The following is a 72,089-nucleotide window of genomic DNA, read 5'->3' on the forward strand; positions in this document are numbered from 1 at the left end:
AAATTAACATAGGATTTTCTTAGTAGGAGATCTTATAGGACCCATTAAATGTAAGAAAGTTGAATGTGTTTACTATCTCAAGGAAGAAGTCACATGAAACTGAGTTTTCCTTAAGAAAATCAAGTAAAGAAAAACCCTTGTTAGTTTTTTCCCACTTTAAGTTGGAATATTAATTTATTTTCATGTCACAGAACTAATTATTTTGGGGGGAAATATTAAAATTTGTCCTTAAAGAAAATGAACTTGTTGCCTGAGACACATAGCTGTAGATGAGACTTCCTGAAGCAATCTACAACAAAAATTGTTGTCGTGTGCTTCACCGACATTATCCACTAGTAGAAATCGTTAGTATGAACACCGTTGCTAGCTAACAAAAACAGATGGAAACGTTGCTGCCCTTAGTTTGCTGCCCCCAGCAGTTCCCCCTCTTCTGGCCTTCACAGAGCACTGGAAATGAGAGGGCAGGTCTGAGTCTGACAACAGAAAGACAAACTTTCCCTCCTCCTGTCCCCCATTTTGTACATCTTGTACATTTCCGGTAGTCCAGTCTTTGATTGCTACATGGAATTGTCAGTAACACCTGGCTGTCGGTGTAGTGTTAAACTTTGCATTTCTAGGGTTTGGGGTGATTGTTGATGATGTCATTTCTACGAGAGATGTCAGGACCTGAAAAGTGTCCTTGGATACCCTTTTCTAGGTGCTACATCCTGGAGCCATTCTGTGGAAGAGTCACCCAGAATGGCCCAGCCTCCACCTTACCTAGCACCAGTGTTGTTGTGTGAAGGTGTCCAAAGCTCTAGGAAAACAAGAGTTTATTTGGTCTGTGTGCTATCGATTTACCTGATCTGGGCACACACAAGGCTAGGTGTGTGTGTGCGAGCACAGATGTAAAACTGGGAATTACTGTAATGATATGAAGAGGACTAAGAGTAAGTTGATTCCTCTACCCTAGGAGACCAAGGCAATGGTTTAACAAATCTGGCTATGGCTGTGTATAGAGAGAACTTCCAAGTTAGGGTCCCCTGAGGTACCCCCAAAGCACCAGATTTCTAAACAGACTTTTTTTTTTTTCAGAGGAGACTCTGAAGCCTAGAGGGTTAAACCTCTCCCCCCTGGGGCACTCTGGTGCCTTTAGGTCTGCAAGACACTGTATTCTGGGTGGAGTCTAAAGGAGGGTGGGTGGTTCTGGGCAGTGACTGGCTTCTTCCTTCCCTGTGAGAGTGTGCTTCAGAAAGAATTGCAACTCTTGCACCACAGGTGTGCACAGAGCATTACATCTGTGCCTCTGGCCAGGGCAAATAGAAACTGTAGCCAGTTCCTTACTACTCACTAAGCTGCAATAATAGTCACTGAAATGTTGATTACTGCTCCCTGGTAGGACTGTTGAGGCTGAGGCCAGGGTGTAGTAAATTTTGGAAGAGCTGTAGTGTATCATACCTACAACTCATACAGTGGGTAAAACTCTGATATCTGTCTGCAAATCAAACAGGGGAACCTTTGCAAATGCTTAACAAAAGCCAACTCACCCACAGCCATTATCTAGCACAGGATAGGGAAGGGGTGTAAAGAGAAAATCATTGACATCATCGATGGTCCCATACAAGGACCATCATGCATCGCTAACAGTTGACATTAACCTTCCTGTATGAACTGTTTTCTATCAACTATAATGTCGTGCCAACCTAAAATTAGTTGTTGAAAATTCTCAACATGGCTGAGTACTTAGATTCTGTTGCTTGGCTGTCTGTGGAAGCTGGGGCTTTGTGTGTTTGTGGTTTTGTTCACTGGTAAGACAAGAGAGGAAGGAGAGGAGACTGGAGGGGAGAGGAGAGGAACAACTGTGCCCAGTGGAAGTGTGTGAGGTTCTGTTGGTGTTTGTGACAGCTGAGTCTCCCTGGTTAGAGCTGGTCTTTAAATGGAAGCGTTGGGGCAGGGCGGATGAGTGTGTGGTGTGTCTTGGTGTATCTGGTGTTTAGGGGATGATGCTTTTAGTAAGCAGGGCTAAGGAGCAGAATAGGAGATAGTGTGTGTACCATGTCTTTGCGTTGGGCCAGTGACACAAGGGCAACATAATTATCCAGCTTAAACATGCTCAAATGGCAAAAAGTTGCAAAATAGATCGACCTCCCTGAGAAGAGAGGGAGCCGGTTACAGAGGTCTGCAGCCATCATCCTTTTTTCAATACATTTTAAACAAGAGGATCTAGTGAGTGATTCCGATTCAATACACATAATCAGTTTGCAAGTCTTATTTCCATTTGAAAACAGGGCCATTTGCAATCATAAGAGCCGGACACGCTGAAAGATTCAGAGCTCTTTCTGAGCGGATGATGGGTGACAGAATCTGCAGGCAAGCACTAAATATTTTCTTCTAGCCTCAGACCTTATGCATCAGCCTTTAGTCCCGATGTATTTTAATCGAATATTCCCGTTGAATATATAGCTTAATTGCTTAGAATATCGAGATTCCATGATGGGGGCGGGGCTGGGAGCCGGCCGGAAAGGTGAGAAAAACCATGTTAGTGCTTTTCCTAGGTGTTGGTTAACAATCATTTAGTGAAGAGTACACGGGTAAAAGATTTGATGAAAAATTCAGACTTGTTTTTAAAGGAAGGGCTGCCTGAAGAGGTTGGGGCTAAGATTCGCGGGTTGGAGCCACGAAGTCTTTCCCGAGCGCGGCGGGGGCGGTGAGCTGCCACCAAAACCCAGGGGCAGGCTCGGCGGCCTCCCAACCTCACCGCCAGAGACCCGAGCCCTCCCATCCCGACCCCGCCGTTTCGTATTGGTTGTCAGCGGTTTCAGCTAGAAGGGTGGGCACTTAAAATCTCAAGCTGTTTTATGGTCTTTCGTTGTAGAAAGTTTTGGTTTCCAGGCTCATTTGAAGCAGCAGTCCGCAAACCGCGCCCCCCCCCCGCCCCTTTCCGGTGGCGGCCTCAGCTCTCCCCACCCCCCAGGTCTCCCCTCCAACCCCGGTTGCAAAGCAGCACCCCGCCCACTGCGGCCTCCCCCACCCCCAAGGCCCAGCCCAAAGCCCCAGTTTCTCCTCCCACCCAGCCTCGCCCCCACCCCCAAGCCTGTGTGACCCTCCACCCGGTTCCTAGCTGGAGACCCGAGCGCCGCCAGCCCGCCCGGCCCCCAACCCCTTCTGGAAAGCTCCCCAAGAAGTCTGGTGTGCGGCTGAGAAGAAATTTTCCGTGTATTTTGACTCCAGATTATACAGTGAATGTATTAGCTTCACTGGGTTACGACGATGATCCAAACCCTAACCTGAAGGGATTTTTAAAACGCTCTTACGTACAACCTTTTTCTGAAAAAGTGAAATCGAACAAAGCCAGCGAACTGCTGCTTTTTCCCTGATGAGTGTTCCTAAGGAAAAGAGATTCCGTCGTCTCTGCCCAGATACCAACATCTAACGAACTTTCTATTAGGCTGAAACTCGGTCTAATAATAGCATGTTTAATGTCGATTCCATTTTTATGTTGCAAGGAGATAATTTATTAACCTCCTCAACATAGTGCCTCTTGGGCAGGCTTTGTGTTTTTAGATGTCCTTGCAAAGCATTTTCGCCTCTGGGAAGATCTCAGGAGAACCCATAGAAGGAAGTGGGGGGTGTGTGTGGTGGAGATTCTGTACAGCTCCTGCTGTCTTGCTCAATTTTCTGCAAAACTCATCCTAAAAGCCTGGGTGTTCTCTTTATTCTGTGCTGTGCTTAGTTGCTCAGTCGTGTCCGACTCTTTGCGACCCCATGGACTGTAGCCCACCAGGCTCCTCTGTCCATGGGGATTCTCCAGGCAAGAATACTGGAGTGGGTTGCCGTGCCTTCCTCCAGGGGAGATGTTCTCTTTAATAGATGTCAAATTATAGGGACCACACAGATCTAAAGACATTCCACATACACACACCAGCTGTAAACTCTGTAGGTTCCTCCCCACCCCACCATCTCTCTAGGACTCATTCTGTGGATAAGCAAGAGTGGGCTTCAGGCACAGGTTCACCCTGAGCCAAGGGGTGGGGGGCAGGACAGGTCTCCTACAACAGGGAGCCTCCACACTCCCTATTCTGCAAAACAGAAGGATGGAACTCATACAACTGACAGGAGGGGAGGGTGGGGCTGGATTAGTAGGACTCAATCTGCTAGGTGTAGGGGAATAGCTCCCTGGAGGAGGGTATGGTAACCCACTCTGGTATTCTTGCATGGACAATCCCCATGGACAGAGGAGCCTGGCAGGTTACAGTCCATGGGGTCACAAAGAGTTGACATGACTTGAGTGACTAAGCACAGCACAGGGGAGTAGCTCATCCACCTGAGGGCCTTGGCTGGGTGGTCAGAAGGAAAGCACAGGAATGGCCCTCCAAAGAATCAGAGAGCCAGAGCAGACTCCTGGCCAGAAGTTTCAGCCACCCGACAGCCCCATAGAGATACGCTGACTACAGACCATTTCTAGGAGCACTGTTCTATGAGTGATAATTCCTTCCCAGCCTCCTGGACCTCCTCCCTGGGGACCAAGCATACATTTAGAACTGCTGGCCCATCTTCAGCAGCAATCCTAGTCGGGGGAAGAAACTTAAGCTTGCCTTACTCAGGAAGTTCTGTCCCTAACTCACAAGGCTGATGTGAGAGACTCTCCTTAGGACCCAAAGATCACTTGCGGAAACATCATATTCTTGTATTTATAGCCCAAAGTGACTTCAGTATCTACTTTTCCCTTGTTTCCTCATCCTCCTCGTTTTCCATTTTTTCATTTCAGTGCCTACATTTTCCTTGCTTACTTGCCCAATTCCAGCCTTACAGGTGCAGTTTTACTTCATAGGCAATCCGGTATCATTTTCCTCATGTCAGTACTAAAAGGAAAAGCAGATAAAGTGGATGCGCTAAGTCATGAAGAATGAAAGCCAGCAAGACCCATATGGGAGGCCAGTTGGGGGGTAAGGAGATCAGAGAACCTCCAAGGTCAGCCTATCAGAGGACTAGCGAGAAAAATGAGGAAAGCAAAGAGAAGCAGCAAGCGCCGAGAAATTCAATTAATGCCAGTAGATGGGAAGGAAGGAATACAGCCCCCATCTAAGGCATACGTACGCCTAGCCTGGGCAGGCATTGAATGGGCTGAGGAGGTATTCTGTGTATGGTGTTCCGTCTTTGAGCTGAGGGGCGAATCTAGCAACCCTTTCCTTCCCTGCAGGCATATCTTACGAATGGAGACTTTCTTCGGAGCCAATTAAAGGGCTACGGAGCGGAGGGGCTAGGGACTGGAGTTCGCCTCCCAACTTCAGCCTGGCCAGCTCCCGGCTGTGAACCCCGGGGAGGAGCAAATTCTGAGAGATCTGATTGGGGGCGGGGGGAGGTTGTGGGGAAGGGTGGTGGCAGAGGGCGGAACCACCCGGTGAGGAAATAGTGGCTTCTGGAAACTTCCGTGGAAACATACAAAAATCTTTTCCTTCGCACAAGTGCCCCAGCCCGCCTCCCTGCAAGTGGAGAAGGGACTTCCGAAAAATTGATGCTTGCCGACCCTGACTGTTGGACAGCGCCCCCTCTCTTTTGGCGCAGCCTCGAAGGATGCGCCACGTGGAGGGAGCCCCAGCCACCTGGGAGGACGGCAGGGCGATTCTGCTGGGACTCGGATCCCAGGCCGCCCCGCAACCCTTGCCTTCGGATCCCGGGCCGCTTTCCCTGGTGGAAGGCGGATCCACAGGGGACGGCCGGTTCCCCGTGACCCCGGAGGACGCGCTGCGGGCAGAACCACTTCTGTGCAGGAGAGCGCTCCCCAGGCTCTACCCCGGCGCGCCCGGCTGTACGGGGCGCTCGCAGCCCGCGAAAGGGGCCAGGGCTGGCCGGGTCCCCGGGGTCTCTGCCCCGCCGGGAAAAGAAGGGAATCCCCTCAACCCTCAGTGACCGACCCGGCATCCCCTCCTCCCCTCGCCCAGCCGGCTTGCGGGCTTCTCCCGGGGTCCTGGATTCCCCGGGGCTCTCCCTTTTTTAAGGGTCTCGCGCATAGTGTGATACATTTGAGCTGAAATGTATTAATTCAATACATCAGCATGATGACACTGTTCGTGAGGACCTCATGTGTTCGGTGACCGCAGAAGGGCACATTTGATATGCTTCCTGGCCTGCGAGGCACCAGGCCGCTCCGTCCTTTCCCTCCCCCGGCCCTCGAGAGGGACCGAGGAGAGGGACCCAGGCCAAGCGCGGCCGCCCAGTCTTCCCGTGGTCAGCTGCCACCGCTCGGCCCCAGGGGCCGGAGGCGTGGCGCATCCCGGCCCCCGGCCCCACTGCGGCTCCGCCGTCGGGTTTTTTTCTGCGAATGAAGAGGCATCGCAGGCGAGCAAAGGCCGGCCAGCCGGCTCCAGACTCCCAGGTCCTCGTTCCTGGACCTGCGCTCTCTCCCTCTCTCCTCCGTTAATATTCTTCGATAATTTCTGAGGCAAAAACGTCCAACTTTGGGTGGGGGCAGGGATTTGTTTCATCTCCTAAAATTCAGAAATGGAGTCTTCAAAAGTCTTAAACGTTATGTGTTTATTATTATTATTATTTTCTAGCATTCAAATGAATGCGAAGCCACGGATCGAATCCCGTCACTCATTTGGGGTTAGCTTCTACCGATATTTCACACGGAAAACAAAACTGGGTCCCTCTTATTTGTACTTGTCCTTAACCTTTGCAGCAACTGCTGTAGATGCGGCTCTGTCCATTCTCTAATAGATTTTACCAGGGGCTGGTGACAGAGAACTGATTTCTTTTCTATTAGGGTTTAGCACATCTTTGTTGAAGGCCTGTAGAATGACCAGGGATTAGATTTGCATCTCTTAGACGCCCTGTGTGGTCTTTGTGCGAAGCTTGTAACTGTTAAAAATGACTTGTTAGGAAGCGTGTGGGCTCTCATCGCTCTCCTTTTGACAGAATGATTGTGAAATTCAGATTGGCCCTGTAGGATTTAGCCCGCAGATTCCACCTGAACCCTAAGCAATTAGACCCTAATCTCACTGCAATCATATTTGAGTTAGGATTTGTTGCACTTTGTTTACTTCAATTAAAAGCAGTGGAATAATTTTTTGTTGTTGTTGTTCTTCAGCTTTTAAAGTGAAATCTCCAGGCGAAGAACCTCAGGACTTCTTAGGATCGGTTTTGGTGGTGATGGGAGATTTCTTTTCGGCAAGGTTTCCTCGTAGCCCTCCCACTCGCCCCTCCCCGCATGTAAATAACTCTTCTTTCTTCCCCTGTGGCCATGCTAATGCCCCGAGCTGCTTCTCAGGGCTGAATTCAGGTCGCCTGGGAAGAACCGCGTGGAGATGACTCCCCGATTCCAGGGGCGTCCAAACTCTTGGGGCGTCCCCAAGTTCCCGACTGGGATCCTCCATTCCGCTGGAGCGCGGGGCTTTCCCACCCGCGCCGGTTGGCTTGCTGGTCCCCGCGCGAGCTCCGGGCAGCAGGCGCGGGTCGGGTCCGGCGTTCGGCGTCCGGCTTCCCGAGGTGGAGCCGATGCTTCTACGGCGCCCGGCGCGACTGCCAGGCGGCGCGGTTACTGCAACCGCCGCGTGGTGCAGAGCGCTCCTTCACCCCCTCTTCCCCGGAATCCACTGGGCCCCTCAGCGCCTGGACGTGGGAGAGGGATGGTGGTCTCTAACGCGCCCCGGCTTCCTCCGCCCTCGTACCGGCCCGGCCAGCGTGGGGCCTCTCTGCCTGGCTCCGGCCAGCGTCCAGGCCCGGAGCGCCCCGGGCGGCCTCCAGCCTCTCTCGGGCGGCCTCGGTCCAGAACGCGGGGCTCAGGGCATCCCCTGCCGGGCCGGCAGGATCTCAGCGATTCTCAGGGCATTTCACCCCGCTGCGGTCCCCCAGGGTCGCCTGCGGTTACTATCTGTCAGATCAGGTCACCTTAGTAGTTCTTGATCTGTGGTGAGTTTACCGCCTTCATTTATTTATCCGTTGCGACTTTGTCACTCAGATTATCTCATCTGGGAGACATATACCAGTGACTTCGGTTTATCGGGAATTTTCTGTTTTGATTCACGACCACATATTTGCTCCCAGTGAGTCTGATTCAGTTCCCTAATTGACTGCTGCACCTTTCTCATGCACCCTGGAGCCGGCCAACGTAGGATATAAATAGGAGGAATTTTCTGGTACCTAGACCTCAATGCCATATATCTGCAAAGGGAGCAGGGAGATAGCACTTTTGAAACTTTCCAATAAACTTTTTAATGGCAAGTGCTGTCATTATCACTTGCCGCAGACCAAAAAAAAATTTTTTTTAATGCTCTTTGTATTTGATTCTAGTAATGAAGGAAAGCCAGTCTACAGCCTGGCTCTGCTTTTGTAAATAAAACATTTTAAATGAGGAAAAAGTACTTTGCTGAGAGTACTACATAAATGTGAGCAGTGATAGCTAGTTTAAACAAGTAGTTTTCTCTTCTGGTATTTTCTGAGGTGGAGTCTATTTTAAACAGTCTCATCTCTTTGGATAATTCTTATAGGTAATTATTCTTAACTTTATTAAGAATTCTTAAGGGTTCAAAGGAATAAAAGAGATTCTGTCTTGCCTTTGGATGGGGGGAGGTGGGAATGTGGTCTTGGGGTGGGGAGGGAGGGGGAGCCAGACTGTGATAATCTCTTTGAGATCTACCAGAAGTCTTGATCTATTGATTGAGGATCCCTGCTTTAAATGAGACCTGTGTGCAGTTTAGTGCAGTTTTTCATTTGTGAATAGGGACTGTATCAAAATCCTAGTGTGACCATGACAATTGGGTAATCACATACTAGGCATCTTTGCTAATGGAGAGATTCTGTAAATATGTTTCTAGTGAATACACAGCTAACAGTCACAGTGGAAGGGTCAGGTGCCACAAATCATAGATTATTCTGCCAAGGGTTGCCAGCCATCTGAGGTTTGGAAGGACATTAACTGCCTTTGCATTCTCAGAGTACTCTCCTCAGTTTGTGATTTCACTTACTTGACCCTACTTCTGTTATTAAAAAGCTGGCAGGCTCAATCAAGGGCAAGCAGGTTGGCTACCTACCCTTCTGGCAGCTCTCCAATATTCCCATTTAGCTGCCAGGAGACAAGGAGAGGAGTGAATCAGTCATGTAATTCCTTAGTAGCTAGAAGGAACCAGGAAAACTTTAGTGGCAGCAGGCAGGTCCATTTCTAAATTCTTCATATATATAATAAATTCCTCTGGGAAAATTCACTTGTAGGAAGGTCAGGGAGGGGAATATTAAGAAGTGACTTAGGTACAGAAACTCTCAAGCAGTTTCCTTGGAAAGTAAGTTGTAAGTGCATTCTTTGATAGCTTCAGTTTTGAAAATTGCCACAGACAGAAATAGGATTTTCGTTACTAACAGGGAGCAACAATTGGGAAAAGTGTCCCTTATCAGAGAGTAGAGGGGAAAATAAATCAAGATCTTTTAATGAAATTTGGAGGATTATCACTTGCTGTCCATAGAACAAACCTCTGGCTTTTCACATTTGTTTTACCAGAGAAATTGTCGCTAATTTGATAAGATCTAAGTACTCAACTTTCAGAGCAAAGTGAAATTGAAAGATATAAAAATATTTTCTTGCTTTCTTAAATTGAAACAAGCAGGTATTTGGCATATAGGAAAATTGCAAAAGCAAAATACGTCTCTCTCCTTTCCTTGATGATGTAAAATCTAGGAGTATAGCGTGAAAGAGTCATAAGGGTGAAACAAAACTTTCTAGGTTCCCTTTGTCTGCAGGATAGGCCCTTTCTTCATACTTTTACACTGGAAATGACTCTGGGATCTATACGTATCATGATTGATGGTAAAGCCATCACTTTTACTGGTGAGTACCATGACTGAGCTAGTGGGTCTCCTGGAGAAGGGAATGGCGATCCATTTGAGTAGTCTTGCCTAGAGAATTCCATGGACAGAGAAGCCTGGCGGGCTACAGTCAATGGGGTCACACAGAGTTGGACACGACTGAGTGACTTAACACCGTGACAAGTACTCTGACTTCATCAATGAAGTCTTCTCCAGGAGATTTGCTTATGTGAGAGGACTTGTAGGAATGAAAAGTACAATTCACCGAACTATGAATGTTCAAGATGGCTGGAAAAGTGTATTTTGGAAGAATATTCTGTTTCTAATATGTCAGGCAATCTTTAGCTGTGAGATATTAAGAAAAACTAATTTTTTTTCAAAATTAGACTGTCATTATATTAGTGTATTCTTAAAGAATGGAGATAGACATTACTCATCTACATTACCAAAGGGGAAAAATATTTAAAAACCAGATGACAGCTCGGTGCCTTATAATTTAAACAATACTGAATGGTGAATAATCTTCCAAGTTCATTTAAGCAGGGATAGGGAGAGAATCTCTATAAAAGTGAATAAAAAAGATCTTATTGTACAGATATGCCTAATCCCCCATTTTATTAGCTTATAATGCAAATCATTACTTGCTTTTGCTACTAAGAGCCATTTTAATGTAATGGATTCATTTCAGAAACCCTCAAGGAAACGAAAGCCTATGTCCGTTTATGGGTTTATGAGGAACTTTCAACTGGCCCCACCCAGGTTGGAGACATAGATATAGTTTTTCTTGCTTTTTAAGTTAAAAGTTGGAATTTATGCCAAAGAGTATTTTCCATATTGACTAACACTTCTTGCCAGAGAAGTTTTTCTTCCAAGAGAAAAGATAGCAAGTGGACAAAAGGAAATTTTAAGCTTATGTGATGTGATAACAGTCACAATTCACATTCTTGAATTTAGAGCTGTAGAGCGAAAGCAAAAGTCAAGTCATTCAGTTGTGTCCGACTCTTTGTGACCCCATGGATGGTAACCTAACAGGTTTTTCCATCCATTGGATTCTCCAGGCAGGAATACTGTAGAGGGTTGCCCTTTCCTTCTCCAGAGTATCTTCCCGACCCAGAGATCGAAACTTGGTCTCTTGCATTGCAGGCAGACTCTACCAGCTGAGCCACCAGGAAAGTCAAAACAATCGTATTCTTTTTTTTCGTTTTGTATATCTGCTGTTAGTCAACACCTGTGTACATAATAGTTATTCTGGCACATAATAGTTACTGAATAATAATAGTTATTAAATAAGTTTGCTAAATGAATAAATGTATGAAACTATATCCCTGGTTGTAATTTTTTCTGATATATGTAAATATAAAAATAAAGGAGTGTTTTTTTCCTTTTTATAAATGTGAACAGAAAATTGTTAAAATTCTATGTGGGTTTGACTCAGAATTACAGAAAAGTGTCCCCATTCTATGCCAGTTAGCAAGAGAGAAATCTCTGACTCACACATTTCTCTGCCTATTCACAGGAAAACTGTTTTAGGTAATGCTGTAATGTTTAAAACAAACAACCTCCCCCAAAGCTTAGATATAACACAAGATGAACCCTAAAAATTAATGACTTGGAAAATCCACAGAGTTAATCTCTTTTTTACATTCCAGCCTTAAACTTTCTATGGCACACCCGCCATTCAAGACTTCTACATTTCTAAAGAGTAGTCATCTTCTGAAGTGGTGAGGAGACCAGAAGGTCACAAATCCTATCATTCGTTAAAGGGTAGGGATGGGAACTGGCCAGTGTGGTCTCACCTACCAGAAAATAATTCAAGAACTCACTTTGGTTGTTAATATTAATGCCACAGAGGGCTGCTTTAAGGAAGGTGGTCAAAGACGAGGAGGAATCCATTATGCAGGCACAATGGCTACTGTTAACTGTGTTCCCAACTTCTAGCCCTTAGTGAGCACCCCTCACGTTTGAGTAGTGACTGTAGCTCTGGGGCAAAATGGAGCCCGGGAGTGAAGTCAGTGGGGGCCATAATCAAAACACTGGAAGTAGGTTCAGGGTTGGGATGCCCTGTGCCTTTTACTGGCCCAAACAGCTTCTACTGGAGTCGCTCTTCATTGATTTGGAGTCTGCTCAAGATGTTATACATGTTAAGGGAAGACCATACTGGCAAATTCTTCTCTATTTTGAATATGAAGCCTTTTATCAATGAGTGTGAGGGTATTATTTCAAGTGCAAAATATGTGCTTATGTACCAAGGACGTCCCCCACTTCAGCTGAGCAGGCTTGGAGAGGACATTAGTATCTGGACAGCATTTTCTCTCAAGATGAGGAAGACTGGAAGGAGTTAAACAGTAATAGAACCCTGAATAAGCAGACAGACTCTCAGATTTAAATTCCATTTGTTTCAGACTAAAAATCCTCTTTTAAAGCACTCACTTGGCATGAAGATACTGATATCACTTCCAGTTTTTATCCAAATGAGCATTTTCAGTTTTAGGGGGTGACAGATAAGCCTTCAACTTGTGTTTCTAATAAGAAAAGGTGCCATAAAAGGAACCATCATTTACCAACTCTTCTATGCCATGTCTTGAATATTGGTGACCCACTGTTTACCCAAGAATTCTCCTCTTGGTTCACAGTTAGATAGGAGTTAATATTTTGTCACCACCTTCATGCCAAAAGTAGCTTTCTATGGTGAGAGGCCCACTCCAGTACTCTTCCCTGGAAAATACTATGGACGGAGGAGCCTGGTAGGCTTCAGTCCATGGGGTCACTAAGAGTCAGACACGACTGAGCAACTTCACTTTCACACATTGGAGAAGGAAATGGCAACCCACTCTAGCATGCTTGCCTGGAGAATCCCAGGGACGGGGGAGCCTGGTGGGCCGCCGTCTATGGGGTCGCACAGAGTCGGACACGATTGAAGTGACTTAGCAGTAGCAGCATGGTGAGAGGGTGATTACAAAATTGTGCTTAAAACAAACAGTGGATAGAAACCAAAAACAGAGGTTGACAGAAATATCCGGTTGTCACTGTACATCCAGCTTAGACCTTATATAGAAGAACTAGGTGATTTGTGACAAGAAAAAAATATGATGGTTTTATTGATTTTTTTTTTCATTCAGTCAATGAATATTCACTGAAGGCAAAGTACTAGGCATGGAGAAAAAGCTATGTCTCTGACCTCAAAAACAATGTGTTTGGGGTAACAGTCATATATTTAGACAGAGTTCAATGAGATGAGTGGAGTAATGTGAGGTCTGTGCAAAAATGCAGTGGAATCCCATGGGAAGAAGCATCTATGTTCAGCAGGAGGAGAAAAAGTAAGGCTTGCGCTCACTCTTGAAGAAAGAGCACCCAGGTGGAGGATACAGCATGTGCAAAGGCTTGGGGGCAATGAAGAGCATGTTGTGTTTAAGGAGTCATACCTAGTTTGTATTCCTAAAGCAGAAAGTGTAAGGAGAGTGTCAGGAGTAAAACTGAAGGGATGGTTCTGGCTAAACATTCTGAAGACCCTTGAATGCTAGACTAAGTAATGTAGATTTATCTTGTAGCACATGGAAAGCCACAGAAAAAATTCAGACATAATGAGTTGTGCATTTTAGAAAGACCATCTTGTCAGTAGACTGGACAATGGATTGGAAGTGGGGACAAATTAGTGACAATGAGACCATATGATAATTGTTTTTACCTGCCTGCTTGGTGTAAGAGTGCTAACGAGAACTACCTTTCATTAAATAGATAGAAATCTTCAAACCCTGGAAAGAATAAAGGCATAAAGATAGCTTCCAAAGAGGCACCTTTTAAAGAAAAATAACTGTTGACACTGGGTAAAGATGGCTGGTTAATTTTGTATGCACTGCATATTCCTTTTAGGGTCAAGGATGCCTTGCTCATTGTTTTACTTGATTGTATGATTGACATCCACCTGAGCTGCCATTCCTGTTGCTGTGCTGAAAGGCTCTATGGTGTTATAGACATTGTGTTGCCAATTGTGTCTCCAGTTGTGTTTCCTAGTCTCTGTGAGACCTTGGGGGAGTCAGTTTACTCTCTTTGAGCCTCAGCTTTCTCAGTCATAAAGTGAGGGCACAGTGTAAGTTATTTGTAATGCTACTGTATTTATATTGTTCTATGACTTGTGACTTTGTTCACACTTATTAACCTCTCCTGCTGTTTATTTCTTACTTCATCTGAATGATTTTTCACAATTTTAAAAGGAACATAAATATTTGGAAGATAATCCCGGATGTGTTATTTAGGGCAAAATTCTGTTTTTATTTTACTGCATTTAACACAGCTTTCCTCCTAGAAATAGCAGGATATTGCTAGCCATTTTGAAACTGTGGACTTTCTGCTCAAATGAATCACATCTTATCCTCATGTGAACAGAAAGATGACTAATCACTTTCAATGTCTACTAGGTTAAGTTAATAATTTAGCTTGATTTTTAGGTTGTGGATTTTCCTTTCCAAAATGATTCTCAGGTCAGATAACTATATTCTCAGAAAACCTCTATGGATAAACCTGTGGCCCTTAAATATTATAGAAAATGCACTGCTTCTAGTAATACTTTCCTTATTTTAAATTCTGCATTTCCTTGAAAGCTTCCAGTTATTTAATGATCTTTTTCTTCCCCCACTTCAGGGCCTGTTTACATTAGTAATATATCTTCCAGGGCTCTGGGAGTTCATAGGGTTTGTACCTACCAAACAGCTCAGCACTATTACTGTGCTCCAGAGACATGCAGGGGGCCCAGGACAAATCAAAATGTTTTTAAATGTATGACATGTGTGAAGTTGATGAAAATTCATGACACTCTCTGTCAGGGCTGCTTGAGCTTAAATCATCAGAGAAAGGTGAGTGTAAAGAATTTTGTTTAATACTTTCAGTCCTGGAATCCTTCCCATTTCTTGCTCATGCTCCCGTGTTTTAGTTCTGTTCTATTTAGTAGACTGATTACAAATATAAAAAAATTAAAAATTAGCAGCATGCTCTAAACTGCTTTTCAGAATTTCCTGCTTAAACCATCACTCAGATGTATAACTTTTAAAGAGGAATTGAAATGTGGTTTGAGAATGTAATCACGTACTATAGAACATGCAAAATACATGTGAAAGACCACACGAGTGGTGTTAATTTAACTGATTATACTTTCTGTTTTAGAAATATTTTCAAATTTATCTTTTAAAATTGAAAAAGAAAATATTGCAAGAAAATTTTAAGAGATTTTTTAAAAAAGCCAAAATGCTTTGGATATTGAGATCAGCTGTTTTTAAGTAAAAATCCATTCAAAGCAAAATAAAAGGCATTGTGTAGTGTGTGCCGGCTAAAACTGAGAACACAAGAGCACTGCAGTTAATTAGAACCAATCAACAGAATGCTTTGCAACATTTCTCACATCAGTGCACCATCTGATCTTCATAATACAAATTTCCCACAGCCTTGATGCAAAAAGGACTAGAAATAAATATTTGAGTCATTAAAATATATGATGTATTTCAGTTGCTCTTTTCAATGATTATTTTTTATTGCTATGAGAATAAGATTTGAAAATTCCCAAATGTTGAGCTGTGTTTTAGGAGGATAATCTTAGTTATCTTTTTTTTTTTTTTTTAGCTGGGGGAGTTTGATTTTATATGCGTTTAAACATGAGAAAAAAATATTGATTTTGATAATAACGTTTAAAACATGAATTTGAGTTTTTATATGATTTATGTATGATTACTGTACTTGTGAAACATTCTCCTGGATTGTTGAGTCATTATTTTATGAATGATTATTTACAAATAATGAAGTACTACATTATGGCTATTTTTATATTAACAGAATGCTGAACTAAGTTAACTGCATTAACATTTATATCATACTATGTCTTAAAAGAATATGCAGTACTTAACACTGTTATATTTCTACAGTTTATTCAATGCTTGGTTCTACTCAGAAGTTTTACTTTTCTTTCTTTTATTATATATCAGGAATTGTTCTGCTAAGGCACGAATATTGCTTTTGCCATATTTTCATGAAGTTCATGGTTTGTTCATTATAAACAACATGTGTTTCCCTTTTCTTTTCCCTGTGCGTCCTATGTTTGATTTTATTTTATAATTTTGTTTTTTGGGTGTGTGTCCGGCTCTTTGTTGTCTTTTTACATTAAAGGTAGAGCTCCCTCCGGGCCACTGAGGTGCTTCAAAACATTGGTAAGATGGCTTGTTAAAAATGTTTAACTGGGGTCAGAAATATATACGTCTTAACAATGGTTTATAAGTTTTTCTCCCTTATTAAAGGTAATTTGTAAATGTCTAGCAGGTGCCCCTTTTAGAGGCAAAAATAGCTCTGAAACTGGTGCTATTAATAAGAGAATTGTCTTCCAAAGGAGCGGATGATCCCTTCTCCTGTGTTTATAAAGTGCAACTCGCTGACAGCAGTAATTTACTCCTCAGACTGCAGTCATCTCTTGCAGAAAGGAAACATGCTTTAGAAGAATACAGTCCGAGTTTGACTGTGTTTTGGTTTTTGTTTGTTTTGTTTCAATCTCTATACTTTCTCCTATCACATCACACAAGATTTTTTTTTTCTCTCTGTTCCCCCCAAAAAGCTTTTTACTGAATATTTTCTTTCTTGAGCATTCATTATCTATTTCTGTAGAAAGAAAAAAATTAGTTTCAAATAATTATCTTCTCGTTTTTCTTTGTACTCTTCTTGGTACAGATATGATCGACCAAGGGTGTCTCTTAGCTGAGTTCTCTCCAGGAAATTTACTCTTTCTACTGCTTTACAGAGACAGATAGCTTTGATGAGAAATACTTTAGAATGCTCATCTTACAAGTACAGGAAAAGACTATGTTAGGATGTAAATTTTTTTCTGACTATAGAGCCTATTAAATGCATAGCAATATTTGTGTTTGCATTTTAAAATCTGATCTATTTGCTTGTCAGCTTTGGAGCATTCGCTGCAAATGTTCACTGCTCCATGAAAAGCAGTTTCAATAAATAACAGCCTGAAATGGGCTCCGTTGCAGTTAATTTGATTTATAGGAATTAGAATAATAATGCTGTAAAACGCATATTAAAATAACTCTGTTTATCTCTAACATTGTTATTTCTTAAAGCAAACAATTTAGATAGAAACGTCATTTGATAAAAATAATTGGTTCACGTAAAATGGGACTCACATTCTTTTGCCAGACTCAGCAGCTACTCTTCAGTGGTACTTCATTAGGCGCAATTCTCATTCATCTTAAAGTCCTAAGAAAAGAGCCATCTTCTTTATTTTTAAAACTTGTTTTTTAAAAAGTAAACAAATGCAGGGAAGATGGAATAAAATTTCTAACAGAATTTACTTACTGTTATTCAATTCTTTAAACCTTTTCCTAGGGGACAGGAATGTCATATGTTTAGTTTCAGCACAAAGGCACCTTTTCAAATGACAAGCTTTAAGAAAATCTATAAAGAAGTTTGTTTAATAGGCTAACTAAACTTTTGGTTATAAAAATTATCTACATTACAAAATTAGAAAATAACTAATATCTAATGAACTTTAGAACTAATGTAAGGTTAATCTTTAATAAAGAGCCTCCTTAAAAAAATAAAAGCAGTTACAAGCAACTTCTAGAATTCATTTTGGGTAACATGTCCAGGGACACATTGTTTTATTGTTTTTCTTTGGTTTTCTATGGTAAAGCTGGTTAAAGTTGGGAGTTAAGAAAATCTATATAACTTGAGAATGTTTTCAGGTAGTGGTTTTATGCAGGGCTAGTGTTATGCAATTTAAAACCGAAACCTTAGAGTCATTTAACTCATTTATTAATTGTGGATTATTATTACTGCTATTATTATTTTGCCTGAGAAATGACCAAACTGTATACAAGCCAGGAATAAATTCAAGTTCTTGGCAATGGTTTAAAGTTTCTTTAATGGATTAGAAATTAATTAAAAGTCCCTTGTATGTGATTCATTAATATTCATATTTATATTTTGAGACTCAAATGAATTTAAAAATTTAAGATCGTTAAATGATTTTAGCTACATGTTGTGTTATGGCAAAAAATATATATTGTAAGCTTTTTCATTTAAGAGAGTGTTTACATTTATGTTGCTTTTTAATAAAAAGTTGCTAAATGTAAAAACATTTGTTAATATGTTTTATTTGTTAATGAAAACAATTTCATAGATATTAATAAATCTTCACTTTCTTGGCTACTTTCTAACATTTCAAATTTATTTTAGAATAGAGATATTTATTTTTAAAGGGATAAGTAAATATATTTAGAATTCTCATTTGCTTCAGTGAAAGAGAGTTTAAAATCTCCAACAGGATAGTGAACTTTTTACTGGGATTCAGTTTGACTGTCTTGTGTATGATTTGACAGAAGTAGCTGGTGAAATCTAACCAAAACCAGAAATCAACTGAGAGTATAGTCAAGAAGGAAAAAAGGAAGACTTGGAGGAAATGATATTTTCCCATCAGTGGATAGGCATGCATACATTAAAGGCATAAAAGCCAGCAGGCGGAGAAACAAAAGCTGTATACTGAGGATTCTGCAAGTCTGAATTAACCAAATGGAAAAAAAAAAATGAAATCATTCTGCTTAAACTTGTTCACTAATAAAAGGAGAATCGCTTTTGTTAAATATGCTTGGTGTGATTATCAAGCAAAAATTTTTTCTCCCAGACATCTATGAATAAAACATGTGTTTGAGCACTAGGTAAACAAACAATAAATGGATGAGTTCAGTTGCAACATAATAACATTTTATTTAGAAAACATATATAATCATATTTGTATTGGCAATCCAAATTTAATGACTTCTTTCAGTAAAATTAAAGTGCCTCACAAATAGCATCTTATACATAAGGACTGCTTATTGTTTGCCCATCTTTTTTCTATTTTTCAAAAGAAACAGATTTTGAAGATCTCTGCTGAACCCTGTATAGACCAGATGAAGTGTGATTTCTCAGGAAAAAATGTTCTTTTGAATCATCTTAATTTTAGGTTACAAATGCTGTAAAAATAAATTTTAGAATACATTTCTAGGGCTGAGAGAGAAAATGTTCTCAAGTCTAGTGTGGCTTGGGCTGCTTTGAACAAGGCTCTGTGTGTAGCTGAACCACAGCCTTTGGCTTATTAGCTATTTCATTAACACAACATCTTCTGTAAACTATGAATGAGAAGAAACCATTTACAATAAGGAAAGCAAACAACAGAATGAATTTCCTCTGTTGGTGTTTTATAAGACTGTTAAACAGAAAATGGAGGGAAGAACTCTCTTTAGACGATATCACTTAATTAAGTAAAGCATCCTAATCAGAGTCCCCTCCAATTGTAATGACTGTAGGGAGTCAAGTACATTTCTGTCTATATTAGAGTATCTAACTGCAATGATTTATTGATATTTATTTTAGAAGTACAACACAAAAGCAATAAAACAGGAGAAGCAGGGAGAAGGGAGCTATTGCTTACTGCAGGTACAATCAGAGCACTTCAGCAGAATTCCTGATTTTCTTGTGGGAGGTTTTCCCTTCTAAACTAAGAGCACATTTTTAGATGAGAATGTTCTTTTCCCGCATTTGACTTCTATTCCAAATATTCACTGTATGTTTCTTTGTCCATTGGGTGAATCATTGATTCACTTTCTTCTCTGCAAGAATCACTGCAAATGAGTGGATGAGCACCTGCTGTTTTCTGCAGTGACATTCCTGGATTGCATTCTACACTGATTTTAGATTTAAAATACAGCTTCCCTGTATGAGAGAGATTTAAGGCAGGAGAGTCAATACACTGGATAGTCAGACAGACATTGGCTGCCCTCCAAGCTGCACACAGCATAAACCTGTTTATCTGCCGCATTTCACAAATCTCAAAAACACATGAATAATCAGGCAAGCAACTGGATAAGTGATTCACACTAGGGAATCTAACCAATATTCTGATGAGAGGGTCCTATGATGCTAAGACATTGGGGCAAATAGACTTGTATTGTAGAAGTTGCACATAATAAACTTGATTAGTGGTTCAAAGGAAAAAACATTGTATATCAAAACAGGTGTATATGGAATATACAGATATCCCAACTCTGTGGATTTTGGTTGGATATTTATGTGCAAGTTATCTGGATAAATTGAGTTCAAAAATATACTTTCAGCCATACCTTTCTAATAATTTGAGCAATGTGCCTTTGGACAACTTAATATTGGTTATCAAGATAATTTATTTCTAGATTGCTTGATCTAAATATTGGAGGCCAGTGCCTTAAAACCCCAAAATACAATAACATATATTTAAAATTAAATTACCAAACATGCTTAGAACCTACTTTGTGGAAGTAAACATTTCTCAAATAATTACACTCATTTTTATAATTGAAGATTATTTGCTTGGTTGGGTTGGGAAGGCCCCTTGGAGTAGGAAATGGTAACCCCCTCTAGTATTCTTGCCTGGAAAATCCCATGGACAGAGGAGCCTGGCAGGCTATAGTCTATGGGGTTGCAAAGAGTCAGACATGACTGAGTAACTGAGGATACATACACAATTGCTTGGTAATAAGTGAATTAGGCAAACAAAGGTACAATTATTGATATATTTACTATTTTATTTATTTCTCTTAATTTCTATTATTCCTTCCTGAGTTCTTTCAACCTGTCTCTTGCTTTTTTTTTTTTTTTAATCTTGAAGGTTATTATTGTGCTTTAGCATTCAGTTGTAAAATGAAAGTTCTCAAAAGTTTTGGTGGTGGTGGTTTAGTCGCTGTTTCCAACCCTTGTGATCCCATGGACTGTAACTTGCCAGGGGCCTCTGTTCATGAGATTCTCCAGGCAAGAATACTAGAGTGGGTTGCCATTTCCTTCTCCAGGGCATTTTCCCAACCCAGGAATCAAAGCTGGGTTTCCTGCATCACAGGCAGATACTTTACTGACTGAGCAACGAGGCAAGATTTTGGGCTAGTTTTGGGGCTAACCTCAAAAGTATGCTTTGGTTCTAAAGATCTATTAAAATTGTTTATGAATTTCAGGCTTGCATTACTTCCATAAACTAGATGTGGTTATAAGTACAGCAAGATGAATTGTCTGTTTGCTTGGTTTGTCTGTCTTATTTAGCTTCTAATATAGACCTACCATGTTAGTACCAAGAGAAGTAGGTACATTTGCAAACACAAAATATTATTCCAGAGAAAAGAAGAATCATATAAAGCATTTAAATTAATGTTGTATACCCTACAACTTCCTTTTTCTATATTGCAGAAAGACTAATTGATAAAACTTTTGACACTGGAAAACTTGGTTAGATTAGTAACCAAAGATGTCATCATCTTAGCAACAGAAAATCTTGGAAAAGGTAGGTTACCTGGAAATTGATATTCCAAATGAAATGTTGCTACTTTCAAGCTTCTTGAGTAAAGCCTTGCTCCAAGGGAACCTATATTTGGATCTACTGCCAGTTGTACTGCAATTTTTTTCTTGCTTTGACGTTTTCTCTTTTTCTTGTTTCGTCTCAGGTTATCTTTCTTCAGGATCAGACACAGAAACTGATTGAATGGCTCCACCGATCAGGAATTGAAAAACCAAACCGCAGAACCTACTGCTTGGTGTATGTCTGCCTTGAGCAGTCTCTTCTTTAGCAACAGGACACTTGCATAATATGGGAGCATCTTTTCTTCCTCACTTCTCCCTGATTTTGTAAAATGTGATCAATTTTTTTTTCATAATTTTTAAAGTTAACTTCATGGGAAATTTCCTTGCAAACACAATGTAAAAGCTAAAATGCATCCCTTGAGAGATGAATGTAGGTAAGTGTCAGTTCTAAGTTTGGGGGTGATCGAGTTATATTAAAATTACTGCTAATCTCATCAACAATCTGAAAGCTCAACACCTGGATTTTTGAAACCACAGGAAATTTCACTAACCTCTCTGTGTGACTTGGATTTGAGTGTACGTCCACAACGTGTAGTTGTGTCTGTGAGCCTCAACTGAGATCAACCATAGCTTTTCCCTCAGCCACACAGAACTCTTTTGGAGGATTTTTAAAGTGGTCATTATTTACTATAACCCAAATTTCAAAAATGATCGCTAAACCCCATCAAATCTATATACCATAGCAACCTAAGAAATAATAGATTGGTTGTGAGAAAACTTTTTACTTATGAAAACAATACAAACAGGATAAAAAGTTTTAAAATATTCCTTTCTTTCCCTCTAGCCCCCTCAATCCCATTCCCTGGTATGCTCAGTTGTGTCCGACTCTTGGCAACCCCATGGAATGTAGCCCATCAGGCTCCTCTGCTCATGGGATTTTCCAGGCAAGAATACTGGAGTGAGTTTGCCATTTCCTAATCCAGTGTGTCTTCCTGACCCAGGGATTGGACCCATATTTCTTATGTCTCCTGCATTAGCAGGTGGATTCTTTACCACTAGTGCCACCTGGGAAGCCCCATTCCCTGGTGAATAACTGTTAATAATAGTTATATATATTATATATATATTTTGGGGGGGGGGCGCTTTGCTGCATGCCTTGCAGGATCTTAGTTCCTTGACGGGGGATTGAACTCAGCCCTCGTAGTGAAAGCAGTGAGTCCTAACCACTGGACTTCCAAGAAACTCCCTCTCATATATATTAACAGACACTTTAAAACAAAGCTTTTATTTATTTATTTATGGCTGTGCTGGGTCTTTGTTGCTGCTCGGGCTTCTTTCTGTTGTGGAGAGTGGGGACTACTGTCTAGCTATGGTGCACGGGCTTCTCATTGCCGTGGCTTCTCTTGTTGCGGACCTCAGGCTCCAGGGCAAGTGGGGTTCAGCAGTGGCACCATATGGGTTCAGTACTTGTGGTTCCCAGGCTCTAGAGCACAGGCTCAATTGTTGCAGCTCATGGGCTTAGTTGCTCTGCAGCATGTGGGAATCTCAGTTCCCTGACCAGGGATCAAACCCGTGTCTCCTGCACTGGCAGGCAGACTCTACTACCGAGCCACCAGGGAGGCCTCTAACATTTTTTTATTCACAAGGAGGTGTATCTTCTTTTAAATCTCAAGTAACATCATACAATATATTTACTCTTCTGAACTTCCTTTTATTCACTTAGCAATGTATTTTGGCTGTATGTTGCCCTATTCATGGGTCTACCCCATTCTCCTAGCAGTTGCACAGGGTGTCAGATAATATGATATTATGGATCTAATGCACACATATTGGTGCATATTTAAAATGTTTTCTTTTAGGCTTTTTTCTTTTTCAAATAATAGTTTAGCAAACATATGTGTATTTTGTGAACTTTTATAAATTTTGGTAGAATTGTTTGAGGTGAAAGTGCTAGATAAAAACACATTTACAATTTTTGAATGATATTGTTACATTATTGATACAACCAGAGAGGTTCAAGTTACTTTTCACTCACTGTTGAGAGGCAGGTACTTGGACAAGGGCTGAGGGGACTTCTGTGTGGCACGTTCGCCCGCCATCCTGTCTCTTCAGGCGTGGCTTTTCTACATCGTTCAGTGGCAGCTGCGATGGTACGTGAAGGCCTAGTGGAGAAGGAAAACATTCCTGTGGGCTGTGTGCCGGGGTGGCAGCGGTGGCTGGGCAGGGGCAGCCCTGGGATGGTGAGGGAATGAACTGGGAGGTACAGCTGCCATCATTAGGACCAGGTCTGAGCTTTCACCACAACTTGCTGGCAGTCTTCCTGACAAATGTGGGGGGGGTCACAGGGTGGGATCAGGAGTCATTCACACAGGCTATCAAGAGAGTGGAGATGGAGGAGAATAAGAATCATATCAAACACACATACATACACACACAGTAACACAACTTCTCTTTTTGTTCAGATTCTTTTTAAATTAATTTTTATTGGAGTATAGTTGCTTTATATGCTCAGTTCTTAGCCAGCTGTGTACTTAACTTTCTTTTCTTTCTTTTTTTTTTTTTTTTTTGCATCTTGGGCCGGGCTTTTAAGTTAGGGCTGGTCTCAGTCACTCGTGACTGGTCTTCAGCAGGCAGGGGTCCTCCAGAAATCCTCTCCATTTACTATTCAGCTTCCCTGTGTTCAAATAGCCCAGAACACTTATGTGACATGTCCCAGTCACTGGATTTGAAGACACATCCTCATCCTTGAAACTTCTACTCCTTATTCAGTATTTTCATCTGGCCTGGCATCTTGTAAGTCCCATTTTTATCCTTAAATAGAAACTTGGAAGTGCCTCTTAATTTACACCCTAGATTTCAGCCTTTTAAGTTGAGGGTTACTTTAACATTCTTAAGGATATAGTTACATGAGGAAGTTTAGTTTGTATTCTGCATTAACATGCTAGGTGCTATGAAGGGGCTGTGGGTACAAAGACGAATGAAACACAGCTCATGCCTTCCAAAAGCTCATAAAATAGTGAAAAGATTACAAACTGAAGTACAGACTACTCTTTGGTAAGTAAGATGGAGGTATTTAATAAAAGTTCTATGAAGTCCCACTTCTGGAAATGTATCCTACCGATATATCTGTATGTGTATAAAGGACACATAGATGCGTTGTTCACTGAAGCATTGTTTGTGATGGTAAGAGTTAAGGAACATTTTGAGTGTCTGTTGACAAGGACGCTTTATGGGATTTTAATAAATGTTCACTATCTATTAATAGGAAGTGATCTCCAGGGTGTATTTCCCTATGGAAGAAGCAAGCTGCAGAATATGTATAGCATGTGTTGCCTTTTGTATATGAAATATATGAAAATGAGATAGGAAATATAGGAAAATATAGGAGAATTAATAATGTCTGCTTGAATATGCATAAAAATATTTAAAGACCCCCAAAGAAACTAATGCACATGCTTACCTCTAGGGGGCATCAGGAATTAGTAGGGTGGATGGGAAAAAGGGGTGAAGCACAGCTTCTCAATGCATGCCTTTTTATTGTCATTTTAACTTTTGTACAATGTTAATTTATTGTCTATTCAAAATTATATTAAGTATATTTGTATTATAAGATAAAATTCCCCCTCTCAAAGCTCTGCATTCTCTGGAGGTACATGGGAGCGCTTAGCTACATTGATCTGGGATAAAGATCGTTACCTGGGACTGGACAAGGAGACCCTGAACAAGAGAAAGTAGCCTTTTTAGAGACCACTGACTTTTTCTTACCATATTGTTAGACCCACTACCTCAAGGAAATTATATTCAGCAGAGCTAGGAGGAAGAACTTCACTCTCTACAAAGTTCTCAGTGATGAAATTTCTTATAAACATGCAACATATGTAAGACATGGAATAGATTTCATTCTTTAAACTTTCTAGAGGCCAGGCTGTTCAGAGTGGCCATCTCAGCTTTCCTGTGATGGCTTTGTAGGAAAGACATAATTTGCCCATACCTTGAGTTGACCTGCTGAAGTCATGAAATTGAACCATGTGAATGAACATTTTCTTCTTGAATTTTTAAATACAGGTCTCATGCTGAGTTACAAAGAAGAGAGAGTACTTGCCTGGCCACAGAAATGCTACTTTTCTTTGACAGGCGTGTGCTCCCTAAATTTCCCAGAATACCACATTAAGGTAATTTGGGGAAAAGCAGCAGGATAGAATTAGATCTTGAGAATTCTTTGGTCATTTCTGCGAACTGAGATTATGAGGTTATGAAAAAATGAGGTAGAGAATAAATAGCTGGTGAGGAAAAAAGTGTTGATGATAATTTCATGATTATAAAAGAGAGTGGTAGGAGATTGTGGAAGAGTGATATGATCATCACACAAACCACCCAGGGACAGAAAAGACTGCCGGTGGATGAAGGAGATTTTACTTCCTTGTATACGTCTGCCCTGAAATTTCCTCACTACGATGTCAATGACGATGACTACTACAGCTGCCACTCTTCCTACCTTTTTGGCTCATTTTAGCCATTTTCGTCTGTAAGATTACACCCAAGTGATAAGCCCTGGCTACCCCGGGAGCTAGTGGCAAGTGGCTGGAGACATGGGGGTGGGTGAGCGTGAAAGCAGGTGACTCAGCACCTTCAGTTCACCAGTTTATTTCAACGCCCCTCTGCCTACCCCGAATCATTTAATCTCTCAATTGACCTCAAATCAGTCCCGTGTTAAAATCCCGGTGACTTGGGAATAAGGCTTCCAGAGATGACAAAGTGGCCTTATAACTTATTCAGCCTAAACCTAGTATCAGGTTCTTTTTCCAAGTACTAGTGAGTCACTATTTTTATGTGATTACCACGCAAATATCAACATGTTAAGCGAGCTATTGCCAGCAATCAGGACCACTTGTTAGCATAGCATCAGTAAGAGCAACTCAGGTGAGAAACAACTCTGATTATAGGTATTTAGCTCAAATGTACATCAGTTGTAACTCCTTAAATGTATTCTTTTACCAGCTAATTGAAATACTTTATCAGTGAAAGTCTTGACACAACAGTTACACAAACACACGTCTAAGAACATGGGGGAATTAAGACTTACAATATACACTTTAACAAAATGATGGCTTAATTTATACTCCCTTTGTAATTTTAACTAAATATTGTGGTGAGTATTTCTTACTTTAATTCCGAAGAATATGGGCATTTATTTCACACAATATAAAAATACTTCAGGAGGCTTGTGATTAACGCCATGGTATTCAGGCACAGTTTATAGAGACTTTCAGTCAAAGACAAAAGGTCCAAGTGGATGATAAAACACATGAAATAGACATATATATACAACCAGGGACTTAATTCAGATGTCTCATGTCAGCTGAGCTCTAGCTCTTGGCTTATCAGGAATGTCTCCAAATAAGCATGTTCTGTACCTGGCTCAAGGCTGCCTTGGGGACCAGCGCCTGGGTAGGGTGGCTAGTTACATTTAATTTCATGTAAACACTGAATAATTTTTAGTATAAATATGCCCCCAAACATTACATGCAACATGCTTAGGCAGACATACGCTGTAGCTCTTATGTTCTGACTCTTCAGGCAAGATGCCTCACACATTTGAAACCCTGAAATCCAGACTTTCCCTCTAGCACCACAGCCTGCTGCTTTTATTGTGTATTGCCTTACCCTCTATTGCCTAAGCTTGCCTCTCCCTAAGGGCTTCCCTGGTGGCTCAGAAGCTACAGAATCTGCCTCCAATGCAGGAGACCTGGGTTCAGTCCCTGGGTCGGGAAGATCCCCTGGCGAAGGGAATGTCAACCTGCTTCAGTATTCTTGCCTGGAGAATTCCACGGATAGGGGAGCCTGGCAGGCTACAGCCCATGCGGTCACAAAGAGTCAGACATGACTGTATTAGCCTCTTCCCAAAAGAACATTTTGTTCATACTACTTGTTTTCAAAGAACTTTTTAAACGTTAGTGATTGGAGAGAGATAAATGTTGCCTTCCCATCAGTTGTAATACAGAGAAAACTCTTTAAAACCTACTTTCTTCTTTCTCTCTCTCTGCCAATTTTGAATTTTCAAAGGCATGTCCTTAAGGTTTAGCGCTAGCTTTAAAAGGGTGGACAGATATGAAATAAGATAGGAGGGTTTTTTTTTTTTTCTGACAAAGCTTGTATGCCTGGGTTGGTTTCTAGGGATTGTGGTAAAGGCAGTTTCTCAAAGGTTTAATTTAAAAATTTTAGGTCAAGCCAAAGGCCACCACCGGTAGCATGAACAACATGTTATGGTGAACAGCATGTTATGGTAAGGAAATGAACAGCAGTGTGGTAGAATAAAGAACAAATATAGAGCTGTCAGATTTGAGGTTGAGGTCTGGCTCTGTAATTGAAGCAGCTGTGTACTTTAAGCAAGTCCTTCGGCCTCCATGAACCTCAGTTTCTTCCTAAGTAACGAGGGCTTAGTGGGGCAAGTATGGAGAGAGATACCTGTATAGAAATGATGTGTAAACTTCAAGTTCCATCTAGACGTTTGCAGGGATGATGAAGATGAAGATGACGGCCAAGACATAAAGAGACGCACAGGAGGTCGTTTGTTAAAGAGATCCTTTATTTTTTTAGACTTAAAAATATTTATTTATGTATTTATTTTTGGCTGCTGCTGCTCTTTGTTGCTTTTGGTGGGGGGCAGTTTCTCTAGTTGTGGCAAGTGAGGAGCTGCTCTTTGTTGTGGTGCATGGGCTTCTCATCGCGGTGGCTTCTCTGCTGTAAAGCACAGGCTCTAGGCGTGCGGGCTTCCGTAGCTGTAGCACACGGGCTCAGTAGCTGTGGCTCGTGGGCCCTGGGCGGGTGGGCTTAAGCAGCTGTGGCTCACGGGCTCAGTAGTTGCTGTGCACTGGTTTAGTTGTTCCACAGCACGTGAAATCTTCCCGGACCAGGGACGGAAGCTGCGTCCCTTGCATTGGCAGGCAGATTCTTCTCCACTGCACCACCAGGGAAGTCCTAAAGAGATTTTAATTCAGACCCTAAAAATTTTAATACCTACTTGGTTCACAAGATTATTATACATGAGTATTGTTTGTATAATGGGTTGAGTAAAGAAAGAAAGAAAAAAACAAAAAACCCCAATTCTATATGCCTTTAAAAGAAAACTTACTAAAAGCTTTTGTGTATAAGAATAAAATTTTTAAAAATTGAAGTATAGTTGCTTTACAATATTATATTAGTTTCAGTGTATAGCATAGTGATTCAGTCTTAAAACAGCTTATACTCCATTCAAATTTAATAGCTACAATTTTCTGTGCTGTACAGTATATCCTTATTGCTCGTCTATTTTGTACATTGTAGTTTGTATACTTTGTATCTCTTAATCCCATACCCCTATTTTTGCCCCTCCCCGCTTCCTCTCCTCTGTGGTAACCGTTAGTTTTCTATATCTGTGAGTCTGATTCTGTTTTGCATTTATTATACATTCATTTGTAGTATTTTTTAGATTTCACATGTAAATGATATCATACAGTATTTGTCTTTAACTCATTTCACTAAGGCCCATCCGTGTTGTTGCAAATGGCAGAATTTCATTCTTTTTTATGGCTGAGTAATATTCTATGACAGCCATACACACCACATCTTCTTTATCCATTCATTTGTTGAGGGGCATTTGGGTTGCTTCCATGTCTTGGTTATTGTACATAGTGCTGCTATGAATATTGGGGTGCATGTATTTTTTCAAACTAGAGTTTTCATTTTTGCAGATATATACCCAGAAGTGGATTTGCTGGATCATCAGGAAGATCTCCTGGAGAAGGAAATGGCAATCCACTCCAGCACTCTTGCCTGGAAAATCCCATGGACGGAGGAGCCTGACAGGCTACAGTCCATGGGGTTGCAAAGAGTCGGACATGACTGAGTGACTTCACTGTTCATGGTAGTTTTATTTTTACTTTGTTGAGGAACCTTTGTACTGTTTTTCTATAGTAGTTGTATGAATTTACATCTCCACCAACAATGTTAGGAGGGTTCCCTTTTCTCCACATCCTCTCTAACATTTGTTATTTGTAGATTTTTTTGATGATAGCTATTCTCACAGGTGTGAGATTATATCTTATTTTTGTTTTGATTCGCATTTCTCTAATAATTAGCAATGTTGAGCATCTTTTCATGTGCCTGTTGGCCATCTGTATGTCTTTGGAAAAATGTCTATTCAGGTCTCCTGCCCATTTTTAAATTTTTTTAAAAAATATTGAGCTGTATGAGCTGCTTGTATATTTTGGTTGTCAACCTCTTGTCAGTCATATCATTTGCAAATGTTTTCTCTTATTCTGTAGGTTGTCTTTTTGTTCTGTTGATGGTTCCCTTTTTGCTGTGCAAAGGCTTTTAGGTTTAATTAGGTCCCATTTGTTTATTTTTACTTTTGTTTCCTTTGACTGAGGAGATATAGCCAAAAAATATTGCTATGACTTATGTCAAAGAGCGTTCTGCCTATGTTCTCATCTAGGAGTTTTATGGTTTTAGGTCTTATATTTAGGTCTATATATCCATTTTTCGTTTATTTTTCTATATAGTAAAAATATGATTTTTACAGTATAATTTACTTAGGATTACACTGAAGAAATGGAAAATAGAGTGACATTCTGAGAAGCATTTTGTTTAAAGCCTTTTATTTTGGGTCAATAGTCACTCAACAACCAATCTATTTATTTTGTATAAGCCTCAGACACATTATTACCGTTGTTACTATTTAACATTATAGCTTGGAGTTTTTGATGCACAGAGAAAGCTTTCATGAGGTATTGAGTCTATCCGTTTGCTCAGTGATAAAGCAGAGGATGCAAAATAGGAAGATTGTACTAGAGGTCCTCTGATTCTTTTTTAGCATTTCCATCCTATGCTCAAGGAAGGTGAAGGTTTTGGGAGGACTGAGCCCTCAGAGCTCTGAGTACCAACTCTGATTGGAGGATATTTATCCTTGTTTAATTTTGCTTCATTTATTACTCTGTAACCAGTACCAGTCCATCCTAAAGGAGATCAGTCCTGGGTGTTCATTGGAAGGACTGATGCTGAAGCTGAAACTCCAACAGTTTGGCCACCTCACGCGAAGAGTTGACTCACTGGAAAAGACTCTGATGCTGGGAGGGATTGGGGGCAGGAGGAGAAGGGGACAACAGAGGATGAGATGGCTGGATGGTATCACCGACTCAATGGACAGGAGTCTGTGTGAACTCTGGGAGTTGGTGATGGACAGGGAGGCCTGGCGTTCTGCGATTCATGGGGTCGCAAAGAGTCGGACACGACTGAGCAACTGAACTGAACTGAACCAATATATGTGTGTTATAGGAAACTAGAGAATATGGATAAGCAAAAAGAAGACAAGTATCCCTAACTCTGCCCCCCAGTGTACAGTAAATGTGGTTGTACCTGTAAGATGCTGCTGTATTCAACAGAACCAAAAAGCATAACAGTGGCATCTTCCACAAGCATTATAACCAAGCACATGTGAGACACAATCCAAGACGGGCATGCATGTGTGTGTGTGCACGTGTGTGTGTGTGTGTGCACGTGTGTGTGTATGTGTAATAGGATGGCAAGCTCTAGAGAAGGCTCTATTTCGGTCATCTTACCTAACTTGCTTTTCTCTAAAACCAGTCCTAAAACTTGTTATTAATACTAAAGTGATAAAATGATGGTTAATTCCTGGCCTTTGACTAAAGTACTCCTGGACCAAAAGCCTTCCTCTGGTTCTCTCTGATTCTTTGATTGGGCTTAGGCAACTCTGTCTCCCCCTCCAGAATTTCTGGGTTAGTAGTTCTATTTATCTTGTAGGGTTGTTGGAGGATTAAATCAGGTAATACTTTAAAAGGGTTTAGAATAGCACTGGGCAGGCCCATGATGAGCCCTCCTCAGTATCAACTCTAGAGTGGTTGCTGTCTAAATTCACCTCCCCAAGAGGCCCCATTTTCTGCTCAGTGTGCCATGAGAGAGACTTAGGCTTAAATTGTGACTCACCATTTACTAGCTATATGTCCTTTGATTAATTAATTAACTTCTTGGTGATGTGAATTAGCCCCACAAATACAGAGCACATTGTGTGCCAGATTTTGCCAGGCACTGCAGACCCATGGAGAACAGCTTGAACATAAGAAGGTTATTAACCTGAGCTTGGGTAAATGGTTATAAGCTGAGATCTAAAGGTTTGAAATAGTCTAACCAGAAAGCTAGGAGATGGTGTTTCAAGTCCCAGAAACAGCAAGAGAGAGAAGAGGGTGCCTACAGTCGGGGAAGAGCAGGAAGTATCACTGGGCTGTGGTGTGCAGAAGGGGTGTGTTGAAAATGAACTTGAAGAGGATTTTTCAAGCCGCATTAAGAAGTTTAGACTTTATTTTAGGGAAAGTAGCAATCTGTGGAAAAAGTCTTAAAGGAAGGACTGACATAATTAGACTTGCACATCAGAAAGATCCCTTGGACTGTATTTCAAAGGATAGACTAGAGACAGTGGTGGGGCCCTGGAGGAATGAGCATACAGGTGAGTGATGGTAGGTTATCAATTGAATGTAGTGCCACAGTGGGCAGGGAGAGTGCCTCGTGGGTGAGGGAGAGAGGAAAGACTGGTTAAAGCTCGGAAAATCCCTTGGCCATCCAGTGGTTAGGACTCCACGCTTTCAGTGCAGTGGGCCTGGGTTCCATTCCTGGTTGGGGAATGAGGATCCCACAAGCTGAGCAGTACTGACCAAAAAAAAAAGTCATAAAAACTCAAAAGCTTCTGGATTTGGTGGTGGTCCCATTTACCAACACAGACATGAAACTAGGGTAGTTTTGGGGGGAAGATGAGTTCAGTTTGGAACATACTGAATTTGAGGTTGGAAGAAGTTGGGAGCGTCCACTGAATAGCTAGACATGTGACCCTAAAGCTGAATCAGCACACAGTAGGTGTTTAAAGCCTGAGTTTCCCTTTATCTCGCGCCCATTCGTTCACTGCTCACCCTCAAAACATTTCTCTGCTATCACTTCCTCTCTGCCTCCTACTTTTTTGATTTTTACAGCATTTTGGTATATTTCTTTCCAATATTTCTATGCTTTTGGAAAAATATAGTTGAAAACATACTGTATATATTCTTTTCACTTGCTATTTTAATGTTACTATTTTGACTATGATTTTTGATAACTGCTAGATAGTTCCTCCTTACAGATACACCAAACTTCACTTGGCCATTTTTCCAGTTAGGCATCTAGGTGCTCCTGTGTTTACAAACAAATCCTTGTTCCTGTTGCTGATCATTTCCCTACACCAGGCTTCTAGAAGTGAGACTACAACGTTAAACATTTTCAGAGGAATAAGAAAGCTAGTTTCATGTTAAGAATTGAACGTGATATGGCTGTTTTCTCACCAGCACAGTACTAACTTTTCAAGTCCCACTGATGTTATCACCAAAGTGGGGGGCTTTTTGACTCATTCATCTTTTATATTTTGTAAGTAACATCCTCTTCCTTATATTTAAAATACTAATCATCTGTTTGTAATGTTACACACTGTTTGGTGGTTTGCTGTTGTTGTTCAGTTGCTACGTCATGTCCAACTCTTTGCAACCTCATGGACTGTGGCATGCCAGTCTCCCTGGTTCTTCACTATCTCCCAGAGTTTTCTCAAATTAATATCCATTGATTCAGTGGTGCTATCTAATCATCTCATCTTCTGCCACCCTCTTCTCCTTCTGCCTTCAAACTTTCCTAGCATCAGGGTCTTTTCCAATGAGTCAGCTCTTCTCATCAGGTAGTCAAAGGCTTGGAACTTCAGCTTCAGTATCAGTCCTTCCAATAAATATTCAAGGTTGATTTCCTTTAGGATTGATTGATTCAATCTCTTTGCTGTCCAAAGGACTCTCAAGAGTCTTCTCTAGCATCATAGTTTGAAAGCATCAAGTCTTTGGCATTCAGCCTTCTTTATGGTCCAGCTCACATCTGTACATGACTACTGGAAAAACCATAGCTTTGACTAGATGGACCTTTGCTGGCAAAATGATGTTTTGGCTTTTGAATACGCTGTCTAGGTTTGTCGTAGTTTTTCTTCTAAGGAACAAGCATCTTTTAATTTCATGGCTGTAGTCATGATCCACAGTGATTTTGGAGCCCAGGAAAAGAAAACCTGTCACTGCTTCCACTTTTTCCCTTTCTATTTGCCATGAAGTGATGGGACAAGAGGCCATGATCTTAGTTTTTTGTGTTTTTTTTTTTAATGTTGAGTTTCAAACCAGCTTTTTCACTCTTCTCTTTCACCGTTATCAAGAGGCTCTTTAGCTCCACTTCACTTTCTGCTATTAGAGTGGTATCACTTCCATATCTGAGGTTGTTGATATTTCTCTCAGCAATCTTGATTCCAGCTTGTGATTGACCCAGTCTGGCATTGTGCATGATGTACTCTGCAAGTGAGTTAAATAAACAGGGAGACAACATACAGCTTTGATGTACTCTTTTCCCATTTGGAACCAGTCCAAATTGTTCCATGTCTGGTTCTAACTGTTGCTTCTTGACCCACATACAGGTTTCTTAGGAGACAGATTAAGGTGGTCTGGTATTCCGATCTCTTTAAGAATTTTCCACAGTTTGTTGTGATCCACACAGTCAAAGGCTTTCACATAGTCACCATTCAGAAAGAACTATATAGATTTGATCCCTATATTCTAAAAGTTTATGGTCTAAGAGAGACATGCACACGTAAGATTTACCAAAACTGTTAAAACTACAACAAGAATGGACCTCCAATGAGTTTAGGGCAATCACATTTAAAGGATCAGGACCGAATTAACATTTATTACATAGACTGAAGGGAGAAGAGACCAGTGGGGACCAGCTGGGACACCCAGTGTTCACCTGGACCAAACGTGGAGCCTGCTCATTCCTTCTGGAAGTCTCTATTATAACCTACTTCCTCCTCTCTTCCAGTTCATAATAGCAAGCGACTGCCCTCAGAAATGCACTGTAACCCCTTCTTGGCTCTTTAACTTCTTCCCCCGTTTCCCTCTTGACCCACCTTTCCCATGTCACTTTCCCGTCTCCCAGCCTCAGGTCTCAGACTAATCCTGCCCTTTATCGTCAGGGGTAATGCGTGGCACTACCGGATCTCCTGTCTCCCTGGAGTCGTGTTTGGAAAGCACAGGCCCTGCCTGTGGCTATCCGCCCTCCCAGACACCATCTGCTGCCTGTCTGTCACCATCAACTGCAGGTACTGTGTTCATGGGACCAGACCTTCGCCTACCACCCTCCACTGCAGGCATCCTATGGTGGTCCGCCTCCTTGACATGAGAGAGCCCATTCTTGGTTCTAGGAACAAATCCTTGCTGGTCTGCCTCATTCCTGCCAGAGATAAAGATAACACTGATAGTAACAAAAAACGTTTAGTGAGTGTTTGAAGCGATGGTGCTCAGACGTTCAGTCCTGTCCGACTCTGTGATCCCCTGGACAGAGAAGCCTGCCATGAACTGAAGCCTCCTAGGTTTCTCTGTCCATGGGATTCTGCTGGCAGGAATACTAGAGTAGGTTGCCATTTCCTCCTCCAGGGGATCCCCCAGACCCAGGGCGGTTCCTGCATTGGCAGGCGGATCTTTACCACTAGCGCCCCCCGGGAAGCTCCAGTGAGTACTTACTATTATTCATTTAATGGTTTTGGCCCTTCCATTCTTGGCCATGACAGGAGACAGGCTATAACTTACTCCTGAAGAGATCTGAGGACACATGTGGATGAACATATTGGCCTATTATCACAGGCATGAAAGCTGATACTCCATCTACCCAGAACAGGCCCAAGGAGAGGGAAATCAAGACCCCTCCCTGTCTCACTGTCTGTGCCAAGTCCAGAGATGGTGCTTGCCTACTGCTTCCAGCGGCCCGTCACAGATAAGGCGGTCGTCAGAAGCCGAGGTGTTGCCCATAAGAATATTCACTGAAAGAAACGCACTGGCTTCATTTTTGGGCAGATTCTCTTCCCGTGGAACAGTGAATCCTTTTACCTAGTCTTCTTGCTCTTCCTGAGTCTAATCTATATCTGTTTTTACTGTGTTTCAGCTATGAGTGTAGTAGAAGTAAATTAGAAAGAACTTTTTTCTCCTCCATATTGGCTTCATGTTAATATGAACCTATGGTCTGAAAAGGAGTTTTTTGATTATCTGGGTATTGCAGTCATCCTTACCACCGACTACTAAGAGGTAATTATCATCAAATACTCACCCACTGAGGGGGAGTTACAATTTGTGTCAGGTGTTTGGTGAGTAATACTAATGCAATCTATCTTACAGGTTACTATCTCAGAATGATCAGCTAGTAAAAGACAAATTATGGGGCTTCCCTGGTGGCTCAGACAGTAAAGAATCAGCCTGCAATGCAGGAGACCTGGGTTCAGTCCCTTTGTTGGAAAGCTCCTCTGGAGAAGGGAATGGAAACCCACTCCAGTGTTCTTGCCTGGAGAATCCCATGAACAGAGGAGCCTGGTGGGCTGCAGTCCATGGGGCTGCAAAGAGTCGGACACGACTGAGTGCGTGCGCGTGTGTGCACGCACACACACACACACACACACGCTCGTGAGGTTCCTTCAAGCACTGAGAGAGTACCTGTGTGGTAGTTAGCATAGCACAGTGTATTCATGATTATGTAATTCATGCAAAGGGATATAACTAATCAAACAAAGTTGAAAAAAGTTTAAATCTAATATGGATGGACAAACAAAAAAATGTTAAGTAACAATCCATAATTTGGAGGAGAAAAAAGTTCTTTCTAATTTACTTCTACTACACTCGTAGCTGAAACACAGTAAAAAACAGATATAGATTAGACTCAGGAAGAGCAAGAAGACTAGGTAAAAGGATTCACTGTTCCACGGGAAGAGAATCTGCCCAAAAATGAAGCCAGTGCTCACATAAACATTAGTTGGACCGTGCTAAATCTTGGATTCTGTCTTTAAATTTGCTGCAAAACTAAAACCTTTCATCTTGTGTCCTAATGTTTCCATTTCTGGTCAGGTATAGGGCAAAATTAGGAAGTAGAGAGATTTAGAAATGCCTTTTCCACCCCCTCCCCCGCGCACAACTAAAGTCCTATTGAGTTCAATGTTCTGAGGAGCTGAGATGGGATTAAGACCCTACTACAGTGTCTTCTCCTGGAAGAGGACATGGCAACCCACTCCAGTATTCTTTCCTGGAGAATCCCACGGACAGAGGACAGAGGAGCCTGGCAGGCTATAGCCCAAGCGTTGCAAAGAGTCAGACAGGACTGAAGTGACTTAGCACAGTCTCTTCTAATGAGAGCTCTTTCCATTCTGCATTTATCAGTTGTTAATTATTCATACTGCATGATTGAGGATTTTGGAGTCAGAGATTCACCTGCAATATTTGGAATACCAGTGGAGGTCTACATCAACACAGAATTTATACAGCAGCTGGTAGTAGTCAAAGCTAATGATGGAATTTCAGTTTAATAAAAAGACCCCCAACCGAGCACACCATCTTGAAAAAAGTATACTTATCAAACAGCTTTCAATCAGTTCAAGAGAGACACCTTAATTGGGAAGAGGAAGATTTGAGAGTAGCTTGTCATTGTGCCAAGTCCAGATCAATAACTTCATGTCTGTGCTTTGGTAGATGTAGCTTTTGCTTTGTTAAGTAACCATATCTACATCTACTTTATTTGGATAAGGAGATCTTTGTTTCATTTGACAATATTAAATGATACCTTCTTTTAATTCTCTCTGTATCTTCATAATGAACATGATTAAAATTTGGACTTGTGATTATAAAGGTCAATGTTGTTTTTATTGGAAAACAAACTCTGTATTTTTGTAATAGGAAAGCAGTGCCTGTGAGATGTAAAAATTTTTCATTTTTGAAAATTTCATTGAAATAAAATTATATGAGTAAAATTAAATTATGGTGGTTTACCTAAAAGGAAGAATCTGCCGAAGCATGATGATCTGGAGTCCATTAAAATTATCTTGGGGATAAATGTACAGAGTAATTTGCTAACAAGAAACAAAAAGAAAATGGAGTTGACTTTTGGAAGGAAGGATTAGGGATACTAAAGAGGAATGTGACAGCTATTAAGTCTTAGTTTCCTTATTTGTTAAAAGGAGAAACCAACACAAGATTGTAAACCAATTATCCTCTGATTAAAAATAAATTTTAAAAAAGGAGGTACTTGTTCTAACTAGTGGCTTTCAAGCTATTTGTAATGACTGGTCTTAATGTTACCTTAAGGGACACTGTGGACCAGCAGGGCAGGTGGAGAGGGCAGAGAGGGTGGTGCAGCAGGAACCCAAGGTGGAGGAGGAAGCAGTTTGAGAGGCAGGGCTCAGGAGTTCCCTTTCTCACAGCAACCAGGACAGAGCATTTCTTTCTTTTTTTCCTTCCTTCCTCTCTTCCTCCTCCCTTCTCTGTCTTTCCTTTTCTCTCCCTTCCCTTAACACATAGAAATATTGAATTTATGCAGACAATTTCTTTTCATAAAATAGGGTTCCACTTCTAAAATATAGCTTGCAATCACTGAACTAGATAATTCTAAGTCTTCTTCCCTCTAGGAATCCTTTCCTTCTAGGAATGCTTTGATTCCTATTAGGATTTTAAGATCCAGAAACAAAATAACAAGAGAAGGTGGAGCATGTTTTTGGACATACAACAAGTATCTATCTTGCACTAACTGTAGTTCTGCTAAGATACAACAAAAGTCAGCAGAAATGGTATCTTGCTGACCCCCTACAGAGATATGGGACTACTGTGAATAGGTCTAGGTTTTTTTGTTTGTTTTGTTTTTTTGTTTTTCAGAGCAAATGTGCAGAAAAGAACCAAGCTCACTTAGGCACTTAATCTACTAGATGATGTTTGGGGAGAATGTTGGAATTATGGTCCAATTTAAAAAATCAGTTTCATGCATTTAGAGGATCATAAACTATAAAAGTCAAGGGGATACTTTAAGATCACTTTTCTCATATATTCACTCACCAATTAAATCAGTGAGTTTTTAACCAAATGTGTCAGCTACAATGCTGGGTGTTGGGGTACTAGTATATTGTCCCTATCTGTATAGAGATTATGTCTTAGTGGAGAAGACCATTGATTAAACAAATAAACCTGTAAGAATATAACTACAAGTTATTATAAATGCTATTAAGTAAAAGAACAGGCTTCTCTGAGGTCTTATGTTAGCAAACCCATGAGACACGAGGCTGGAGGGAGAGAAAGTGACTGGCCTCAAGTCACTGAGGAGCGGGCATTCGTCTGTCACGTATTCTCTCTGTCTCACCAGTTCGGTTGTAGAAGCCTAGGCAAATAATCAGGGTCAAGTGATGGGAACCAGAAATCGCTGAGTTTCTTTACTGGCATCTTCACTACTTTGAAATGTTGGGCAACCTTGAGAGACATCAGATACCTGTGATTAAGAATGAGAGCTTCCAGTTTTTGAAAATTGCTTTGTAACAATTTTAAAAAATAATTGTTTTAGGGCATCTCTGTTTGCAATATGGTCGACTAGAGGCTGAAAATGGTTTGCAGGGGTAACAAAGTCCACAATTAAAGAAAAACAGTTGTATTAAAATTTCTAGGCCACAACCAGGTTCCCAGCTTCGCTGAGTCTACTTTGCTGCAAAACAAGTGGTTTTAACGTTTCTATGGAAGATCCAGTCCAGATGTCTATCAATTTCTGCTACAAATCTTTGCCTTGGCTTATAACTTAGAAGAAAATGCAAGTGAAACCATCATGATTAAAATTACTAACAGACTTCCCTGGTGGTCCAGTGGTTAAGAATCTGCCTTGCAATGCAGAGGGTGAGGGTTTGATCCCGGGTTGGGGAACTAAGATCCCACACGCCACAGAGCAACTAAACCCATGTGCCACAACTACTAAGCCTGCATACCACAACTCGGGAGATCCTGCTTGATACAGCTAAGACCCAACACAGCCAGAAAGTAAAAAAAAAAAAGAGCCCTTAAATAAAAATGAGCCATTAATAAGCAATGATTAGCTAATAGCAACTGTAATGAACTTTGGAGACTGAGCTAGGTGAGGACTTTCCTCAATCTGAAAGCCTAAATCATAGTCAGTGCCATTAGTTTGGAATGTTTTATTTGTTCTTATACCATCAAATTTGTATTTTTATTATAATTAGAAATTATATGTACATCTACATTTGATCCCTGGGTCGGGAAGGTCCCCTGGAGCAGCCCATTCCAGTATTCTTGCCTGGAGACTCCCATGGACAAAAGTGAAGTGTTAGTTGCTCAGTTGTGTCTGACTCTGCGACCCAGGCAAGAATACTGGAGTGGGTTGCCATGCCTTTCTCCAGGGGATCTTCCTGACCCAGGAATCAAACCCAGGTTCTCCCACTTTGCGGGCAGAATCTTTACCATTTGAGCTAGCTGGGAAGCCCTCCATGGACAAAGGAGCCTGGCAAAAGAGTTGGACATGACTGAAGTGACTTAGCATGCATGCATACATTATATGTAAATCTTTGCATTAATGAATGAATGGGATTACAGCACAAATGTTGGGGTTTTGTGCACACTATGTTTTCCTTTTCCTTTTCATACCTCCTTCCTTCTCATCTCTTTTCCTGCTACCCTTACCTGTGACACAACCCTTGCTATCAAACTAGTTTACATCTTTGCATATTTTTAATCTACGATCATGTAATCCTGTGTAAGGATATATAGGTACACAGTAATAGGTATATATACACATTCCCATGAATGGGCTTCTGGGGGCCTTTTTTTTTTTCTTTTTGAAAAATAGGATCATATTATATACTCCTCTCACTGGACAAGGCCTCCAGATGTCCCCAAGTCAACTGGTATACTTCTATTTCTTCTACTACTTTAATAGTATAGATGGGCACTTATAGTGAATGAACATTTGATGATTTCTTGAGTAGTAGGGTAGAATGAGCTCTGGGTATAAAGAAGATAAAACACTACAATTAAAGGAAAAGTGAGGTACAGGCACCTAAGCCATTTCGTATCTTTTTGATAGAGCTGATTAGTGGAGGAAAAAACATTTCTCTTCCATTAAAAAAAAAAAGATTTTCAGTATCTCAATAGCAATTTTCATCATCAAATCAGTTTCAGACCACATAGGATACTTAATTCTATCAGCCCCCTCAGAGGGTGAGAATTTTGGAAATACGATTAGTCAGAAAATGAACTCAGGAAAACATTTGTAAAACCTCTTGTCATCTCAGAAGAATCTTAATACAAGCAGCTACTGAACTGTCATTAAAACCTATGAACTGAACCTCCCATCTTGTTCATTCTGGAAGGGAGATCTAACACAGAAATTGGGTTGGATAGAGTGGTCTAGGGAGAAGGAAATGGCAACCCACTCCAGTGTTCTTGCCTGGAGAATCCCAGGGACAGAGGAGCCTGGTGGGCTGCTGTCTATGGGGTCACACAGAGTCAGACACGACTGAAGCGACTTAAACAGCAGCAGAGAGGTCTAGAATCTAGACTGTTCAGTATTTAATTCCTAGGTAGTTGCTCAAGCATTATCACATCCCTTAAAATTCCTCACATGTTAATCACATTCATCAAATGTGTTGGTTCCACTATCACTAAAGGAGAAGATATCTTCATACCAGTATTACCTTAGAATCTGCTGACTGACCCAGCTTTCAAAGGCAGAATCTCTAGTAAAAATATATCTCTTTATATGTACAACCAATAAAACAAAACCAGCATGTACAATTTAATGTAACCTTCCTGCACACTTCCACAATACTATCACTATTTTATTAATGTCTTAATTTAATTCAAAGCATTAGAAACAAAAGTGAATATCAGATATTGCCCCAAAGTGGTGACTGTGTCTTCTGAATTATCTGGGACTCAGAGTGGGTTTGAGAGGGGGAGCATCCTTGGATTTTTAATGGACACCTCTTTTCTGTTTGCTGATTTTTTTAAAGGTCATGAAGAGTTGATTGAGAAAGAAGGGAACATGGAATGTCTGGTTTTAGATCATCCCAAACTTGTCTCATCAATAAAATGTCACTTCAGGTTTGCTTATTTGTTGGACAGGATAGAGGTGGAACTTTAAAAAGGCCTGGAGTGACCTGTGGATTGAAGAGAAACCTCCTCAAATCAGAGATGAGGACTTTTTACCAGCAGTTTTCAAACACAGACTTGAAAAATAATAAATTAACCTTTGAACACTTTGAAACCTTAGAAAATTGCATGATCACTGATAAATCATTAAAATCACTTTTTTTCTTCTTTGAACATAATAAAGACCATTTTTCTTAGACCTGTTATATACCTTCAAATGGAATAAATACAGTGAATAAACAAGCTACTTTATATTTTCAATCTAGTGATAGGGAAGGAATGTTTTTGGATCCTGGATGTTAGCAGTTTCCTTTAAAAAAAAAAAAATACCCGGGAAACCCTCTATAAATGAAAGAAATGTGTATAGTATGCAAATTCAAAGTGTACTGTCCTCATTTACCCAGTGGAATTCAAAATAAGCCCCAACTTGTGAACATATTAAAACAGATTGAAATGGATATTAGTGGGATTTGTAAGGAGAAGCACTCCAGTCCATCAACCACGCTATGCACAAGAACTTTGATAATGTTGTTTTACTGATAATTACCTGCCGGCTGTCACCTCAACGTGGGATTTCATGCAGGTTCCTGTATTTAAACATTACATTCGGAGCCAAGCCTGCAAAGACACTTATACCGATCTGGCCATGTCCATTTTATTTCACAATTATCTGTGAATTTCTTCGTGAAAAGCAATCCATTTAACTCCCTTTTAATTGTGTTTGATCTGTGTGGGCAAGAGACCCGTCAATACTGGGTTCCCACTTCCCTGGCCAGAGCAGGTTCTGCCTTCTCCCCCTTGCAGGCACCAGCAGATATCAGAATTACTGGAAAGCAGCACTTCCCAACGACAAGCATGAATATTCATCTGACCTGAAGAAATAGTCACGAGGCAAAGCAAATACCTTGTATTAACTAAGGGTGTTTTAAACAGGAAGGACCATCTTCTGCGGTCCTCCTGGGCAACTAGTGCCTGTGGGCCCTCCAGCTCTGCGGAGAACTTCCTTTTTTCTCTACCCCACCCCCACTTTTTTTTTTCCCCCATACTGAACTCCTAATTAAATTTAACAGTTTCAAGAGTTTAAACTGTATACCTTTTTAATTGTGTCCTACTTTGTATTGGCTGATGCACAAGTCTGAAAATGGATATTACAGCTTTTTATGATATAATATCACCCTAATTGGTGCTTCATAGGCCGTGGCTGAATTCTTTTCAATTAAGCGCTAACATACAGTAACTGTTTCTCTCTGCAAATGCTGGAAAGCCATTCACAAGAGAGGACTGGTACTGCACAATTCCAAAGTACCTTAATGTGTCAAAAATGTTTTGTGAAGAAAGCTACACTGTAAATGCAATCACCTACATTGGTGTTCCCATTGTTCACTGGGAGTGAAAGTATTGCTAATTGTCCTGCGTTTTAGCTGGGTTTTTAAAGCATTATGTAGTAAGTACACCGGAGGGTCAATTTGTGAAGTGAAATACTTAGCATGCAAAGCGTAATACAAGATGCTGTGTAATACTTGACCTCTTAGCATAATAAATGTAGCAGTGAAACGCTGTGCATTCAGCATTCACTGAATAGAGCCTTCGCAGTGGAACAAAACCAGAAAATGTTCTCTTCATTCCTTTTTTTTTTTTCACTAAGCGAAAATTATTCTTTATAATGGCCATTGCAGCAATTAGCTGGCATTTGGTAGAATAAATGTGCAGAAATAGCAATTTCTTATTTTAAATGAGATTTTGTATGGAGCCTGCAAATTACTTGAGGTATATGAATAATTGTGCCTTAGCTTTATGCTACAGAATAGGGTGTGGGTGGGTATAAAGATTTCCTATTTGCAGTTAAATGTTTAGACATTTTATTATTTTAATTTCACTCACAGTCTGCCTGGACTGACCCTGCTTTCCCATTGATCATTTCATGTGCGCCTGGAAGCAAGTGTGCAGATGGCGGGAGACTCCCAATTAGTGCACCATGTTTTTTATGAATGTGACATGTAAGTGCAATCAGGTCTCCTCTGGAGGCAATGGTGGTGTTGATACTTTTGAGTTTCTAAATCAATACAATTTAATAATCTGCATGGAATGAATGTTTATCAATATTCTCTGTGGTCAAATGCAATTGGAAACTTCATTAAATTTTTATCCAAAGTTTTTCACCTTATTGAAATGCATTCTTCCAGGCATTCATGATTCATCTAATTAGCCTTAAATAGGGTATTTTTTTTCTTCTCTCAAAGTGATTCAGTTAATTATGTCCATATATTCATAATTACAAGGTGGATTGGTTTGGTAAAACTGAAATTATGAAATCTGCAGAGCGATTCTAAGAGGTTTAGGATGTAGACTATAAAAAAGGAATGAGTAAAAGTCAGAGCAGTGAAATATTTTGTTTTAATCCCCCGTAGTCCACCCCACTGCTTTCTTATGGGGTTTTATGTATTTATTTTTTTCACTTATCATTTGTAATCCGACAGCTTGTAAAAATTGATTTGAAGTAAGCTCATCATGAATAAAAATAATAATAAAGCAAACCCTACAAGAATACTTGAACAATGTGTCAAAAGTTATTCCAGAAATTTTTAAGATAATATATAATCATTTAAAGGCTAGCTGTTCAAACAAAGAAGAAAGTTTCTTTCACCCACTGACCAGTTTCCTGAGATCTCTGACCAGATTTAACTACTTTAGCAGGTCTCTTATATGTTCTCTTTCACACTTCTAAGTCCTTTCTTCTTATTTCCATCCTTCACACATTTTATTTGCATATTCTAAGTATTCTATATAATATCTTAAGTTTCAAGAATTTTATTATTTTCCTAGGCACCTTTTCTAGCTCAATAACTTTTTTTGGTCTTTAAAATTATGTTTTGGGATTATTTTTTAGCTAAAGGAAAGAACAGTCTCTCCTAATTTTTATTTTACGTAAGACCTAAGCACACACGACTTTTTTACTCAGACCATCAAGTGATGCCAAAAATTCCTCTGCCAAATGCTATAATGAAGGCAACTCATTAGCAAATGACCTAGTTCATCTGTTAAATCCAACCTGTGATACTGAAAAATTGGAAATAGCCCCAATTAGTTATTGTTAATCTAATTTGGGTAAATGATGTTCTCACAGAGCAGCAGATACCAGGCCTCTATCACTTTACAAACAAGGCTTGTTTGCTACATCTCTCACAACAAGCCCCAGGGAGGGTACTGGGTCATTGTATTATTGCCTTTGCCCAAAGGTCATGCTTAAGAACTTTAACAAACTCCATAGCCACTGCCCAGAAAGAATTGTGCCTGATTTCTGTTCTATTTTCACTCTTTTTTCCTTTTTTTAACTAATGGAACAAAAAACAAGTCACAATTAGAGTTTTACCATTCAAGATGATTTATAGTTGATTCAGGTAACTGACTGCAAGAATAAATCTATTTTAAAATTGTATATATAAAATGAAAGACTGTGAGTTCTAGCATTTTTCTTTCTAATTATTCCTTCCTGAAATGTTTCTACTGGACTTCCTAAAGAACAATGTAGTGGAGTGGACTAAGGGTAAAATTTCATTCCTATCTTTGTGGGGTATATGCAAGGGTTATAAAAATAACAGTGTAATATATTGGTATGTTAGAACACAGACATGTCAACTGCATTTTCATACTGTGTGCGTGATCAATCGCTAAATTGTGTCTGACTCTTCCCAACCCTGTGGACTGCAGCCTGCCAGGCTCCCCTGTCCATGGGATTTTCCAGGCAAAAATACTGGAGTGGGTTGTCATTTCCTCCTCCAGGGGATTTTCCCGACCCAAGGATCAAATTCGCATCTCCTGCGACTCCCGTATCAGCAGGCAGATCCTTTAGCTCTGTGCCATCTGGGAATTCCAAATGTTCTAGTCATGGTGATCACCTGGGTAATTCTCCCCCCCCCACCCCGCCCCGCAAAAAAACTTGTTTCAATTTGGTCCACGGCTTCGGAGAGGGCTCCAGGGTGGTTAAAAAGACTGCCTCCTGGCTGCACAGAGAGGCTTCAAGCAGAAGCCCTGACATCAGAGGGTCTCCCCGAAGGAAGCTGGGCTTCGAGGCTCCCAGTCCTGCCTAAGGGTGAGACTTTCAAAGAGATACTTGACCAGCCCAGCCTGCGGACCAGTCAGCCTATAGAGGTTAGTCACGTGGTCGCCCATCTTCTTGATGAGTTTCACCTGCTCTTTCACGAAGCGGCTTTCCAGGAAGTCGGAGGTGGAGGTCTGGTGGGCTGAACCTAGGCTACGCAGATTTGAAAGGGCCTGGTCAAGGCCCTTCTGCCTGGGCATGGCGGCTTCCATAGTGTCCTGGGTTTTACCCTAGTCATTTTGAGATGGCTTTTGCACGTCCTGGAAGACTGCTTGGCAGCAGTACTGGTTTTGCATTTTCAAGAGATGCTTGGCACCCTGGCGCTTCTCCTCGCCCAGTTCACGGAAAAGGTGGTCCCACGCCCTCCAGAACCACATCCTCCCGGTGGAAACAGAAGCCTGGAGAGAGGTAGGTATGGGAGGCCTGTAGGTGTATATTGACGGTGGCCTCTACCTCGGTGGAATAATTCTGACGACCTGGAAGTTCGTGGTGATCGGTAATAAGGAACTAAGCTCAGAGAACTGGCTGGTTCCAGTGGCCAAGAATGGTTGATTGGCTGATTCTGAAGGTTGCACCTGTTGAAAAGGATGGAGGGTGGTCTGAGGCTGGAGCAAGGGGTGTCCCTGGGGTCTGTTCTGTCCATATATTGTTGAAACAAAGGACAGAGCTGCAGGACCAATGAGTGCACTACTGGATAATTCTTTTCATGAGATAGTTCATGCCGTGATCAACTCACAAAATCTTCACCACATCCTGAGAGGTACATGCGGGGGCGGGGGGTGGGGGTGGGCGGTTTATAGTTAATTAAAATAAGAAAGAAAGAAAAAAAAGGATGGCACAAATGGTGAAAATCTGTTGTATGTTAAACTGTTAGTCTCTGGATCATTGGAGGTTTTATATCATCGCCGTAAAAATCTAATGACAATATTTTCACCTGGAATATTTACCAAGGGACATGTGCATGCTTAGTCGTTCAGTTATGTGTGACTCCTTGCGACCCCATGGACTATAGTCCGCCTGGCTCCTCTGTCCATGGGATTCTCCAGGCAAGAACGCTGGAGTGGGCAGCCACTCCCTTCTCTGGGGCTCCAGGGAATCTTCCTGACTCAGGGATTGAGCCGAGGTCTCCTGCATTGCAGGCAGATTCTTTACCATCTGAGCCACCAGGGAAGTCCTTACCAAGGGATAACCTCTTTTAAAAACTGAGTAGAATACATATGTAGGGGGTGCTTCCTGTTTTAACTGTCTACCTTAATAAGGAAGCTTTCTTGTTTCCCTAGAAAACTCCCAAGTAAACACCTCGAGTTTCCTTGGGAAACTTCAATGAAAAGTATCTCATTGTAGTTCACTCAAACTAATAGATGACTCTGTTTTCTGTATCTGTTCTATCTATACCTCCTGACTTCACTGGGCCTTCTCTTTGGGGATCTCCTTACTCCCACATCCCACTCCCACAAAGGTTGTCTAATTCCTTTTCCTCGTTCAAGTCCTAGGTTAAATGCTGTCTCCTCCATGAAGCTTTCTGTTGTCCTACTAAGAAGGAATCTGTTCCTCTTCTGAACTGTGAAAGCAACTTGTCTTTCAGCCTCTCTGTTGTTTTTATATATTTCGTCACCCTGAGTAACTGTAGACATCTTGGGAGGATCCAGTCTAAACCAATTTGGTGCCTTACACATTGTGAGTATACAATAAATACCTCTTGAGTGAATAAATTTTACCTGCAAGATCCTTGTTATTGATCTATCATTGGTGGTGATTTAATGGCTAAGTTGTGTCTGACTCTTGAGCAACCCCATGGACTGTAACCTGCCAGGCTCCTCTGTTCATGGGATTTCCCAGGCATGAATACTGGAGTAGGTTGTCATTTCCTTCTCCAGGGGATCTTCCCGACCCAGGGGTAGAACCCAGGTCTCCTGCGTTGCAGGCGGTCCCCTCCATTGCAGGTAGTCCTCTGCATTGCAGGTGGATTCTTTATCAACTGAGCCAGCAGGAAAGCCCATTTTGATGGCGAAGAGCTGTAAACAAAGAGCCCCCAAACTTTCAGGTACACACACAGAAAGTCCCTTGTGCGTCTGTTGTGCCTCATTCCTTGAGAAATAACCAGATTCCTACAAGTGCCCTTCTTTCTAAGGCAAGAAGGTTGTGTGTAATATAGGTGACATCATGGGCTTTCTCACTTTGTACCATTGTTTGGTTAAAGATAGATAAACTCTATGATGTCTATTGGCCATTCAGGTTATCAGGCAGGACTAGTCAGTTTATTTTAAAAATTATGAAAGCTAACTGAAAATGTTTGAGGGTTGTGTGCCAGATGTACTGAGGACTTTATAAACATTGTCTCATTTGATCGTCACAACATGACATGAGGCAGAAGCTATTATTGCCCCCATGTCACTGGGGGGGAACTAAGCTGAGCAGCTGGATGGCTTTCCCAGCTATATACTACAGTTCTGCGAAAGAGCAGGAGGACGACCAAGTTCTGTTTCAGTCCATAATCTGAGCTCTTCATACTTCTTCCTTCTCTCTAGCTTCACAGTTTTCTTTGACTCCTCTCCTAAGTGAACGTCCCATGGAACACTTGAACTCAGTGGGTGTTTATACACTTTTATGGGAACTGCTTACCCAGAGCAAACCAAACTCTAGGGGCTCTGGGCAATAATGCTATGGATGTCAACCAAAAATAGCTTACCTAGAAATCTCATTTCTACCTAATTTATACACTGCGGGTGGTCTAGGGGGGCAGTTAGGAAATGAAAGAACGCTGAGTGAAGACACAGACATTTCTCTTGTTGGGAAGGTGCTGTCCCACCGTTGAGCATGGAAATAGTTGATGCAGGGAGGTGGGCTCAGGTGTGAAAGAGATGTTCCCCTAGCCCACCTAGGAGCTGTGGCTTTCAACCTGGGATATGCCAAGATCCAGACGCCCTAAGCCCTAGTGTGTGTGCCAAGCAAATCGGTGCTGATACATGGAGCCCAGAACAGAGCTCCCAGAGAAGCATTTGGCTTGGTGTTAGGAGAGAAAGACCAGTAATGCCCTTTACCCAACCCAAATTTTCCAACATGAAGGCAAGAGAAAAAACAACAATTACTCAAAATAACAGGTAAAAACCCATCTGGTAAACCCTGCCACAATATTTTCTTCAAGTTTTATTTATTGAACATTCATACTAGTGGTTCTCAAATTTTATGATGTAAAATTACCTGTATGTGTGCTTAGTTGCTCAGTCGTATCTGACTCTTTGAGACCCTTTGGACTGTAGCCCATCAGACTCCTCTGTCTGGGATTTTTTTCAGGTGAGAATACTAGAGTGGGGTACCATTTCCTTCTCCAGGGTATCTTCCTGAGCCAGCGATTGAACCCACATCTTCTGTGTCTCCTGCATCACAGGCAGATTCTTTACCCGCTGAGCCAACATCTGGGGGGGGGGTGTGGTTATTAAAATGAATAGACCCAGATCCTTTTCCTGTAAAATTTTGATTCTGTGAGTTTGGGGTGAGTTCCTGCACTCTGCATTTCAGACCACCCCCAGAAGGGAATCTCCTGTCCCTCATCAGAGAAGTAAATTCTGAGAAAATAAGCCTGAAAATCAGGCAAGTGCTGCAAGAGCTGATGTTCTGTGAGGTTATTTAGGATGAAGCTAATTAATAACAGTCTCTAGGAATGCTTGTCTTTGGAGAATTGGTGACGGCTGACAATGCCTTCAGCTACTGCCAGTAAGTTTCTTGCTCTTCAACAAGAAAAACTTGTTCTAGGGAAACTCTGAGACAGAACCAAGGGTGGGGTGAGGGACACAGAAGCCCTCCCTGTGTGGGTGAGAGGGCACACACCTGTGCCCTGGCTGATCTTAGCTGGGCAGGCCTCCCAGACACACTCTGCAGGAGGCAGGTCAAAGGACCCCTTAGCTTCTAGGAGGATCATTCTCTGAGGGAGGGCTCATCGAATCTGAAGTCTCAAACAGCAGATCATTCATGCGACAGTCATAGGGGCCTCTTCCAGATCCATGCTGTAGGTGTGGGCCTTGCACACACTTTTCTCTCTTCCTAGAAGGCCACTTTCCCCCAGCTTTGCCTGGTTAATTTTCTGCTTCCAGACCTGGCCTCCCTAATGAGGCAGTTCCCCTACAATATGCCTTCCTGGTATCATTAACCTGGGAAATAGGATTCTTGATTCATGCCTGTCTCAGTTGTAAGCTCCATGAGGGCAAGGGCCAGGCTGTTTTATTGTTGTTTTTTCATTATTTTTAGCTCTGAGTCACTTATAAAAATAATTTGCTGAAGTCCAGTTTTTGCAGTTATTGCTACATTTAGCAATGTACCAGTTCAACAGAGTAAGTTATTTTTCTGTTATAAATTATATAGCCAGTTGTATTGGAGAGAATATTTTAAAAGCTTTTGATGATTTCTGTGAAGGTTTAGTTGATTGGTTTTAATTTTTTAGGGAATTTTAAGGAATTTTAACCATTTTAAGGAATATTAGATTGTTAAAAGCTAAGGATTGTAGAATGGCTTAGCCTTTTAGAATATATATCAAATATTCAAGAAAGGGTAATTAATAACCAGTAACCAAAACTTAGAGATTAGTACCCCAAATCTGACATTCATTCCTTTAAGTATGAAATTGCTGAAGAGGAATTCAGAGTAACTGAATTCACATGAAATGCAGGGATCTTAGACACTAATTGCTAGTCATATAAAATTAAGGTAATACGCCATTTGAAGAATTGGTGAAAGCATGTAAAAATGTTTAAAGAGGAATCCTAAATGATATTCAGAAAGATGGGGAAACTAAGTCAAGTGAAACAATCTCATCCTATGTGTAATGCTGAAATTTAAAAATTTAATCGTTAGAAACAAAAGTCTACCATGCCCCCAAGCAATTGTAAGTGATAGTAAGAGCGAAAGTCACTCAGTCTATGAGACCCCTTGGACTATACAGTCCATGGAATTCTCTAGCCCAGAATACTGGAGTGAGTAGCCTTTCCCTTCTCCAGGGAATCTTCTCCTAGGGCTCAAACCCAGGTCTCCCGAATTGCAGGCAGATTCTTTACCAGCTGAGCCACAAGGAAAGCCCAAGAACACTGGAGTGGGTAGCCTATCCCTTCTCCAGGGGATTTTCCCAACCAGCCGGGGTCTCCTGCATTGCAGGTGGATTCTTTACTAACTAACTGAGCTACCAGGGAAGCCCGAGCAATTGTAAAAAGATTATTAATTATGGTTATATTTGAAAAAAAATTAAACAATTATGGAAATTAGAAGTATGCAGGTCAAGAAGCAACAGTTAGAACTGGATATGCAACAGCAGACTGGTTCCAAAACAAGAAAGGAGTATGTCAAGGTTGTATATTGTCACCCTGCTTATTTAACTTATATGCAGAGTACATCATGAGAAATGCTGGACTGGATGAAGCACAAGCTGGAATCAAGATTGCTGGGGATCCCCATCAATAACCTCAGATATGCAGATGACACTACCCTTGTGGCAGAAAGCAAAGAACTAAAGAGCCTCTTGATGAAAGTGAAACAGGAGAGTGAAAAAGTTGGCTTAAAACTCAACATTCAGAAAACTGAGATCATGGCATCTGGTCCCATCACTTCATGGCAAATATGTGGGGAAAGAGTGGCAGACTTGATTTTTTGGGGCTCCAAAATCACTGCAGATAGTGACTGCAGCCATGAAATTAAAAGATGCTTGCACCTTGGAAGAAAAGCTATGACCAACCTAGACAGCTTATTAAAAATCAGAGACATTATTTTGCCAACAAAGGTCCATCTAGTCAAAGCTATGGTTTTTCCAGTAGTCATGTATGGATGTGACAGTTGGACTATAAAGAAAGCTGCGTGCTGAAGAATTGATGCTTTTGAACTGCAGTGTTAGAGAAGACTCTTGAGGGTCCCTTGGACAGCAAGGAGATCCAACCAGTCCATCCTAAAGGAAATCAGTCCTGAATATTCATTGGAAGGACTGATGCTGAAGCTGAACCTCCAATACTTTGGCCACTTGATGTGAAGAACTGGCTCACTGGAAAAGACCCTGATGCTGGGAAAGATTGAAGACAGGAAGCGAAGGTGACGACAGAGGATGAGATAGTTGGATGGCATCACCGACTCAATGAACATGAGTTTGAGTAAACTTTGGGAGTTGGTGATGGACAGGGAGGCCTCGTATGCTGCAGTCCATGGGGTCACAAAGAGTCGAACACGACTGAGCAACTGAACTGAAGATTCAATTTTTATTTTCTAGCAAGGGAAAACCAGGGTACTTTTACATGGTTGTAATGCATCAAAAAATCTAAAATAAAAGGGCACATGTGTTCAAAGTTGCATAAATGAAGTCAAGAGGCTTATAAGGGATTGGCAAGATTAAATGAATGGCAGAAGTTTAAATTTGATTTACATGTTACCATAAAACTGAAGTTTACAAAAAAGGATTTAAACCTTGGTTAAAATTTCTAAAAATACTAAAATGGTAGGTAAAACTTGAAATGAGCTTAGAAATAATGAAGCAACAGCATCATATACTGAAGCCAATATTCGTCTTAGGAAACTGACAAAAATAATCCTAGAACGCTAAAGAGTTGACAAAACTGTAGGTGAGTTAAAGAAATCTGTGTAAGGCTAAATATTTCTTTAAAAAATAACTAAAATTTTGGGTAAAATATGACATTTTATGAATATAAAATTTGTCTATGAGAAGATTAAAGTATCCATAGGTTTTGATACATTATGGTTCTTCAAAATGCTGCTATAAAAAGCCAATAAAAACTAACCAACTAAGACTATCCTATAAAAATTGTGTAAATTGTATAAATAGTTAAACTTGTCAGATTTACCAAATGTAATGATCAAAACAAGTTAGTGATTCAGTATTTGATCATTTGATGAATTAATTTTGCAGGATCGATTTTTGGCTAATTAGTCAATTTCTTTTCTACAGTTTCTTTTATTTACCATTTCCAAAAACCTGTTGCTGTGCTTGATGTGCAGCAGGTGCTCAATAAACAGTGGGGTGAATAAATGAATGAAGGAACTGCTGGTGGAGGTTGGGGGGAGGGGGAATATAAAGGCAAAGACCATCAGGGTTCTTGGTTTCAGGAAGCTTACCTTCTCTGTGGAGTGGCAGTTCAGCTCTTTTTCTGTTACTCTTTATATGACTATAGGGTGACTTCATCTTTGTGTCGTACTTGTTCTTGACTCATTGGAGCAGGTTTACCCTACTGTTACACTTTATTTGATGTTTAAGTGGAAATAGAATTTCATTCCATAGAGAGGTGAAGATCTTTTTTTTTTCTTTTTAGTGTTTTTTTTTTCTTTTTAATGTTTATTTTTTTCTTCTGTCCCCTCAACTCGTCTCCTTGTCCATAATTAGAAGTGAAAGGAAATGAGGTAAAGGTAAACCCACCCCAAACTTAACAGAGTCGACAGATGACTCGAGGCCACGCAGACAGAGAGCCCGGCCCCTCGCGCACAGCCGGCGTCATCCTGAGCTCGTGGGGAGCGCTGTACAGTAAGAGCCAGAGGCTTTTCCTGTGCAGTGAGTTGGAATTAAACATGCTAATTTGAGGTCTCTTTCAAGTATTTTGTTTAACTCCATTGGCCTTTAATTCCTTTATATTGCATCATTTAATGTAATGTTATTTATATATGAAGCATGTTATGCTTATTAACCAATGTGCAAAAATCCAAAGTACAGATTTTCTCTAATGGGCTAATTACAGGACTTTAAAGCCACCTACTGAGTTTTGCTGAGCCTCACAACAGGTTCACTGAACTGGATAAATTTATTCAAACGTGTGGAAATGAACCCCATTCTATGTGCAACGGTACTGGGAAAACACACAAATTATACCTCAATACCAGTTTAATGGGTCAAACAGTGACCCTGAATACTGAACTTATCTACATCTTAAACTAGTGGGGAGGCCTGTGGTAAGAAAGGGACATGCCCATTCAAGGGAGTTTCTCCCTGTTTGTAAACAGTGGTGATAAAACAATAAGCCTGGCAATTAGGAGCCAGTTCTCCACACTCAGGAAACAGAGGTGAGTTGCCTTCCAGTGACCTTTGAAAATACACAACTTTCATAATCCAACCTGAGTGGAATGGAGTGACGAAATCTCGGCAAACACATCTCAAGCACAGCCCTTTAATCTTTTCTGTGGAGAACGAGAGGCGCCTTTTCTTGTGTCATGGTTTAGGAAGAATTCAGCACAGGGTGTTCAGAGTTAGACACACAAATAAGGTATAAATATGTGGTGGAATTAAACACTCCAAACCAGCTTTTTACCCCTGAGCTTGATCAAACCAACAGGGTAAGCTGATCATGTTAGTATTAATTCTTCATGAATCCACTCTTAAATGAATTTTTTTTCTTTGCATTTGAGAGTTTCAGAAGACTTTATACTCAAACTTCATAGAACCATAATTAGAATTATTATCCATTATAAGAACATAAAAATTGGTTGGGAGTAGGGGTAGGAGAAGAAAACAGAGGCTAGACAGAGGTTTGAGAACCTTGTTGGGGACAGAATTGAAAGAAAAGACCCTGCTATGTTGCATTATGACCAATGGAAGTACTGTTTTCCAGTAGATAAGTAAACACACATACACACGTACTCTTATATGATCTTTTATATCCCTTAGCTGAAGATGGACGTTGCTTTTATTATTTAATAGATTCCAGTAGTAGATCTATTAATTTTGTCATGAAAGGGAAAAGAAGGTCATTTCCAAGCCTGAAAGAGTTCCAGCCTTATCCTCAGGGCACCTTATTTACAACGTACAATCCACCCAGTGGCTGACAGTTGGGTGTTGATAACCTAATTCCTGGCCATCTTTTTAGGGAGATGCTGGTACGTCAGCTCTCAAAGCAACGAGCCTGGGTTTTCAGAGCTCTCCCAAAGTGCCACGTATACCAATGAAAAGAGAGTTCTCCAGGAAATGAGGTGTGACGCAGGTCAGCTTCGCCAAGACTCTCGGACCAAGAAATAAGAATTTAAATATGAAATACTAAAATTTAACACATGAGTGAAACAAAATAAATGGTGTACCAGTGAAAGCATTTGAGGTAATTAATCAATGCTGTGTTTGTACATATCATTAAATATATTATACTCAGTTTAGATTTGATTTCTATGCTCCTTTTATAAAGAGTTAAAAGAAAATACATTTGAATTCATGCTGATACCGAAAACATGCTCCTAGCTTCTAGTTTTTTTTTGGATTTCAAATCATTTCCATTAACAAACAGCTATTTGCCCTCTAATAAAATATGTCATTATGCTTTATTCACATCGCACAAAAGAATCACTGAAAAATCGCCCCAATGATGGCCAATAATTACACATTTTGCTCCTGTGCTAGCGATGAAGAAATCTGTTCATTGGAGAAAGCAGGTGCTGGGGCATCAAGCTAATAGTCAATGTGAGCCGTGGTAATTAGCCACTGCGATTGCTAAAATTAACAATTAGCTAACATGCAATTCTCTTTTTTGCAGGCTGCAGTTTACTTTGTATAATCCTTGCATGTTCTTAGTAATTATTCTGACAGCTTATTATTTTTATTTTTTCTGGTTTGAACACAGCTTTAACATTTGCATTGGGCAACCCAAATGTTCAACAGGCAGGGACGAAACAACTGCTTGACTAGGCATTTTTCTGAGGCCACATTTGGTGGTTTTCTTAACTTTTCCTGGTTGGGGAGGGGAGTGGTTAGGGGTGAGAGCTCTGATTCTTTCACAGCTATTGTCTTCTGCCCTCAGGCCTTCCTCCAGGGCAGCACACACAGCATCCCCGAAGCTTTTAGAGGGAAAACTACCCAGTCAGGAGCAATTTAGATTTGAGGGAATGACTCCGGGGATGAAGTGCCACAGTCAAGCTAGTCAAAACATCTTCTTTTAATTCTTCTTCCCTGGAGCGTGTCTTTGGTTAATATATTCGCTGCCCACCCCCCCACATGATACCCTCCATCTCCCCTTTTTGAGGGAGAAAATGTAGCATCCTGTGTGGATTGTTCTTGTTGGGGGCTATCAGTTTAGTCGCTTAGTAGTGTCTGATTATTTGCGACCCCATGCACTCCAGGCCTCCCTGTCCATCACCAATTCCCGGAGCTTACTCAAACTCATGTCCATCAAGTCAGTGATGCCATCCAACCATCGCATCCTCTGTCATCCCCTTTTCTTCCTGCCTTCAATCTTTCCCAGCATCAGGGTCTTTTCCAATGAGTCAGTTCTTCTCATCAGGTGGTCAAAGTAGTGGAGTTTCAGCTTCAGCATCAGTCTTTCCAGTGAATATTCAGGACTGATTTCCTTTAGGATTAACTGGTTTGATCTCCTGTTTGGGGGGCTATGCACTGAGATAGTATTGCTGGAGCCTTCCTGTGGAATAAGTCTGATGAAGCCTCAGCCTACATGTGAAGGGAAAAAGAAAAATTAAACAGCAAGGGAGTAATTTGTTTCCAGAAGACCTCTGGGAGGTGAGATGTGATGAAAGCCCTTGTAGCATTTAAGTAAGACAAACTGTGGCAACAACTTCAGCGAACTACTCTTCCAGACTGTGTTTGTTTCCTATTGTTGTTCAGTTGATAAGTCATGTCTAACTCTTTGCAACCCCGTGAACTGCAGCACTCCAGCCTTCCCTGTCCTGCAGTTTCTCCCTGAGTTTGCTCAGACCTCTGTCTGTTGAGTCAGTGATGCCATCCAACCATCTCATCCTCGGCCGCTCCGTTCTCTTACCCAGCATCAGGGTCTTTTCCAGTGAGTTGGCTCTTCTCATCAGAGGTCTGGAAGGGGTCACACTGGGCTAGAATCAAGGTGTCCCCAGGGCTGCGTTCCTTTCCTCGCCTTTTCCAACTTCTAGAGTCTACCCATATTCCTTGGGTTGTGTCTCTTCAGAGCCACATTTTCTCTCGCTGTTCTTCAGTAGTCACATTTCCTTCTGACCACGAGTGGGAAAGAGTCTCTAGTTTTAAGGATCTATGTTATTACACTGGGCCCCCCTGGATGATCCAAGATCATCTCCTCATCACAAATCCGTAACTCAGTCATATCTGCAGCGTTTCTTTTTCCATGTAAGGTAACCCATCCACAGGGTCAGGGGACATCTTTGGGTGGGTGGGGGGGCATCATTCTGCCTGTCACACAAACCCATGCAAAATATATATACGGTAGGTAAGTTTCTATTTCTCTACAGCTGTGAGTCATTGCACATTTAATGTCAGGGAACTGGATTATTGAGGAGTGGTGGGCGTTGGAGGCCAGGCGCAGTGGATTTCTATGGCTTCCATAGACAATAACTCTGTATGGCCCTTCTGTGCCAGGTGTCTTAACTAACACAGAGCCAGCATAGGCCAGGCTTTGTCCTGTCCCTCCCTCCTCGGCTCCTGAGTTTGGAGGGCCTTTTCAGCCTCTTGATAAGAGGGCTGCCTCTTAGAGCACGGACATGGCCAGGCTGAGAGCTATCATCATGTGTTCTGTGCTTTATTATGGTGTTGGGCCGTAACATGCTGCTTTACTGTGTGAATGAGTGACCTGGATTGCTGTCCACAGAAACTCTGAATAATAGGAAGAAACACCACCTGCTGTAGCCCTGACTTCTAAAATGCAGTGATGGGAGAGGCAAAACTCTGGTGAAAGTTCAGGCCATCCAAGATGGCTGTTCTCTTGCTCTCTGTGCATCCCTGCTTTGCCCAGAACCTGCTTCACCTACACCCTACTCACCTGACTGACCCTTACCTATTTGCCTCTGCCTCAGCTGGTGATTATCCTAGCTTTAGCTCAGAACTCTCCAATGCTTATCAAAGGGTTGGTGAGGGGCATGCAGCTTGCTGGTTTCCACAGTAACTGATGTGCCAATCTGATATCAATTTCCCCAACTGGTAACCGCCCCATGCTTCGAGGAGCGAGGATGGCCACCATGTTCTGCCCGCAGCCTGGCCACCAGCAGCACGCGGTGGTGGGAGGGTGTTGCTTCAGGACCTGCTTCCGACATGTAAACTCTCCCTAAGTTTTAAACCACTGATATCTCTGTCACTGGTTGCCAAGCTTGTTCTTTGGTCTTGGAGCTGGGCAAGGACAGGCCTGATAGACCTGCAGGGTGCAGCCCAACAGGCAGATTTCTGGGACATGCTGAGACCCCATCTGTGTAGGGTATGAGCTGGTTGTTGGGGCTCAGAAGGTCTTCTGCAGACATGAGGATAAGCCTGGGGAATCGGACCTTGGGGCTGGCTGTGGGCTGCAGAGGCTGAGGAGGGCCAGGCTTCAGAGGAGAGGTCAGGGAGGTGAGCAGTGGCAGAGGCTGGGGCCAGACTTGCGATGGTGAAACATAGCAACGTGTTGTTTGTTTAAATGGGAGGAAATTGGAATGAGCAGAGTCTGCCCAGAAGAGTGAAGCAGGCAGGAATCAAACATCCAGAGAACAACCTGCTACTGAGTTGAACTGAGGTGAGACCTCACCCAGTCCCAGATGTTCCTGGTCAGGCAGCAAAAGAGGTGGGGGTGCTGAGATGTGCCTTGGCTTAAGAAAATCTCCTCTCCAAAACGGGCGTTGGAATTTATGCTTAACAAGATAATTCATCAGATTGGTTGTTGGTATGGTGAGCTCCTCTGGTATACCTAAAACAGAAGTCTAACCACAGAAATTGTACTGCCCACTCCCAAAAACTTATCTGTTATATAACGCGAGCCTCACACACAAGCTAAGATTCTTGAAAAATAGCAGACCAAGGGAAATTTGGAGCCAGAGCTTAAGAATGTTTTGCTAAAGATTTTAAGGGGTTTGCCTCAACTTGAGAGACTGGCCAAGATGTAGAGATGATGTTTTCAGTGGTGTAGCAAGGTCATAAGAATGATAGCAATAAAGTTGGGGAATGTGTTTAAGAAAATATGTGTTCTAATAAGGAGGCATCTCCCCAGAGGACTGTCCTTTTTTCACACAAGAACAATTGTAGCTTCCATAGAGGCGCGACACTGGCTTAGAGCAGGTGTACCACCTTCATTCTCCATCACCCCCACTGTTTTTTCACTGCTGGCTTCTTAACAGTATTTAGGTTATTATTGATTTACAGAAGCCAAGCCACACTGTGTTGGAACATAGTTTTAAGTTCCCAGAGGCAGGCCCAGTAGACTTGGGAATAGTACCTAGACTTCCTAGAATTGCACTCTGAAGCTGGTGTCTTTGGGCTGTGTGTGCACAGTATTGGGGTGAGAGTGGAGTGCAGAAGGTGGTGGGGTAGGCAGGGAGGGATATGGCAAGGGAGAGGCTGGTATTTAGGAAACAGTCATATCTGCTTCTCAAGGGGTGAGGGCCTGTGCAACCCCAGGACTTGGGCATCACAGAAGATTCTTAAAGAACAGGCTTCATTGAATAAAAATTATTGAACTGATGCTACCTGGTGGTGAGGGATAGCTGAGGAAAGGGAAACTGTTAAGAGTCAGTATGTTGTTGTTTAGTCACTAAGTCATGTGTGTCCAACTCTTTGTGACCCCCATGGACGGCAGCATGCCAGGCTCCTCTGTCCTCTGCTAACTCCCAGAGTTTGCTCAGATTCATGTCCACTGAGTCGGTGGTGCTGTCTAACCATCTCATCCTCTGCCACCCGCTTCTTCTTCTTCTTCTTTTTTTTTTTTTGCCTTCAATCTTTCCCAGCATCAGGGTCTTCTCTAATGAGTTGGCTCTTCACATCAGGTGACCAAAGTATTGGAGTTTCAGTCCTTCCAATGAATATTCAGGGATGATTAAAGAAAATGGAAGAACAGGGAGCTAAGTAGGAAAGAGACTACTCTCCTCAATTTAGATTTGTAAGTGAGGTAAGCAGTCAAGTTTATTTTTGGTAAAATTACTTATGTGCCTATCTGTCGAGTGCAGCACAGGACAGAAATCATAGTTCCTCAAGTTCTCCAGCATAAGAAACTTTAGACCCAGCCTAGAGCACTTCACTGGGGGATGCCATGCCTCACAGATTGTAACCAGAACCACCACACCTTTGCCCACCACCTGCACGCGGCTCTGCCGTCATCCTTCAGCCTCATTCTCTCACACTCTACACCGGGATGTAGTTCACTATTACATGGAGTGGCACTGGAAGTGGGGTAGGTCACCTTAGGGAACGATGGCAGTAGAAATGTATTATGAGTCCACTGAGATCGATGATATCCACTTCAGGACAAAATGTCAAGTAGGAAGAATAGTCACATGGAGAGAATGTAGGGGTGTGGTGTGGGTCGGTATTTTCTAGGGACCCTCAGAAAATGTTTGCTCTTGGTTCTTTTTCCTTTGGTGGTGTTCCCAGTGTTCATCGGCACTTAGCTTCCTCCTCTTTCATTCAGTACGTAGTTAGGTAAGTTTGCATTTGCCCCTTGTTTCAAGCCAGGGTGACAGAACAATGTTTTGTCTATGGGTTCCATTTTTCCAATGCACTCTTTGCCACTCTCTTTTCTTCCTCCCAATTACTGACCTCAGATCAAGATAGCCAGCATTTTGTCATATCCTTAGTAATGTTCTGCACATCTTGAGGTTACCTGGGTATGGAGGTCACTGCGTTCTTACCTGATCCATGGCTTATCAGTGTGTGGCTAGTGGGCTGCTTCTTATAGACTGCCCAAATCCTGAAGATATGTTGACTTCACAGTAAAGCCATATGAAAGGCGGCATCACTGCAAAACTTTACCACTATGGAAACAAGAAATACTACTTATATTAGAGCAGGGAAAAAAGAACCTAGCATCAAAAATTTAGGCTTGGGTTCACTAAGTCCATATGTCCTAATCCTAATTTAGGTACTATCTGGGCAGTGTTGATCGTAGGCTAAACATTGCAATAGCTCAGTGAGATGCCGAGTCCTGTCATACAATAAAATACTATTGATTTTATGTCTCTCAATAAAACATTCAGCAGTCCAGGATTTTATTGAGACTTCTAAATGTGGAAATCTAATTTTAAATCTTACCCATTAAATGTCTCTACACTAGTGTTTTGGATAATCTAACGAGTGGCACCATTTATAGGCCATAAGGTTATAATCTGAATTTGTGAACTGTAAAGAAAGTACCAGTATGCTGACTAACTAATGAGCTTTTTAATGATGGGAAATAGATAAAGCTTAAAATGCGGAATGCTTATCAAGGACCTCAGACAATAGCAAAGTGGAGCAATTTAGAAGTACTTACCAGTGCTACTGCTGTGACAGTGAGAAGTGAACTATTTTCTTTCATTTTAAAGCACTGCTTTTCATACATGGGAGTAATTTCTATATTTTCTTAACTAAAATTAAATGTCCTGATATAATCCCCTTTTCAACAGAGTTCAAAATATAAATAACCTATTGATGACACTTGTGATAAAGTGAAAGAAAATGCCTTTAAAAGCAGGGAAATATCTGAGTATCAGCATGGGATGATGGTTGAGACTTCACTCAGGGAAGCTCTTCCTTGGAGCAGCTTTAAACACAGGCGTGCTGCCTGGCCAGGATGGTGGGCCCTGGTTGGGCTGACCCAGCATCACCACCACAGGTGATTTACACCAAGTGTGGACTTCCACAGAGAGTGTCTGAGGCTTGCCTGTGACTGCCTTTGCCCTTGTGTTCTGCAGCATAAAAGAAATTCATATAATAACACGTTCTTTTATAGAGGCTCTCAGGACTGCAGAACATGGCAGCCGGATATCTCTGGGATATGGGGCCAGCCTAGGAAAGGTGAACCATTTCAGAGCACCCAGGTCCACAGGCTGCTCTTGGAGTCTGAATGTGCACCCTCCTCGATTTAAAAACTCCAAGTCCAGGGACTTCCCTGGTGGTCCAGTGGCTAAGACTCCTGGTTCCCAAGGCAGAGGAACCAGTTTGATCCCTGGTCAGGGAACTAGATTCCACATGGTACATTAGGCAACTAAGACCCAGTGCAGCCAAATAAATAAATAAAAGCCAAAAAATCGTAAGGAGATGGATCTACCAATTAAAAAGAAAGTCTAAATTTCCATGTTGTTGTTTAGTCACTAAGTCTTTTACAACTTCATGGACTGTAGCCCGCCAGGCTCCTCTGTCCATGGAATTCTCCAGGCAAGCATACTGGAGCAGGTGGTCTGACTTTCCTTCTCCAGGGCTTCTTCCCAACCCAGGAATGGAACCTGTGTCTCCTGTATTGCAGGCGGATCCTTGACCACTGAGTCACAGGGGAAGCCCCCAGAATTCCCATGACCAGAGAGTAAAGGAAAGTCTGGGTTATGCTGTCGTGATGGGACTCTGCGTGTTGTTGCTGCCATTGCTGTTGTTAATAAGGAACTAGACTGAGCCTATCTTTTTCCTTCTCGGGAACTGTGATTTCTAGCTGGCTCATTTAATTACTCTCTATTGGATAATGGAAAGGCCCCCAGAGAGTGGGGCTTTCATGGTATTTGACACGTGACACAAGCCTACTGGCCCTGAAAGTGTCAATCCTCTATAGGAAACAGAAGTGGAAGGAGCAGTAAGGAGCAAATCCCAGGGTATTAATTGCTAGAGGTGGTGGGGGCTGGTGGCAAGCATGAGGTCTTCAGTGTGTCAGCCCTGAGTTTGAATCCCAGATCTACAGCTGCCTACAAGTTGCTTGACCTCCAAGAGCCTTGGTTCCTTTATGTCTTATGAGTATGAAGCCCAAGCCCAAGCCGTGTTGGTTTTGTTTGTTGATTTCAAAAGACAAGACAGGAAGATGTCATTGAGTAAGGTCCTGCCAGAAGCCACCTGGCCCTGGATTCTCAGCCAGGATAACTCTGCAATGCCTCCTGTTTCATCCTCACTCCTCCTCCTCACTTCTTAACTTCCTCTATTAGCTCCCCCACCCTACCCCCCAATTATCTTTTGGCCATGCCATGTGACTTGCAGGATCTTAATTCTCTGACCAGGGCTTGAAAAGTGCCCAGTCCTAACCACTGAACTGCCAGAGAATTTCCTCCTTCTCTTTATTCCCCTTTCCATCCTGAAAATCTTCTTTGATTTGAAAACAAATCACCCAAAACTTGCCACTGTTTATTTCAAGATTTTTTGACCAGTAAAATGAAAGTTCTCTTACGTCACTCAGTTATAATCTACACTTGGATTTACTTGCCTTGTTATTATTCAGTCACTAACTCGTGTCTGACTCTTTGTGACCCCATGAATTACAGCCCTGCAGGCCTCCCTGTCCTTCACTATCTCCTGGAGTTTGCTCAAACTCATGTCCATTGAGTCAATGATGCCAACTAGCCATCTCATCCTCTGTCATCCCCTTCTCCTTTTCCTCTCAATCTTTCCCAGCATCGATGGCCAAAGTATTGGAGCTTCAGCATCAGTCCTTCTAATGAATATTCAGGGTTGATTTCCTTTATGATTAACTGGTTTGATCTCCTTGCAGTCCAAGGGACTCTCAAGAGTCTTCTCCAGCACCACAGTTCAAAAGCATCAATTCTTCAGTGCTCAGCTTTCTTTATGGTCCAACTCTCACATCCATACATGACTACTGGAGAAACCATAGCTTTGACTATACAAAACTTTGTTGGCAAAGTGATGTCTCTGCTTTTAAATATGCTGTCTAGGTTTGTCATAGCTTTTTCTTCCAAGGAGCAAGCGTCTTTTAATTTCATGGCTGCAGTCACCATCCACAGTGATTTTGGAGCCCAAGAAAATAAAATCTGTCACGGTTTACATTTTTCCTTACTTGCCTTAGACAAAACCTTAATTCAGGATTCCCAGCTAAAACACAAAACAATCAGCTACATCTGAATTTCAGATAAGCAAGAAATAAATTTGCAGTCTAAGTATGTTCTGCATAATATTGGTATTTTTATTTGCTAAATCTGTCAACCCTAGTTAACTCAATGTGCGCTAAATTCTCCATGATAATATCTTGACTTTGTTACTTTCACATCTTACCAATCCCCAGATTGTATTTCTTGAATTGTATCTTATAAATTTGCATGTCTATAATCAGACTCGTATAATGCAGAGAGGCACCGTTTGCGTGCTTATTCTGCTTTGCTTTTGCTGGCTCTTCTCTTTCCATGTGTCTCTGCTGTATGGCCTAGACATGAGTTTTGTAGGAGGGGGGTACAGGGGTGGAGCCAAAATCAAGGAAGACATGGAGGGCGTCTATACTCCATGAAATTCCATATAGCCATACATATGGTGCGGTCAGATCCTAGCACCACAAATTGGGCCCATTTCTCCTCTTTTTCCTGTCCCCATAGGTACAAGGGCAGGCTGCTGGGCAGCTAATGGAGCATTAAAAGAGGCTATTCCTGCAGGAGGCAGGGATCCTGTGGGTTTGTGGATAGAATACAGGAGTCTGTTAATTTGGATGGGAAAAAATGAACCTTTATTTTTATTACCCCTTTCAATGATAGATACAAGCAACAACGGTAATGACTATCAACACCTGTGATTGTGTCACCAATGGAAATCACAGGATTTTAAAAATAATACACTAAAGTTATTATCGATATTCAAAACTTCAGTACTCATTATGACTAAAAAATTACAGGAGTTGCTACTTTTGTGCATAGACCTTATTATTAATATTTAAAGCAGTAAGTTCATTAACATTAAATCATTGTAGAATTGCTTGTATACAAATTTGCTTTTTAAATCTTTTGATAACTTTATTTTAGTATAATAGATTTTCTTTGTAATCCTGAGTGTTTTATTTTATGCATGTAAAAGCATTCTGAGAAGAGATCCACAGGCTTCATCAGATTGCCAGAGGATTCTATGGCACACACAAAAGAAAAAGTTATGAATTTGGACTAAAGGAAGATCTGAGCTCATGCAGATATAATTTACTTTCCCAAATCAATGGTCTCTAGAGCAAAATAGGCAGAACTCTCCTCACTTTGTCTTCTCAATGCCTGCTTCCAACTGAAGACTGACTTGTTATGAATTCCGTTGCTTTTAATATTCCTCTTAACCTGAATTTTGGTTGGTTAGAATTGTTTCAAGGAAGTGTGATTTCTGGAGAAGTATGAAGTCTTTAGGAAGCCAGGGGAGTATAAATGGTAAAAGAAAAAGAGTTAAGACCAGAGCCCAAGTTTGCCTTCACTTCTTGGTTCCATTTTCAAACCCTTTGTAATTAGGATCACTGTAAAAGCCAATAGGGCACAAAAACTATATTACATAAAAGTGTTGTTGTTTAGTCGCTAAGTCATGTCCCATGGACTGTAGCCCACCAGTCTCCTCTGTCCATGGGATTCTCCAGGCAAGAATACTGGAGTGGGTTGCCATTTCCTTCTTCAACATAAAAAATACTAAGTGTATAAATATGTTGGGTCAGATAGCAAAATTGTGTTTATTTGATATTTTAGATGCAACCCCTGGGCATTTGCTCCTGTGAATGCTGCTCCCCTCTCCCACCTTTTTGGTGAGCTTGGGAGCTCAGGAAAAGATGGGCTCTGGTTTAGGAAGGAGGTAACCACTGCAGAGAAAAGGGAACCTTTTACTACCCACACTCCTTTGTTATTTGTGAGCTTCCAAGGGCTCTGGGAAGGTTGTAAGGAGGCAAGGGGCCTAGAGATGGGGGATTGCATGCTGGAAAACAGGTGCCTTGCTGGGTGGGAAGTGGGGGTGTCTGATCCTGGCTTGGAGGGGTTGTGGTGGTGGGGCCGGGCAGAGGGGGGACTCAAATGAATGAATGCCTGAGGGTTGAACTGGGAGAATAAAGCCACGAAGGAACGGGTCTCATTAAAGAATCCATTTCCCATTTTCAGCAGTTTGCTACATTAACAAGCTGAGCAGTGAAAGGATTAGATCCGCTAAGTGAGAGCCTGCTCTGTGCACCATTGCTAAACACATTTCAGAAAGCAGTGGATTCGCCTTAAATGAGTATCTGCTGGAGGAGCAAAGCCCTAGGAAAACAAAGGGGCGCGCCAGGGTAAGCTAATAATTCCCGCTGTGCTTTAAGGGCAATGAAATGACTGCAGCCCTGAGAACTTTTTCTCCCTCCCCTGCAGTTGGTATAAACATAAGAGCCATTTTGATGATCATATCGACACCTCGGCAGCAAGTGCTTTCCAGGTGCCAACAAAATGTCACTCTGCAAAGGGTTAAATGAACCCAAAGGCCTCAGCCTCAAATATTCTCCTCCTGTGCCCATTTAGTGAGCCCACCTATTAGAGAAAACAATGGGCATAGATTCATATCCTGTCTCCAAATAATCGAATGATACAAGAACAAATCTACCACCAGCTGCTTCGTCCCCTGCTCTGCTTTGACTGGGAGGGGAAAGCCAAGTTGCCAGCCGGGTCTAGCCTGACTCAGGCCCTAACTTGTGAGTCCTGCTATTCTAACCCTTTCTCTTGATCTGCTTTTCAGCCTGTCTCGGAGCACACAGCTCAGAGCAGCAGGGAAGTCGCTTAGCAAAGGGCCACCCACTTGCCTATTATTCCTCTCTCGCCTGTGACATGACACAAGAACAAAGTAGACATTAACCGCTACATTAAACCCAGAAAGAAAGTAATCAGTAACCTGTTATTCCCTTAATAAAGGGAAACACATGCAGTGTGAAATCCAGAAGACTAATCAATAGCCGCAGACAATGCAATGTGCCAAACAAATTGCAAATCAATTAGAATCCTTGTTTTCTTTGAAATGGTTCACTATATCTAAAGCAATTACTCCTTCATTAGACCTAATTTAACAGCATGACTGCCCTGGCTACAACTGGCAGCGTCTGGCTATCAAATGGAAGAATGGCAGCCTATTTCTGTCTGTCTAGCACCAATCAAAAAAAAAAAAAATTGAATTCCTTTATATGAGAGAAACTTTTAATGAATGGGCGGATATTTGTCTTAATCAAAATATCAGTACCCAAATGACGATACCTCCCTCCAAGGAAAATTAAAAGAGAAAAGAACCACAAGAATTACTGAATAAGAATCTGTGATTTAAAAATGTTTTTCTTCTTTTTCTACTAAGCCTCATGTAAAGATGACATTTAAGTAGATGAAGTCTTTTTAGCTTTTCAACCTAACACATCTCTTGATACCAGTTTGAGGACATTTGAAAAGAGAAGCCTCCTGAAACCTTCCAGAATTCGGGATACTCTTGTAAAATGATCACTCAAAAAAGTTCTGGTTCACTTCATTTATAAAGCTATTTAAAAAATAGCTTTATTGCAATATGATTTACATACAATAAAATTCACCCACTTAAAATGTACATTTGATAAATTCTGACATGTGTACAGTCATATAACCACCACCTCAATCAAGATATACAACATTTCTATCACCCTGATAAGTTCCCAGGTCCCCTTTAGCAGAAGGTTCCTGCCCTTCATCCCTGGCCCCAGGCAACATAGGTCTTCTTTCTGTCAGCCCATTTCACTTTTAGGAACAGTTTCCCATCCTGTGGAGGGTATGGGACTAGAAAAATAATTGAAATAAGGTTTTTCTGCCATTACAGGGGGAAATGACTTTATATGACCGGAACAGCAAGTAACAATCTCTCAGAACTGAAGAATAAGATGACAACTTTTGGGAAAGTAGATGCACTTAAGGAGATCAAACCAGAAGCCAAGGTGAAAATTCCTAAATGAACTGAAAAAAATCTTAATAGTCCCAACTCATTATTAAATCATTAGACCTCAAAGGCTGATGCTTCCTCCTCTTTGAAAACAGTCACAGCTCCAAGAATTATCTTTTAATTTTCTGTTTCTGAATTTTTTCCCAGCTATAAAATCAATCCATTTTGATTATATGAAATCCCAATCTTACAGAATTACAAAAAGTAGGAAGGAAGGTCCTTGTGTTTCCATTCTTCCTAATAATTTTCAAAAGGCTGTTCTTTATAGCATTGTGGTAATAGCAAAACTTGGAAGCTGTGGGAGTTTGAGCCTTAAATTAAGTCATACATGGTCCTGCTTCCCTTCATCCTTCCTTTGCTTCCCTCGTAACAGCTTTCACTACCACCTCCCCTCCTCCTAACCCTTCCTCTTCACCTCACATCAAATGGCTTTTCATTCTCTGCATCCTTGGCCTTTCTTCTTTTATTATTTTTTTTCTTCAGAGTTCAGGCAGGAAAATTCTTGCCCTGAGAGCACCCATGTCTTTTGCAAGCCACCCAACCTATTTCCCATCCCCAGCTCCTCAAAAGAAAATAGTCTGTCAAAGCCTTCACATTCTGAACGTCAATTTGTGCTACCCCACAGCACACCCCATCTTGCCCCCTTTAACCTTTCACTATTAACACTGTCACTCAGTCAGATTATTTTTTGTTTCTATTGGGTAGACTAACACTCATAATTTACCCTAGTCAGTCAATTAATTAATCAACGAGCATTCATTGAAGGCCCGCTTCCCAGCAAAACCCGATTGGCTGGTTCTGGGAGTGGATGGATTTGTAACTCTCCTGAGAAAGCGTTTGTGATGGTGGGGGATGGGTTGAAGAAGTTATGAAGTTGAATCACAGTCTAAAGGTGACTTCTTTGGCGCGCAGGCTAAGCAAAAGCTGAGGTGAAAGTAAGCAAGAAAGAGGCCGTTTCCTCTTTTCAACTCTGCACAGACCTTAGAGTGGAGAAGGCTTTGTCACGGACACTGCAGCTACTCCAGCCCCAGGGCTTGGCTAAAAATGGAGAGGCCTCAGGGAGGAAGATATAACTATCTGAAGAGTGTTTTTAATTATTTAGATTAAATTTTCCTTAAGCCAGGGCTGCTCACACTCTCCAAATTTGCAACTCTTCACGTGTAGCACCCCCAACCCCACCCGACCTTCCCACCCGTCCCACTCCCTGCCTGAGTTGTGCCAAAGCTTCAAGACAATTGTCAGCTGACCAGTAGATGAACACTTAGGCCAGGCCCATGGGGTTTCAGTTGGTGGCAGTTAAGGAAGAGATAAGGGTTGGTCTCTGACCAACAAGTTCGTGCGTGCGTGCCAAGTGGCTTCAGTCGTATCCAACTCTTTGTGACTCTGTGGACTGTAGCCCACAAGGCTCCTCTGTCCATGGGATTCTCCAGGCAAGAGTACTGGAGTGGGCTGCCATGCTTGCCTCCAGGGGATCTTCCGACCCAGGGATCGAACCTGAGTCTCTTAAGTCTCCTGCGTTGGCAGGTGGGTTCTTAACCACTAGCGCCACCTGGGAAGCCAAACAAGATGGTGACCACCACATAATTAGATACTGAATACATCAATATCAGTATCATACATCAATATGAGCTCTTCTCAGGAGAGAAATGGCAACTTTTAGCCTTTGTGAGGCAAAGAGACAAGGATCTTTTGGGTTTTCAGTTTCCTAAGACAGCTCAAAATAGATTATGAAAGTTCCCACTAGAGAGTCTTCACAGAAAACCTTTCACTCATAATTGTTTATCCTGCCATATTCACTGGTTAAGTCACTGCTGGCAATTTTTGAATCGATAACAGTTATTTAAATACTTTTTTGCAAACCAGTGTCCAACCAAAATGAAATACCTGATGGCTCTGTTTCATAGGCTTTACATCATTCCTGCCCATGGCGTGGAGACTGATTCTTGCCAGGGCACAGATAAAAGCCATAACGGAACGGTGACAGAACAAGTGAAGCCCGTCCTTCAAAGCAAGTACGGCTCTTTGTTTGTTCTGCTATAGAAAAAGTGAATAGACGGGTCTTTTGCAAACTTTCAGGGTACCAACTTTTTATCTCCTTCTCCCACTCTGGGGAATAATCATTTCATTGAATCTTTTTCCTTGAATCTCTTATTGACCATTAATAGGATAATTTTATCCACCATGGATGAATGTTAAATAATAGAGTTTTTTTTAAAAATTTTATATAAATGCAAGCCTCCTCTTTACTCGCCTCTGGTGACTCGGCGTCTTGCACCAGCATGGTATCATTCAGCTTCAGTTGCTATAGCATTTTCAAGAACCTCTCTGTTCTTGTCATAAATTATCTTTAAGTGAAAAAAGCTCAAAGGAGGTCTGCAGCAAACTGTATCAAATAATAAATTTGTAAGCGGTGGAAGAAAACACTTATCTTACTCATGCTCTTCTCCCATCGATTGTTCAGTGACCCTTCTTTGGGATACTGATGAGCATAACCCTGAAAAATGTTTGTGTTGTCTTTCTTTAACTGGCAGCCTGCGGGCTGCATGATCTAATAAATATTGGCAGGGCCAAATGAAATAATATAGAAGAGCTTCTCTTCTTTAAAGTCCACAGACCAAGAGACTCTTGTCACTTGTTAATATCTCCATCAAACACTGAAGTGTTAACATATGTGATACGACCACGCAATCAAGTAAGGACCGATTTGTTGACTAATTAAACCAACACAACAAGCTCTTTAGCACCTACAAGTGACAAGTTTAGAGCAGGCAAGTGGAAACTCTCAATTGAGCCCCCTTTTATGAGACTATCATGCCAAATTCAATTCTGACTGAGTAGTATTTGAATGTACTTGACTTCCACCATGTGCTGACATGCTTACAATAATTCATCATGGGTGACAATAGCCCAATATTAGAGATTTATGATATATACAAAACAGTTACAAATGAAATATAGCCCTAACATGGGTCTGCTTTCCTTACCCACTGCCTATTGATATTATAATTAATGGTCAATTACTTAGGGAAAAGAAAACAGAAAATAGTCATTACTGGTTTCAGTCATCATCAGATTTTTTGGAGGGGAGGGGGTGAATTCTGGAGGTAAAGGAAATCATTTTCACAGTGATTGCTTCAAAATAATAAATGGACATGGATGCTTGCTGTTCTTGGCTCATTTTAGCAAAGAGAATGAGCTGATAATACAATTTTAAAGAAACCTGAGTATAAATGAAGCCTGAGAAACAGAAAAGCATCCCAAGGTGTATTTTTGTGCGAGTAGATAACACATACATGTTACATCTGTGTACATACATGCACCGCCCCCCACCTACCACCCAAAGGCTTTATATTCAGTTTTCTTGTTTGTGAATTGAAGCAGTCCCACTAATTTATTTCTAATATCATTCTGAGCCCTAAAACTTCTTGGCCTCTGATTGATCTCTCTGTATTCAGGTTAGTGAAAGGAGAGGCAGCACACTTCCAGTTGGTTTTGGCCCTCTTCCTCTCTCCGTCCTCTGTATGCTCACTTTTTTGTCCTTTACACGCATGTATCCAAATTTTCTGTACCCAGCCCCAGACTTCTGAATGACCCTGTCCTTGCCACCTGGACAGTTCTACTTGTGGATAATTAAGACTTGAATGTGTCTATAACATATACTCCTACAGATATGAATCATGTTTTCCAACCCCTTTATGCCTATAGACGTATTAGTACATAAGCCACAGTAGCAGTAGGCCCCTAGGGCTGTTGTGTTAACAGGGAAAACCACAGGTAATGATGCCTTAATCTAGAACTGTAACTTGGGACCAACTACAGGTGCTAAAAGGGCCCAGGTTCTATGCATCCCAGAGCTGCAGATCAGTAACCTGTATCCCAGATGTTAAATGTCATCTTGTGTCCCAAATGCCTGACTGGGAACAAGAATCAGCATCTGGTAATATACCAAATAGGTTCTCAAGAAACTTTGAAGTTAACCTCCAGATCGTAAGTGGCCACATCTTGCCCATCAAAATGGCTGTCTGATAATTCCCTCACCTTGTGATGAAATGACTAGACCTCCTGTCTCCCATCCCCCTTAAAGACACAATCTTATTTTTCCCTTAATCTCTGGCTGGATTTTGTTCATTTTGAGTAGACAGTATAGTCACATAGCTCAAAAATAAATATTAAATAAAAGTGTATTCCTTGAAAAGGCTTGATCGTCGCTTCATCTCTGTCCACCCTGTTCCCCATCTCCCTTTTTGATCAATTCTTTGATTAGTTTCTTATAGTTTCTTTAGAGAAGTGTAAGCAAATGTTATCTAATTTTGTTTTTTTCCTCCCTTTCTTAACCAAAATGAAGGCTAAGAAGTCCCACAACTCACCGTCTGAAAGCTGGAGAAGTGAAAATGCTGGTGGTATAACTCAGTTGGAGGCTAAGGACCTGAGAAGCAGGGTGCTGCTGTTACAAGTGCTAGTCTGCAAGCCTCAGAATCAGGAGCACTGATGTGTAACATCTGAGAGCAGGAAAAGACAGTTGTTCCAGCTCACTAAAGGGGAGAGAATTTGTCTTTCCATTCTACTTGGGTTCCCAATGGATTGGATGATGCCTACCTGCATTGGTAAGACAGATCTTCTTTACTTAAATACCTTCACAGATACACTCAGAACTAGTGTTTTACCAATAATCTGGGCATTTCTTAGCCCAGGCAAGCTGACACATACAATTTGCTATCAAAGAGATACTGTAACTTCTTAATGCCTATATTCCCAAACTGGGATGCATTTACCACCAGTCTTCAAGGACATATACATAAAGATATTTATTTTAACGGCTATAACTTTATCTTGTATCAGAAAAATTAATGATCAATATATTAAACATGAATATTGTTTCTTAGGATGAGTCTTAGATAAGAAGCAGTAACTAGAGTAATTTGGTTTAAAGTCCTTTTAAAGAGAACCGTAAAGTAAATAATGAACAAACGATGTGTAGATATGGCCCAAAATATACAAAAGTTCAAGATTTGAGAAATGTTGCTCCATACAATATACGTATTTCTAAAAAGTACAACGTGTTTTCAAATTAAATTGCTTTAAAACTTTTAGAGAAAGTCACCAATTTTAAAAAAAACCTAAAAGAAGTCTTTTCATAACTTGAATCATCACCATAATAGAATCATTCTGTACTGTAAAGATCTCAAAATTTCATGTTTTGGTTTCAAGTTGCTTTAAGAGAAAGACATATGTATTCAAGTTGAGAACCCTGACACAGTTTTGGAGAGATAGTTAATGAGTTTCTGTATGTAAACATGGGAAGCACATGGCAATTCCT

General features: G+C 41.4%; 1 long non-coding RNA gene and 1 pseudogene across 3 annotated transcripts; one reads left to right on the forward strand and one right to left on the reverse strand.

Moving 5' to 3' along the window:
* Window positions 1-20,846: 20,846 nt before the first annotated feature.
* On the forward strand, window positions 20,847-42,247 carry LOC120875073. 3 transcript variants are annotated; one of them, XR_005723804.1, is made up of 4 exons: window positions 20,847-21,103; window positions 21,264-21,355; window positions 27,343-27,403; window positions 41,024-42,247. It is a non-coding gene; the product is annotated as an uncharacterized LOC120875073 (long non-coding RNA). The 3 variants fall into 3 exon arrangements; XR_005723803.1 differs by lacking the exon at window positions 41,024-42,247 and adding an exon at window positions 34,187-34,530; XR_005723805.1 differs by lacking the exon at window positions 27,343-27,403.
* Window positions 42,248-45,197: 2,950 nt separating this feature from the next.
* On the reverse strand, window positions 45,198-46,937 carry LOC120875322 (annotated as a pseudogene).
* Between the last annotated feature and the right edge of the window lie 25,152 nt (window positions 46,938-72,089).

This window comes from Oryx dammah, unplaced genomic scaffold, assembly GCF_014754425.2.
Source record: "Oryx dammah isolate SB20612 unplaced genomic scaffold, SCBI_Odam_1.1 HiC_scaffold_16, whole genome shotgun sequence".
In the NCBI taxonomy this organism is placed as follows: Eukaryota; Metazoa; Chordata; class Mammalia; order Artiodactyla; family Bovidae; genus Oryx; species Oryx dammah.